Here is a 72,089-nt window from a genome sequence, read left to right on the forward strand (position 1 = left end):
ACACACCGTACTCAAACATCAGATCACAATAAAGGTTCTAGATATGTTCCAGATTTAAGACGTAATAACATTATGGTTTTTGCTGAATGCATTACACACAGCATTCATCTGCAATTTTATAAATAGTATAAATTATATTATTGTTGTAACACGAGTCTATTTATACTACCTAAAAATAAGCTTATTAAAGTTTATAATAAAAACAATTATAAAAATATAAAAAAAATAATATTAAATATATTTGTTTGCTATCATGTTGAAAGTAAAAGAAAACCATTTTTTATACAAATATTTAAGTATAAAAGTTATTGATAAAATATCGAGTATAAAGCAAAAAATAACCAATAAAGCAGTATAATATTATGTTCAATATCCGTGGTATTATTTTGTTTTCAGTAAAAAATTATTAGAATATTAACTAGTTATTACTGGCTTTTGAAGTTTTCTATCTAACCTATGAAAGTTTTCTATTTCAAGTATTATAGTTAATATATATATATATTTTATAATCCTTTATAAGGCATAATTGTAAGATTTAATGTATATAAAACAAAAACATAATTTCTATTTTTACAGTAACTGTTGAACAAAATATTTTTTGCTACCTCACACGAATGTGAGATAAAAACAATTAAATAAATACAGTCGTGTCATAATTAGATACTAATAGTACTACCTGTCTTGCGTTATAGAATATATAATTGAAACATCACGATGTATAAAAAAAATATTATATTATGAGTTAAAATAAAAATAAAATATTTCTGTTTGATACTATATTATGCTCTAATACTTAACAGAAATTCTTCGCATTAATTTTCTATAAATACGAAATTTAATAGAACTCTTTTATTCTCCTCTTACTGAGTTTTTATCGACGTTGGATGACTGAACGCTTTTGACCGTCATCAGATCAAACATAAATATAAACATGAGAAAATGAGAAAAAAAACTATTTATTGAAAGTAACTTACAGAATGACTTGAGAAAATGTTGGGTTTTTGAATGGTTACTTTTAAATTTTGATTTAAGTATTAATACAGCACACAAAATGCGGTTTTTCTATAGAAAAAATATTGATCCCAAGTTTATTTAAAATTAATTATTTTTAGGTATGTAGGTACGTAAAGTATATGATATAATATTTGTTACTAAACCTTGTATCCGAAATTCTATCAACTCTCAAGATTGAAAAATTATATTATTTCTAAAATAAAAACAAAATTAATTTTAATTTAAAATATTTTTATTTATTAATTTTTTTAAAAACAGAAATTTTGTAAAATATTGATATGATTAAATTATATATATAATATATAGGTAGTCCATCACAATCAATAAAAATAAATAATATATACTAGATTAAACAAGGTGATACAACAATTATTGTACGAATTAAATAACTTGGTCGTTGAAAACCTAATTTACTCGTTTAACAAAAGTGTGCTTATTAAAAAACCATCACCACGTCCATGTATTAACTATGATAAGACATCTTGCTACATCACAACACGATGGACACTCTCGAAATCGAATGAACACGTCGATCGTTTTAGTGTGCATTCGGTCTGGATGAGAAAATATCTATTTTTTCGTAGGAGTACTCAATTAATCCCCATTAGTTTAACACCGCAGACTTTCCGAGCTCAATGCGCGAACATCTAAACTCTTAAATAATTATTTACACACAATGATTATGTCAATACTTTTCAGAATAATATAGTAGTATGATGAATAGTATGATGTTATATTGTTGATACCGCAACCGGTGAATGATTAAAATGTAACAAAGATATCCACGGTGTGAGTACTTATCTCACCGGTCGTAAAAATAAAGCAATTCCTCTACAACACCACGATAGCCCTGCACGCGTCTACAATTATCCTGCAGACATTAAACACCTAATATATTACACGATATAGTGTGCCGTGTATAGTCTATCAACTGATTGTTCAATATTTAATCACAGTGTATCAATATCCCAAACAAGTAATACGATCGTATTATTCGTGTTGTCAACAATAGTACTTCATAATTCAATATGGGTAGACACGCAGAATGAGATATTGAGATGTTTGAACATTTACGATTTGCGGGTAATATATAATTTGTTCGATAAAAACAAAAACAGACGAGTAGATAAACGGGTGACCGGGATACGGATGCTTTAGAAACACATCTTTGTAGACCTAATCGTTCTTATTTTTATTTTCTGGAAACATTAATACACCATTAAATTCGAAAACATTCAATATATTTTATATTACAAACGCTCCTAATAATATTTCAATTAGCCATTAGGAATCCATAGAGACAGTAATAGAAACATTATTAATATACAATACAATATGGTTGGTGTTATTAGGTATTTAAACGTAAAATTTAATTTAATTACATTTTATAAAAATATCGAGTTTCTAATAAAGTCTAAATTTAGGAATTCTAAGTACCAAAATATATGAAACCATCACTAAAAATAATATACTTCGTAACAAGTATAATGCTTTACAGAGATATATTTATTATTTATAGATAGTTTTTTTAATAATAGAAAATATGCAAGATTTTTATAAGTAGAAAATTTATTTCTAAAATGTAATACTTGGTATAGAACAATTAATACTATACTGTTAATCGTCAAAAATAAAAATGTTTATCATATTATAACCAAACGCTAAGCAATATTAAATTAATCGAAAGTTATATAGATGTATAAAAATTAAAATTAATGGTTTAAAAAAATATTTAAGTGATTATTTTGAAAGTATTTTATTACCGTTATACTTCTGCTAAGTAAAAAATATTTTAAGCCTAATTATGTATATTATGTAAATTAGTACTAATTAAATTAGCGCGATTAAACTAATTACTCCAGTTTCTCACAGGAATCTAATCATAATAACTAATAAGGAATAAGTATCAAATTATAATATATGTGTTAGGTTCATGACTAAAATTACCAATTAAACTATTGTAATATTAAAATGCATTTTAAAAATAAACTAAATACCTATTAGAAATAGATACCAAATGCTATTAATTAAAATCAATAGAGATAGAAGAGCCAAAATATATTTTTCAAAAGTATTACTCAAAAATAAAAATAATATTACTAAAAATAAAAATACTATAATACTATATGATAAAGGTGAAAATATTTTAAATAAAATTCTAATTACGGTTTCCTCGAAAAATTCAAATGATTTGTCTTATTGTAACAAAAGGTCTAGTAAAAAACACTAAGACTGCTTGGCGATATCGCTGTTTGGTCTTAATACTTATCTAGAAAAATACATTAGGTACTGAAAAATATAATCTGTGTACTGTATTTCACTAGAATTAGATAAAAGCATGACAACATAATCACAAAATATTTATATAATCAACAAATATTACTATATTATGGAACAAAAGCAAATGTGAACATAAAAAATACAAGTGTAAAAGCCATTCGTATATAGTGATAAATAACTATATTATTAGAATATTTACTAAACACGAGAATATAAGCACTTTTTAAATGGTCGTTTATTCATTTATTAAATATATACCTCAGGCAATTTAGCATTTGTCTGATAATAATTGTTTTCATATTTTCCTTCATTATTTTTCAGCATCCTCAGTTTGTAAATTGTCAAGGTTTTTGACCGAGCGAAAAAATGTTTATGTTATTCACATTTATAGAAAACAAACTAAAAAGATTCAAAGTCGTATTATGAAAATAATTTTACCCTGTAATAGAATAATAATATGAAAATTTAGTTCAAATTTTAAATATTTGCAGTTTTACGTTTTTGGATTTACAATAAAATAAGAAAATCGATTTGACTGAAAATTAGTTTTGAAATTAAAATGTATTAAGAATTCACAATAAAATCGAAATTTTAATATTACTATCAACTCAATTAGTATAGAATTATTGAAGTAAAATGTACTCAGGACTTCGGAAGAGTATGGTAGATTTTGATTTTTTTCGAATAATGAATATATATATATATTAGTATTCAATGGTATATTATTACATACAAAAAAATAATACTGAACAATGTAAAAACAAATATATTATTATTTATTTTAGTTTAGTTTATATTGTATTTTTTGATTATAACTATTATTATTATTATTATTATTATTGTCTTATTCAGTAAGTTACAGTTAAACTTATGTAGGCCAAAAACATTATATATAACTTATATAGAGTGATAAACAATATAAAAGCTATACCGGCCGTGAGATATACCAAATATACTCACCCCAACGTTTTTCTTTAATAATTGTATACCATTCGACAAGTATCTGTGATTATATAAACTTTTGATTATGATTAAGATAATAAATTCACAATACTAGGTTAGAAAATGTGGAAGCTACGGTGATTTGAACATTTTAATTAATATTAATCTACAAACATTTGATAATTTATAAAAAAATTACAGAGTGTAATTTACATAATACTACTACTACTACGTACATTATTGTACCTAATTTATATTTTAGTAAAACTATTTTTAAGGGAAATTATCCTTAATAAATATATATCTGAATAACTCAGAAACTTGTTAGGATTTTGATCTAGATACATTAGCATTAAAAACAAATCATCATCTGCTAAATAATTTACACTAAAACAGGTCAAACCATATTTGAAAAATATAAGATTTTATCACCTCTGGTCATTCCTTAAATATAGTATATAGAAAAGCCCAATTAACTAAAAATACGGTATCAAGTGTATTTAAAAATATTTAAAATCAAAATTTTAATAAATTTATAATAAAAAAAAGTAAAATAAAAGAAGATTTAAGGTTAGTAAATATATAGGTAGCTGTCCTATATATATATAGTTATAAGTCATAAGTAAATGTTAACAACCATTCAATGATTTGTGTAGATATCTTAATACTAGTTAAAATATTTTTTAAATGTCAGGTCTCTGTATAGAATGAATCATCAAATTAATTTTTAAATTACATAATGTCTTTACTTTAGTATCCATTAACCGAGATATTTGAAGTAAATTATTATATTATTTATTTATTATTAATAAACAGTAAAGCCCGCGTTACAAGCATAATATATAATATTTTAATCTAATATTTATTTACTCGCTGAAATACCTTACGAAGATTGTAAACTGTTATTTAATATGACGTACAGTATAACGAAGTACGATAAATATAAATTACAGGAAGTATACAATATATAAGTATTTACTTAGTTTATATAGAATAACTAATATTAACAGACTATTTATTTTGAATTTAATCAAATTTTAATGTCTTGGTGAAATATAAAAATACAGTGCAAAAATAAATCTTAATTAGTTGTATAAATTGCTAACAGACATTAAACCATGTTTACAGGTGATAAAAAGGAATAATTAGTTTTTGTATTTTTGATGAAAAGTAGTATTTTATTTCTTGAGTTTTTTAAAATAAATTTTAAAAGTTAATTTTCTCTAATGACCGAGGGTAGACTTATTCGTTATTAAATTATTTATAAAGAAATGTCAAATTAAAATATTACATCTGGTTTTTTTGAGCATAAAAATTTTTAAACGAATCTAAATATAAAATGTATTTATGCAAACATTTGAAAATAGTTGATTTTAACTATAAGACTAATTACTAGAAAACGAATTTGAACGCAAATTGCATTTCTTTCTGCATATCCAAAAAAATTGGTGTCCAAGTACAAAGTTCATTTCATACATCACAGATTGATCAGAATAGTAATCACTGGTTACATAATATACAGTTTCAGAACGTCAAATAGTTATGGAATATTTGAGCTGTGAATGGATAATGGGAAATATGTATACAATACTATTAGGTCTACATGTTTGTTAAATTTCAGACAAACACAAAACGCACATTGACAGCTAATCCGCACAAATACGACACGTATGTTTAAAAATATACAAAGTGGTTATACTCTACTTACGACAATAGATGGTACGCGTATACATTATATAAAATCGAGATCGTCGTATAGATTTTAATTTTTTTTTTTTTTATCTTGGCTAACATAAACATACAATTTGAAAAAAAAATTGTTCGTAGTCATAGATGAAGTCTATTGGTGTGAGATGAATGAACAAGAGCCGGAGTGAATGGACTGTGCGAATAACGTGAAACAATAGTTTCGACTGTATACTCATAGTAAAAAGGACGTAGAACTTTTTATTTTCTTTGTGTATTGTGCAATGAAAACTTTATGGTACAAAATCCGACCGTCGAAAGTTATTCGGAATAATCGAATTTATGTTACCGTTTAGCAAATGGTACGTTTTATAAGAATAATAATAATTACATATCACCGACTCAACTTCTATTTCGGTACACAAAGGTACGCGAGACTTTTAAACACGTGCCGATAGCTCATTATAAATTATAGAAGTTCCTGCAGCTGCGACTATCACGTGTAGTTATGTCCGTCATAAACCGTGAGGATTTTTGAAAAAAGTCGTGTACAATGTACATTTTCAATTTTATTAGTATTACGTTTGTGGATGAACATACAAGACACAAAACTCATGTTTAAAATTCTTAATTTTTAGATAACTGTATTATAATATCCCTATAACAATTAATTATAGTGTGAAATCCTTTACCGCCTAACCGATAAAAATTATTATCGTCCAGCGAAAAATACAGATTATATTCTACGGTTTCCTAAATGGAATTTTACAGCCCAGAAGCGATTAAAAATTGGATTATTTTAAAAGCGTGGAAAAGTCTGTAAATTTCATTACGCTCATGGCTTATTAATCGACTTTAACGATTTTTTCAATAGACTTATCCAATCTGTATTTTACACCTAATACATTGAGATGCGATGAATAATTATTGAAAAACGTGGAGGGTCGTGATCAGTGGTGTATTTACTTTACAATGTAATATCTAGTGGTTATTTTATGAAAAAAATCATACAAGTCAAATATATTGATTAAAAATTAAACGATATAATTTTCAAAACGCAAAACGAGTAGAATCCAAGCGCGATTGCATCTGAGGCGGACACAACATACAACAACCGTATGGAATATCAAATGGCGAGTATCTATTAAACTGCTGTAACAGAGATAAATAAATACGATTTACCAGATATTACAGAGGGTTTTATATGAAATTGTTTTACTTTGAAGATGAAATTCTTATTATATTAATATGTTGCCAAGAAACAAGTCCGGGTCAGCCAAAGGGACAAATATATATATACACAATTCACTCGCAAATGAGATATTGTGTTAATGGTTCACCGAAAATACTTTTGGCAACAACTTCCTTTGTGACCACGCTCTCAGTAAATCAAAAACAAAACTCAAATGTTTTTCTCGTTTTGATTCATATTTTAGTTTATTTTATTCATTATTACGTTTGCGTCATAGTATTATTATAATACCGGACATAAATGTTTTGTCCGTCGTTAAAATATTTATATATGTATATATGTTTGTTTAAAATTTAATTTTCTTTTATAATAACAAGTATTAGGTACATAGTAAAATATATTCTCTTATCGATTTCATCGTGTGTGTCTCTATAGGTAGTATGCATTATGTATATTATGCACTAATGATTTCAAATGTACATAAATACGAATATATAATATTATATTATTACTTAACAAACACATTACAATAATAATACCTAATATATTAATGTACCGGAGCGTTTGTTTATTACATTAAAATGATGAAACATGAGTCTAGAAATTCGTTAATATAAACAACGCTGATATTAATGTATACACTGTACTTTGAGTGAACTTTGATTTACAATATTATTATTGTCATACATTTTTTGCGATAAAAAATATCCATCAAAGTAATTAAATAAATACAATTTATTTCGTTTGTGAATTTAAATTAAAACCATTTGTTAATGTATCTGCCCACTATTTAATTCAATAGCTGTATAAAATATTAAAATGAAGACGACTGTATTTACAAACAGAATCCATATAGTCGAATTCAATATGAAAAAAGTGGGTAACCGTTCTGCCGTACAGTTAGTAGTTGTCAAGTGTACTTTGTTATTCAATAAGTCACTGTAATATATGCATACAATTTGACTACAATGATAAATCGTTGCATACGAAAAAGGTTAAGTTATAAAATTAGGTTAGTATTATACTTTAATCTGAAAAAATAATATTATCGAAATCTTTTAAAACAAAATGAGATGCATAGGTTTAGTGCGAATCTACGTACAAAAAAATAATCCTTCCAAGAAAGCATGTGTTCAAACTTCATAATACTTTTATCGGTAATCTAACTGGATCAAGTCATTCATACTATACAATATATTTCTTGTAAAGAATTTATTGATTAAAATATATATATGTTTACATAGAAAAACGTTTCGTTTTTAAGTATTGAAATCTACAAAAATGTTAACGTTTTCGGTTTTTTTTTTTAATAAAACGCTCAAAAGTAAAATATTTTAACCATATAATATTATCGGCAGCACTTAAATTGTTGAAATACTGTTTGTTTTTTCGATTAAAATTCGTATGACGAGTGAGATTGAGATTTACACGTTGCAATTTTTTTTCGGCAACTACTATAGTTATTAAAATTATAATATAATATTAAAGGATTAATCCATCAGCACAACTAGTAAAATTTTACCCAAAACATTATATACCAATACTCATATATTATAAAAGCTGAGACAGTTTAGCGGTCACTTTATTTTTACTCGTTAGCATCCAAACAATCTTAGTTCGTAATTTACGCTATACATAACATAGGTATCATTTTTTCGGTAAAAAGGAAATTAAATTCAATCCTCGAAAATTCATTAATAACTTCCAAACCTTTGATTAAAAAAAAATCGATTTTTTTCAAAATTTTATAATATTTGTTTGAACATTTTTCTGATATCTGTATTACTTTTATCACTAGTCGTAATATATTATACATAGTTCCATATGTTATAATAATAATCTTTTAAAGATATTTTAATTTCGTTGTATGATTTAATACTATTAACATTATATTATTTCGTGCTAATAGTTTTAATTATTAGATTAAAATAAAGTTCTATCACGCATGCGATATCATATAATATATCTTTCGATAACATGTGCAACGTTTTGAACCAAAGCATGCGTACAATAATAATACGTTAGATAATATAATAATTAAAACAAGTAAGAAAATACAATTTCAAAAACAAATTGAAATACACAATAATATATTGTATATGCCAAAAAGATATTATTATTTAATACTCAACTATTATTATGACTAACTAAATATGAATTTTTCGTAACGATTTTGTGTCCAAACTCGCTTTGTATGGGTACTTCGGAAATCCGATTTAATGACCCGGAATTTATTTTAAATCGTAACGTGAAATATTATTTCGATAAATTCTATGAATTTAAAAAAAATATATACATAAATTATAAAATATTGCATGTTGTTCCAGATTTTAATGACATTTTTTCTCTGAACAATATTTACCAGTCGTTTAAATAATACCATAAATACACTTATTTTTTTATGCGCATAATATTCCGAATACAAATACAAATTTGAATAATTAAAAAAAAAAAAAAACACATACATGGTATATCGACTCCGTTATCCCTCCAGTACCATCACTACAGTCCCAAAACGAATAGTATAAAATTACGTAAATACGAATTATTATTGTATATTCTAATATGCTAACTATGTATACCTACGTAACACTCGCAGTCTTAATTAAATATGCAAACCAGCTAATATACGGCTAGTACATACTAGATAGTCGGAAATTGGGAGAGGTGCTCGCCAGAGCTTAGCCCACTCAAGTAATTCTTATAGTGCTCCACGCTTACAAAAATGTTCACGTTTAACGATCATTACCATTTTATATAACTCGTAATATGGAAGCGATTAGTTATTAATTTAAAATTATTCAATTACATTCTATTTTGGTTATTTTTGAAATTAACATCATTTTTTTTTTATCCTCAGTTTAATTTATCTCACTTGCAAAATAAAAACATTTAATTTTATTGAAGGTATTCAATAAAAAGTGCACTTGATTTTTTTTTTCTAGAAATATAATGTTTGATTATTAGCATTTAAAATATTGATAAATAGTGTGGTTCTGTGAATAGAATTTAAATTTAAGCTTTATTTTTAAAAATAAGCACCACCTTTCACTTCCTGGAATTCGACTGAATTATGTCCATAATATATTTTAAATATATATTTAATATATATAACTATCACAATTGTTTTTTATTATTATTAACAAAACGCATCTCTCTTATAACCCGTGAGCAGACGTATGAACAGCTTAACCAAATCACTCTCGCACTTATCAATTGTACCGACAACTGCAGAAAATATTTTATTTATTGTATTTTTATTTTACAATAATTTACCCGGTACTACCTGATATCTGATGTCACTGCTTGTATTTCAAATAAAAAGTTCATCGCCGAGATGTTCTATAAATGAATAGGCATGTATACAAGTCACAAGAATGTTGATTTTGTCGATATTGAACAATGGATTCGAATATATATGAACGCACTGATGTGTAAAAACAAAGTTGCGAAACGGAAACTTTAAGGCTTCAAAAGAAACGTAACACGTACTGTCAACATGATTGGTAATATAAGAATAACGATATTATAATCACCTGGGTTCGTGACTTATATAGCATTTGCATAATAATATATTATGCTAATGTCCTAGTTACAATGCGTTATAAATATGTTTCAGATAACGATGTTGTAAATACTATTTTACATATTTCGAATAATATTTTTAATACTATATATTTTGCTGAGTTTTGTGTATTTAGTGCTATTTTTAAACTTTTACTTGCTGTCATTTGAAAAAATTAAATATCTCAAACGTCTAAAAAATTGCTATTAATTTGTGTTTACACTTATAATATAATTACGGAATACAATATATTTCAATAATGTATAAAAATAGTGGTATCTTTATAATCTTAGCATTTTATTGTTTTATATTTCTATTTGTATATAAATATAATTGTTTACCATGAAACATAATGCCATTTATAAATATTATTTTATATATCCTAAAGTTATTTTCGAGTAGGTATTTTCAAATCTTTCAAAACTCAAAACAGCGTACCTACATGACATTCAAAGTATTTAAAAAGTTAGGAAAATTACACGGCCGGAATCATAGTAAATATAATAAATATTATGTTATAATAACAGAAATAGATTATTAAGTTTACACTCAAGCCCCATACACATACATTTAATGCAGATTAAACAACGTGCCCGTCATGTTAATAGCGCCTATAATAATATTATGCCCCCCCGAGTATCTGTTTATCGTTAAAGATTTAGCAGCGCCTTTTCGCTATGTGAATACCAATGGGGTTATCGGAAAATGCGATTTTCCGCCACAAAATCTGCAACTGTTATTGTAAGATGTAATGAAATAATATTATGTTGCATGTAATACATGGTATTTACGTAAAACTGAGAAAAACTGCATCAGCACACACGTATCATTGGTCGATATTTTCCTCGATTGCCTGTCGGCGGAACGCTTAAAAGTGCACCTGTACAGTATATTAGTATTGTTATTATTAATATGATTACTGTTACACATAAACATAATACACAACAGTAACATTATACCATTAACATTATATTCGCGCATATTGACCGACATACGGCCGGGCTAAATCTATTGGACGTCCTCGTGTGTAATGCAACTATGCTGCAAATTGGATAAGACCGGAAGCCATTTCTCGGGATTATTTCGGCGGCGGCGGCGGCGTCCGTGTACGATATACAATAATATTTTAATAATATAGTCAGGAACGCTCACCTAGCTATATTATAGATACCATATTATCGTGTGCATGTGTTATAATAAGATAGGTCATGTTGTACCGACGAATGAATCTCCACAGAAAAACAAAAAATGTCCGAATTCGTGTCCTTATCATTTAATATTATACATTTTATCAGATTTTTGAATACCCTTTTTATCACTTGTTATACACGGTATAAGACTATAACTTCACAAGAAACAATTGATACAAGGAATATTGGGTATTAGTGATAAATCATAGTTGTATGTATATTAATAAAATATGTATTACTGAAAAATAAATATATCATTATTAAAAATATTACTTAATATAAAATTTATATTTTATTCTCGACTGATAATACTTATACTTCAAACACCAAACTTAAGTATTTATTACACGTTTCATATTATCCGCAAGGACTAAGGAATATGATCATTGATCATACATTTCTTGCATAATAAAATAAAATAAAATAAATATATTTGTTTAGTTTATCAAACATTATTTTTTCATATTCTTCATAGGTAATAAACAAAGATAACGATTGATGAACGAGATTACTCGAGATATTTGTCCATGACGAAAGAAAATTCAAAATGAAAGTTATTGTTTAAAATAAATATTTTTTATTTACTGCAGTCTGCATAATAATGTAAAACCTTTATTAAAGTATATAAAGTAAAAACTTTGGATTATTCCAATTGTATTTGTGTAATATATTCAGCGAATAAGCTTATCTCAGATTTCAATAGGTAACTTTAAATTATTTTATCAGTTTCTACGTGCTAATTGTGTGGTACATTACCATAATGGAAATGGAGAAGAATACCAATAATATTTTTCAAACATAGAAATACATTTAAAAGTATAATAATTGTCGAAACAAGGTGTGTAATTTTGCAAAAACTAACAAGTATACAATATTAAAGGTTGCACATAATTGATAAAATATCGATTTATTTGAATGTAATAACCAAGTAAACAATAAGATCGTAGATCCAAAATATATTTTATTTTCTGTCCAGATTCATTAGTTCGTTAATTATCGAGTACCCCCTATTTTGAGGTAGCTGAAAGTATAACCTAAACCCTATAGTACAGCGGTTCTCAAACTGTCCACCGCGAGCGCTTTCTAAGGGCACCGTGGTCTACGTAAAATTGGTTATCAACGAGTATGTTTTTTGCTCTGTCTTTAGTGTTATTCACAGCAGGATACCGTGGCTAAATTGGGTTCAAAAAAAGGCACCGCTGAAAAAAAAAGTCTGGGAACCGCTGCTATAGTACATTCATATTTACATTGCAGTATTATAAGTAGGTACCTGTTAAATGGTATTACTTAATAATATAGGAGCGTACTATACTGTAAACTGGTTTTAAAGTGTTATGTGTGCGACAGTGTATTCCTCGAAAATCTTGTATAGCCGGGGGATCAATCAATCACGTAAATTGAACTGAGCTTATACACTTAAGTGTACATATTTATATCTCAATAAAACAATACGTTGCAATTTACATATTCCATACATTTTATACTCAGAAATTTGAATTTTTATCGATGTGCAAAGACAAACATTTATTCATTTCACCCCCCCCCCCATAACAGTAAGAGACGATACTCGTAAGTAAACGACGAACGTGGGGTTTTTCTGAACACTAACTATTAACAATAAAACGTTCTTTTCCGTGTATTGTAGATTTTTTAATTTATAACTGAGAATTACACGAAAAGGTCCCGGTTACGCTCGTTGTAATTAAGCGGAAAACGTGACCATCACACCACGTTGGCCCGATCGTGTAATCAAAATATGTACGAAAACTACAGTGAATTTATTTATTTTTTCTAAACGCCGGTAGAGGGGTGCAAAAAGGTCAGGCGATTCTCCGTGGCACGTGCTTCGTCGCAGAATCGTTTTTACATTATATTGAATAGTACAGTGTCACCTGGGGCGCTCAATTCGTGGGGTGTGTGTGTGTGTGTGTGTACACCTACAGCAGCTAAACGTACATGACTGTGTACCTTTATACCTACGTGGGGACGTTGTCAAATTATTTCCACCCGCCATCCGGTTGTTGACAAATTGACTTTGTAACGCGCGACCGGGGCGGATCAATTTATACGTAACGCGGCACAAGATACATACATCCATATATATATATATATATATATACAAATATGAAGTCGTACAATATGATCAGAGCAAGTTACAAAACTCGTTTTTTTTTTAACTCGACACACGTACGTGACGGAAATAAATGTGAATAGCCGCCATCATCCGATAACTCCGGAAAATTCGTCGCGCGAACAAAGCAGTTTCTTTTTTTTTGATGATTTCAAACGAAAAAATAAATAAAAGTTAATAGAATTATGTTATATAGGCAAGCTGAAAACGGCGACGGAGTTAGCACACTTGCTTCATATAATCCGTTAAAAATGTATGCCAACAATTTGCAAGTAATTCGCTAGAATTTGTGAGTAGGAATTTGCGATAGTCATTACTTCCTGCTCCCTTTTCAAGGGTGGTTAAACTACTAGTAGCCCACCTATCTGATGTTAGATTACCGTTCCAGATGTTATGAAAAAATAAATAAATTAATGAGAAAGACAAATAAATAAAAAAAAACCAACTTAAATAACGATAAAAGTTGACAATTTTACAACTTTAAAATCTAACAGCCTTAGAGATGACTACTAAAATCTAGAAAATTAAAACGAAAACTTTTCTACCACTTTTGACTTTTTAACTTAAAGTGGGTGGGCCAATATCAGAAATTATTGTTTTATTATTATTATTTTTTTTTTTTTTACTGTCTTCCTTTTTGATGATACAAGTTATCAATAATAACAGTAATAATAATAGAATAATAAACCTAAAGATACACAGTGTTTTATGTCATTTAAACATACGAACAATGTTATACGTTATTAGATTTAAGAGTAGAGTGAAAATTTGATTTTGAAAAACTTCAATATACCTACGACTAGGTCGATTTGATCATCATGAAATCTGGACATAATCCATTTTGTTTTAGATCATAGCGGCTATTTATTTATGTTTTTCCTATGGTTTGTTCATGATACGTCATTTGTTACAGTCGGATTTATGTTAAATATATAAATCATTCTTAAAAATTTAACTTTCAATTTCGGAGAACTAGACAAATTCGAAGATGAACTCACAAATTCTAGCAAATTAAAACAAAAATGTTAATACCACTTTCGATTGTTTTAAATAAAGTAAGTAAGCAATCTGAAGTTGATCCGCTCTTGAAAATGAGAGGGGAGTAATGAATATCAAATTCTAGGAATGGACTCACAAGTTCTAGCAACTTACTAACAAATCTTTAGCATACATTTTGAACGGATTTTTCGAAGTCGATGGGCCAACTTCATAATCGAAAAATCAAATCAATTTATCCGTAAAAGCACAAGATTGACGAACTAATACATTATTGGCTGCATAAAAATCTAAAAAACCTAACCTCTAGATGAACAATTTATTACAAAGAAATGCAAAGCCATAATTTTATATTAATATGATTAATTGTAAACATTATTGTTGGAAGATTTAAAATAAATGTAGTTTAGGTCAGATTATAATTTTCTATGAAAATGCGTATCAATTTGTATTTACATAATTATTTTATTATTTAATAACAATTTTAATATATATTAAATATAAGAGGTTGTTTTTAAAAAGAAAGAATGAACTAAACTTGATTATTAAATAAATTAACTGATAAGCAATTGAATCATAAGAAAAATTAACTTACTAAGTTAGAAATTACCTTTAAAAAAATTTTAAACCGTTACGTAACTTCATTAAACATAATGTAACTGTATGTGTTTAACTCGACAATGTCTAGCTTTGATAATAATTATTCAAATGGAATAACCACTTAAAACTTATAATAAATCGTCTATTTTATTAAAAATTTTGTTTTTTTTTTTTTAACCTACAATAATTGCAGATTTTATACTGTATTGTTCAAATATTTTAACGCCACGAATTCATTGGCGTATTTCTCAACATATTCTTTTAATCCAGACAATATCATAAATATTATATCCCCGTACAATTCTACATCGGCGTCATACTTCTACTACTACAACTAATACGACTACTACTACTACTACTACTACTACTACTACTACAACAACAAAATGGTAAAATTCTGGCGCCAGCAATAAAATAGTACTTCCGCAATTTCCACAGTGATTTTATTTAACCAACCGTTTTTAGCGACACGCCATAATCGTAGGTATCCAACGGCTATTTATTACATCGCTTCATAATAAAATGGATGATTTAACTTTTAAATTCGCAATAATATCCATTTGACTATAAATATCTCCGTGGATGTTAGATTATATAAAATTATGCGATTTAAGTAATAAAACCTGATTAGTATAAAATATGTATGTTATAAAAAGTTTCAAAAATATTAATTATTCAAATAACATATTAAACGCCGTATCCTTAAAATCCCCTAAACACATTGGTTTTATCCTCAAAACGTATACAATTTTCCCATTTTTTTTAAATCAACATTAATAAATTTAGACATTTAAAATACACACTGTGTTTAGTATTTTTTTTTATCCATTTTGGCATCCAATAAACAAATAAATACAATAATATTATGTCAAATGTATAAAGCTGAAAATATATTTTAGTATTTTTCCTAATATTCTTATATATTATAACTTTCACACCAAACTGACATAAACTATGGCTGTTATAAAAAAAAAAAATGATTTTGAAAGGGAAAAATATATAGTTAGGAGCAATACTGCAAGAAGGAGGAAGAAAGATAGAGAGAGAAAGTACCAGATTTTAAAACCGTTGAAAATAACAAGGAACTCCTGATTGCTATACGCATGGTATAGTCTTAGTAGGTTATAAATATCTTGGGTATCAAAATGTCAGAAAACTTCCCCAAAGAAAATAAATAAAAAAAATTGTTTCCGTTAAGGGCTGCTATGCGTAATATTTTTGAGAAAAGAATCAGAATATGAAAATGTTGATAATAATATTATAATGTTGTAATACGTAAAATGAAAAAGCGTTTTTAAATATTCTCGTAAAGATGTATTTCTGGTTAGTGTATCAGATATAAAACGTATTATGTTTATTTAGGATTTAGGATTTTGATGTAAGACAGCATCAATTACTTTTTTTTTATTTTTTATTTTTATATATACATAGAGAGATTTTATCATACAACATTCATTCTTTCAAAACACATTAACGTTTTTGAAAATATTTTTTTTTCATAATTTCCATTCGAAATAAAAAATAAATTTTTTTTTTAAAATACATTTATGGCTGTAATTTTTTTTAATTATTTACTTTTTGAATGACAAAATATATTTTTAATTTTAATTCTGAAGCAAAATATTTTTTAGAGTATTAGATACTTATTTTAATTTAAATACATAAAAATCGAAATTTGGACGAGTAACTTATAAGTTATATATATTTAAACTTTAAACTTTATATGAAGGGAATAGTAGACCAACATTTTACGGGGTTTCCTCGTTCCACTCCGCTCACTAAACTTTAAATACTTAGGTATAACTTACAAGCTAATTGTCCAAATTTCGATTTTATGCATCAAACTAAATACTACAAAAATATTCTGCTTCAGAAAATGAAATTAAAAAAAAAATGTATTGTCATTTTAAAATATTACAAATTTTAAAAGTTATAACAATAAAAAATATTTCAAACAAAATTCTTTAGTTTTCAAAAAAGTTAATAGATTTTGAAATAATTAGTGTTGTGATTGTTGTGAGTGTGGTTTAATAAAATAATCACCCCGCACACAATATGAATTTTGTAATATTCATGTACCTATGGGATATTTGATTTTCTTTTAAAGAAAAAATCCAATCCTGTAAAACATTGTTTAGTGTGTTTTTAAATGATTGTACCACTGTTTTTAATTTATTTTTGTATATTTTTGATTTTATTCTAGAATACTAAAAGATTTGTTATTGCCTATTAGTTACTACTTATTAGTTGTCTAAGCCCTAAGTCATACACACAAGAAAATTAATTAAAATAATGAGTGAATTAAGACAATTATTGTGACACTGATAATATTATGTGTTTCATTCCACACGCTCTACTACTATAAATAATAAATAGCATAGATGGGAAAAAACTAGGCTCTATAAAATTAATTTATATAAAATAATAACACAGAATACATCATTATAACAGTATAATAAAGTGTATGTGGTTTATGTAACATTTAAAAATATTATGAAAAAAATTAATATTTGAAATTAAAATTTAAAAAATAAACCTAAATTGACTGCGAAAATTAGCGTACCCAAAACATAGTTGTTAATTAGAATCATCGTACTGACTCATTGTCTTTGTAGTTTCTAATTAATGAATGATACGCATGATACTGTAATTATTATAGGTAGCTAATAATTACAGAGAAATATAGGCGCTTGTGGGAAGCGTCTTAATAGAATTTTCAACAATACTCAATACGTTTGGCAGCGGCGTCGTCCTTGGACAGCATTAACCGAACTCCTAGCGGGAGAGGGTGATCGCTAACGGAAGCGACATGGGAATGTTTGTCCGAGAGGGAGTACCGTAGAGGGGTTGAAACTCGTGTTCAGGCGGGGTTTCTTTTCTGGCCGAGCGGCGTTAATATAATAATAAATTAACAATAACATCGCATCGTTAGCCCGATGCGACTGGACGGCGCGATTAGTCGGTCGGTCGGCGACACAATCGAAGACACACGACGTATACATAGTAATATATCGCTGTGGTAAAATACGCCTACACGCCGCCGTCACCACCAGTAACGTCAGTACATCCGGTAAGTTTTAACTTGTTTCGTGTTGGATACGATATTATATTATTTTACGCGTATATTATGCATTTATACGTATCGTACTATCGTAATAATATTATAATAATAATATGTACATAGGATGATTCGCCAACCGTGCTCTGTACACTATACCCTTTAATCGTGCATTTATTCTGTTTCCGGTTTTTGAAATTTTTAAGCCACTTTTAAACATTTACGCAAAGTTGCATTCAAAAAATTGATTCATTTAACGGTTCACTAAGCTTTAATGGACTAATTATGGATCACTAAATTGTATTCTAGAGACTATTAGCTCATTATAAATTAATTGTATTTTTGGAGATTGTTTATAATGTTTATATAGCTCGGCATTAAATAATTTTTTTTTATACCATTTAAGGAGTATTCTCCTATTATTTTTTTTTATTATTTTAATGAGAACCACCTTTTTTATTTTAAATTATTCAACAAATGATTATTTTAAAAATGTAGATATTATCATATCTATATCAAAATTCGAAAGAACTATTTCTGTTACTAAACATCATGTAACAAGTATCGTATGATTAAAAGATTTATGAATTAGATCGATAATAATATAAAATTATAATTATTGTAATTTACAAAAATATTGTGCGAGTGTAAAATGATTAAACTAAATAATAGTTCTATTTTCATTTTTATGTATCATATAGACCAATAGAACATATCTTTTAAACTTAAACTAAACCTAATGAAATATTCTTAATTCTTAATTTATAGACTAAAAATCAAAAAATATTGTTTTATATATATATATATATTATATTAATAATTTAAACCATACAAAAAGATATTCCGTTACTAAAAACTCACTCTTGTTGTTAGTGCTTAAATGTTACCTTTACTTATTAAAAATTTAAAAACAAAAAACAACGAACTAAATTCATTTTTAGAATATTTCTTTTAGTCTTAAAACCTTTTACAATTAGTATAAAATTGATAATAAACAGAAGAAAGTGGCCAGTAACACGCCTGAGTGTGTAATTATAACATATTCATTTAAATTAAATAAGTAAATATTGCATTTACTATAATTGTATTATTTAAATCAATATAGTGTACCGTAAGCAATTTATAATTTATCTAAATAAAACGTATTTTGGTATTTATAGCCCAAATTGTAAGCGTATTACGTATTTATTATATTTAGTTAAAATAACGTCTAATTCAAATAAAATCGTTAACAGGCAGTACAAAACCTTTAATAAAGGGCTATAGTTTAATATTATACAATAGCACACGTCACTTTCGTGGTCTTTGTTCAGCCACATCGCAGCAGGCAAAATAATTCATAGCACGTATAGATAATAATATTATAATGAATAAATTTGCTGATAAACTTTAAACAGTATACATACAAAATAGTAATTGTGTATATTGTTTACCTTCTACACTCGTACTTGATTGTGCAAATTCATACATCCTTTTTCGTGTATTATGTCAATATGTAATTCATATAAAATATAAAATTAACTTTATTATAAGTGATTTAAAATTTAAACAAGTATACATAATAGTCGAAAGTTAAATTTGATAAACATATTTTAGTAACAAAATGCCAACTCTTTCGTTAAAATAATAACAATAATAATAATAATTGTAAATATAATCTTCTAACAAAAGGTTTTATAACTGTTTATTATATTTATATAACAGTAATTACTCTAATGTAGGTATGATAATATTATATATCACGAATGTATAAAAATACTTGAAAACTGTTTTAAGAAATTAATTTGATTAAACAATGGGTAAAATGAATAGCACTGAAAAATTTAAGAATTCACAAAATACTAATTTAAAAGTATGCAACAATTGACTGGCAAATGTTAAATTATTAAGTTCAAATATTTAAAAAAAAAAAACATTGAAAAATGAAAACTAACTTACAAAAAATTAATTCAAAAAATTATTCTCTAAAATTTATATCATACTATATACTGTGTTTCTTGTAATTTTATGAATAATTTGTTAAATCCATTCCTTAATAAAAACATCTTGTATTTATTATTTACTTGAAATCATGTTTTACGTATAACAGTAAATAATAATCTATGATAATTATAATCGTTTTGAATTATTATTTAGTATTTTTTGACTCAATACTATCGTTAAAATGTTTATTATTAAAAAAAACTTTGAAAAAGACTTAATTCAATAGTATAATAACTATTTTTTTCCGGTTTTTCGTAGTTACTAGACAATTTTTCAAAACCGTTTTCATTATTATTTGTTTAATGTCTAATGATAATAAATAAATCACTGAAAAATTGAAAAAATTGTTCCATATTATGTGCTCAATAATAAATATTTATTATACAGATATTATTTATATTACATAAATCATAATTAATACAAATCTATTATAGCATTATATAGCGTAATGCAATTTCTAGCAATCCTGAATTTTAATAATACTTTTTGAAAATTGTTTGAAGATAAACAAATATAATATATATATTATGTGAAATGAGATTTATGTTTGATTCCCGTAACCTCTCCACTATACCAGGTACAAACGTGAGATATAAAAGTTCACTATATGTGACTTGCATACCAAAATTCGACTAAACCAATATACTGTACCCAGTGTACTCACATAACGCGAGATTTCGCAATATCCTATAAATCATATCTAAGATAAGCTACCCTGTTTGATCGAGGAAAAAAATAATAATAGTACGTGAATGTAGATTATATTATTGTATTCAACCAAGTATACAAAATTGAGAATGTGTAGATTTATATGGTTACTAACAACGTTGTATCCGTCTGATTACGCACTACTCGCAATGTCAAATAACCTAATATACTGAGGCAGATGACGTCCCCCGAGGCAGATGATTTTGCAGAACTCGTAAAACTTATCGTGATGTATAATGAAACTGAAACTTACCGCGTTCAATGAAAACGTTTACTACAATGATCCATTTGGCGCAAAGGATTTCGTAAAGCGAATACATAAATAAGCGACTTGAATATTTCATTAAAAGCTAAGTCAACTTTTCCCAGACCTCTGTAACGCTTGCGTACAGGTTTATCATAGTAGGTAATGGAATATATGTATACATTAATGATTCTTACACCTTCGTTTGGGAAGTTCAAACGAATCGTTCGGATGCTGAGCTCATAATATATTTTTTCCGTCAGATTGTTTTTGCTTTACCAACGTTCAGCCCTACGACAGGCAAAACTTCACGATGATAATATAATATATAATCTGATAAAAGAATAAGAAACAAATTATATCTAAAACAAAAAAATACATTAATTATGATATTACGTAGGTCTGTAGCATGTGATAAAGTTAATATCGATTACCGTGTATTCATATATAATAATTTAATATGAAATTAGTATAAATCATTATCCAATATGCTTATCTATATTTTATTATTATTAAAAATTTTACATTAATCATAAATAAAATAAATTTTTTACGAAATGAATAACGGTTATAAAAAATATATAAAGATTTTATCAATATTTCAAAAACTGATTAAACACTCGTGTATACTTATCATGTTATAGTTTCTTAAACATGGACAATAGATAATTATTATTTTTAATTTCGTAAACCAACTAATTGTACAAAAAAAATTTACACAATATCAAGTATTGAAATTACTAGTTAGCATGACTTGTTTCATGATTTGATATTTTTTTTAAATATTTTAATGAAACTAAGAGACCATAATGCAACATTATTAAATTCCAAAATGTTCTAAGAATAAAATGTAATATTGTTCAAAATATAAAATAAAATATCTTTATGTATAATGAACCTACATAAAAATTTCATTATAAAACGTAAAAAGGTTTTTATGATTCCCGTGTAATAAAATTTCAAAAAAAAAACAAATCGAATGTTTGATATATGTACTTAACAATTAAAGTTGTAATAATCATTTAAAAATTAAACATATAGTTATGCTTTCAAAATATTTCGGAAAATCGACTTGAGGATACAGAATACAGATTTAGGCAAACATTATATTTGCATATTATTTAACTGTACATTTATAAAGCCAATGTTACTGAACATGTATAGCATCACTCTAATTTATTTGAAACAAAAAATATTTAACATACAGGCACTAAGGATGACTGTAAAATATATTTAATTATGACGAATGTATAAAAAATATAAAAACCATCCCGTCAACCCCAAACTATAATCATATGTTTAGTTTATTTCAAACATTTCAGGAAACAAAAAACTTAGACGATTCATATACAATGTTAAATATTAATATATTTCAACTTTAATTGGAAAAAATTTGTTAAAATGTGTACTCAGCTAAGTAGTTCAGTTGACTATAAAACTAATATGTATTAATATTAATATTAAACTTATATTCTAATATTAGTTCTTAATAATATTACATGGTTGTTTAGGATTTAAAAATATCATAACTCTGCCCTCTAATAACAACTATAGAAAGGTTATATTGTATTTTTCTTTTATTTTGACCACCAATACGATCATTTCATCATTATTTTAGTATGTAAATGCTTAAGAACTAAATAAAAACAAAAATTGTAAACGCTTCAAATTTAAATACACATTGTCATTATACGTCTTAGAAAATATTAAATTTTTCATAAACATTTATTTAAAATGTATATGAATAAACCCTCCTTAAATATCACAATAACTTGCCATATTTGTTGTGTATTTACTCACGAATAAGTAATAACTAAACGTTTTTCGCCTGCACTCACAGTCGTTTAATAATTCAGACAAAGGTTTATTTAAACACGTTTCTTTCCATAGATTTTATATTTTTTCTTAAAAAAAAAAAAAAAAACATTAACCTTTATAAAAATATTTTATTGTTTGGCATTTTTAATTTTTAGTTTATATAAATCTTCCCAAATATTTTCTGTTTAAGTGACGACATTCAAGTTTCGTATATCAAACAACAATTCCAAAATTGTGTACAACAACGCGAATAGGTATACAATTTTTCGTAGACATCTCTAATAATTTATATAACCCTATCATGTTTCCTACGATCGATCATTATATTAAACTAAACAATGGTTTTCGATAACTTTAAGTTAGCTTTTCAACCGTTTAGAGTCGCGTTACAGCTTATTCCATTGTGTGCACGCGGCTTTTGGTATTTAATCGTTTTGTAAACGTAAAAAAACCAAGGACAAAACATCTAGCATACATACTACATATATACGTAGGTACATACAATACAGAACTTAAGAGGAACTACTACAAAGCTTAATGTAACTTTTGAAATTTAAACACAACGCCTGCAGAGCACAATGCGTTTAGTCTTCGGGCAAATTCGTTTTAGAACAAATTTCCGAACATAAAAAATTAGTAAGTATATATAGGTTATTATAGCATAGGTATACTTCCGGTATTTTAGCACGCGATACGCAGCTCAACTATAACGACTTTATGATCGAAACGGTACACGTTCGTAATGCACCGTAGTTCTCTATGTCTATATTATATATAGACGTTTTCTTTTTCGATTTGTTACAAAGACGTTAGAAGGAAAAAATCGTTTTCTAGTGAGCAAATGATGATCATAATATCCTCATAAGTCAAACGCGCTCTTCGCACGTTAACCGCCTATTGCTTTAGTCGTCTTTTTTTCCAAAAGAACGGTTTTTCTTTTATTTTATTTTCTGCCACCACGACCGCCACCGGCAGACACAAACACTAATTTCCATCTCCTGCGTACCGCTGCGCTTCTCGTCCGAGCGGGTCAATCAACGCGAGTTAACATTCACAGCGGTTCATTCGGTGGCTGCAGACAGCTGGAAAGAAAAATTGAAATGCAAAATGGCGTTGTTTTTTCATTTTTTATTTCGTACACTACACAGGAGACTCGTACGCCGCGCACAACCCTCGTCGAGCACACGTTAATTGGAACAAACACTCTGTTCGCAGATCACGTACCGTTATAGTATAGTAGTGGTATTAGCGGCGGCAGACGGGCGGAGTTGATTTCGCCTCCTGCTCAGTATAGTATTTGATCTTCTTTTCATCATTATCACCCGGGTCAGTGAACAATTATCCGGATGCAGCATGTATAGGGCCGTTGCAGCTCATTGGAATGAAAAACGGAACGGGCCAAGAACGACTACTATATATTTTTAAACTTTACCTATAGGCTACAGTATTAGTCTGCGGAAAAAAAAAACCACTGTACAACCCGAAAATAGTAACTAGGAAAACGACTATGTGAATATAGTAGTAATATAAATGCACGCAAACGAATATACTGTATCCGAATCAAACGATAGTCCTGTAAAATATTATGAATATTGAAACGTCGTACAATTGTATAAAATAGTTTTCCACGGGTTACAGATTTTCGTAACGCTGTAGCTTTGGCTGTGCGCGTGTGTAATAACCAATTAATAACGTATTATTATAAATAAATAAAAAACATTATAGGGCGTTCTCTAACTTGCATTTATCTCCATTAATATAAGCACGCGACTGATTTGTAAGGAGGAAGATAAATCTATGCGCTATAATATTAACGTGCAAAAGCAGCGGTACTTTACGGAAGGATTTGTTAGAACTATCGAACATAATATACGTTATGACCGTTTGGGATGCGTCATGTAACACCGTATGGAAAACTATCCTAGAATATCACATCATAAACTTTAAATGAACTATTATACGATCGGATTACTCAACTTGCCACCAACTTGTATAGGTAAATACACGGCAAGGGTCTATTTTTAATGGAACAAAGTACTAATGTCGTCGCGGGTCGCGTTTACGGAAAATGTTTTGAGTTTGTTCGGCGGTAATATGCATAAATACCGGGCATAATAATATGGTATATGGTAGGTATGACTCGAATCTGAAATTCTACTATATATATAATTATACATTATGGTTTGCCATAAACCCCGGTGTTTATGAAATGAAACAATAACTTTACATTTTGACCAAACAATACGGCATTAATTACATTATAATTTAAAATAATAACTTATTACCGATAGCTTATTATTTGTGTAGCAAATGGTACCCGCAGCAATATTATTTTCTCAGCTCATATAGATCTCCATGCTGCACTCGACAAGCCTATATAATAATTATTGTTATATTAAATTATCTTGCTAATTAAAGTAGTACGAAAACACAAATCTCGAAACTATAAAATAATTAATGGCTATATGCACAAAGGTTGAAGTATTATTATCATCAAAGATAAAGATTAAAACTATAAACATTATATTATACAAATAAGGTTATTAATTTAAATTAACGTTTCTTCTCGAAACATTGAAGCATTGCGTACTAAACGCTATCCATTCACGAGTCACTTACATATTTGTGGAATCAACAATTTAATTATTTATTACAATTTCCTATTATAGTTAGGTATATAAAAAAAATTATTTGATAAATTATAATATTAAATGTGCATAGCTTATTTAAACATATAATTTAATATTGATTGTTACAAATCGCATTTTATTTTTATTTTTATTTGAAGATTGGATCTTCAAACGCTTAAAAATAATTTGCCCGTGTATTTTTTATGTATTCAAATTAATGTGATAAGAACTTTTGAGAAAAGTTAAATGTATTAAATTTTTAAACTTTTTGATCTACAGATAAATATGTTGTAACAACATAATTCAAGAAAAAACTTTTAAAAAATTCGACAATAATTTTAAATGTCTATGAATAACTCATTTAGAGCCGAAATATTTTAAAAATTATTTCATATTTGATGAAGAATTATTTTATATTTCTACTGTTATTCCTTATGAATGACAAAACAACAAATTGAATCTTGTCAAAAACTAGTGATGCATGAATATTTCTATTTTCTCGCTGTTTTTTATATTATTTTTTCCCACTTAATATTAAAAATTGAAGTACATTTTATCCTTGATGCACAATACAACTAATAAAACTAGTACATTATTTTTTTTAACTACGCTCAGATGAGTATAAAACTTTATGTGCATTACCATTAAGAAAAAAAACAGAAATATATTTTTACTTCTATATTCTTTATTCTAAGTTATATATATTATTACAAATTTAAATCAAACGATTAGTCTTAGAAAACACTATTTAGATATTTCAATATTAACATAATATACAATAATAAATAGATAGGCACCTAGATGTCTGAATATATATATATATATATATATATAATTATCCGCTATTGTAATACAAAATAAAAACTCACTATTATCAATCATATTCTACTTCATCTGATCATACATAAGACTAATCCAAGTCAATAATCATGAAACGATACCGACCTATATTATAACATACAATAATGTGATATTTACCTGCATAGGTATTTTCGAGCAAATGAAATCGATAAATTTACAAAACATAATATAAATGCGCGCGCGCGCACACACACACACATAATCTACAAACCACAATAATCCACATACATATATATTTTATTATATAGTTTTAGTGTGTGTGTGTGTGTTAGTACTTAGTTTTCAGCGTTGATACGCTTGTAAAATATTTGCTCATAGGTACCTATACAAATAACACCGCGATAGTTTCGAACAATGTATAAACGCGTATAAAACTATAAATTATACGAAGAAAACAATAATACGTACAACTACAGAACCCGTGGTACGCGGGGGTATGCATAAATGTAATAACTGTGAACCGCGTATGTCGTAAATTTCACGTTTAATATAACAATATAATAAACTTTAAGAAGTAAAAGAAAAATACCATTCTTTTGAACCAACATCGTGGACGTTTATGTTTTTACGTTGTATCTAATTTTTAAACGTAAAATATATTTTTCGTTATATACTGTAAAGTACAAATGCTTGACCGGAGACTTCGGACACGCTAATAGGATCACCGATGACATTGAATAATAATTATTAATATTTAATGGTATAACTACCCTTAAGCGGGCTACAATGACTATGAAAATGTAAAATTAATCTTATAATATCGTATAATGAATATATAAAAAAAGATACTTCAAACAGTTATAGTTCTAAGTACAAAGTTCTATAAGCTAGTATAAATCTCTATATTATAATATATTTTGTATAACAATAACTTGGCGGTTAAAATTAATTTACACAGCTATAAACTCATTAAATAATATTTTTCTAAATAACGTAGTGTTTGGCGAACGTCACACATTGTATTTGCTTTAGATTCTGAGAAGGGCCGTGAATAAATTTATTTTACAATGATGAATGTGTATTTTTTTTAATAATAATAACTTTTTTTTTTGGTACTTTTTATAGTAAAAAGTTGCTCTAATCATGAACTAGACTTTTTGCTTCTGTTGATAAATTAAATCTAGAAAATTGTTTTGTATTTTAAAAAAGATTCTCAGTATTTATCAAAATAATCAGGAAAAAGAAAAAGAAATCATAAAAAACTGAAATTTTCACCCAAAACCAGTTTTTGACAAAATCGATTTTGACCACATAAACTTTAAATTTTCATCTAATATTTATATTAGCATTCTTAATTCATTATAACATTTTGACCCTTTTTGAGTTATAATCTTTATAATATTGGCCATTTGACAATTTCAAGTTTATTTTTTATAATTATCGGAAGTAAAAATAAAAATAATTATTAATTTAAAAATTATTTATATTATAATGTTTAGTAAATTTCTTCATGTAGCTAATAATATAGCTATTTACTACTAAATTCGAATGACTTGCATTTATGTGTGTTTTCGTTTTCTTTTTATCTCAAATCATTACTATCCTTATAAAATATATTTAGCGATTATACATCGATATATTTATATTATTAAGGTTATATTTTTAATAATGTACCTACCTATCTACAGAGCAATATAAAAGACCGAAAGATAAGATTAAAACGACTGTTTAGTGTTTGTATATTACGTTAAGAAAACTTTCTTCCATTACTACTTTTTGTAGTGAAAAAAGCAATCATTTGAAATTTTTGGCGTAACCATGGTTGGCATTTTAAAAATAAAGTCGTTTTATTCATGTTATATTGGTCATGCAACATTTTTTTTAATAATATTATTTTCATAATATTCATGTATAAAATGTTCATATTTTTAATTTATTCTTACTTAATCTAGCCAAGTAAGCGATTTCTACTTATATCCTATAAGCTATAGTTCCTATGGTAATACTATTAAATCGCGAACATTTTAATGCTTTAAATGGGTGATAATATTTAAATATTGCTTTTATACACCGTTTGTGTACCTATGTATGCGTGTTAAATGTGCTTCGTTGTTTATTAATTGTTTACATAAATCGGCTATTGACAGTCGCGACAAGTTTTTCATTCTAGATCGATCGTATCGTAAACGGTCATTTTACGAGACGAAATATAAAAACAAGATTTTTCTCGACGGAGGTTGGTCCAAGCATAGGCGACCAAGTAAGCTTTATACTAAACATACAGAAAACACATTAACGTTGTGACGTTTTTTTCCAAATGGTGCCATAAAATTCCCATTATTTTCTCATTTTAAAATCTCATCCCCGGTGTTACAGAGTCGCCCTGATTTACGTTTTATTTGTAGATTTTGCTCTATGAAAATAAAGCTCATTTTTATAAACCCTTGTGATGAATTTTCACAAACATTTCTTATTTATTTGGTAATTGATTCAAAACACACACTCAGCTATGTGAATATCTACATGCTTTCTAGTATGGTGAATACATCATGTGACAGGTATGAATATGTATAGAGCGATGCCAGTAGGTATATAAAATGATTTACAATTTTTTGAAATTTTTTTCTTTGTTCTTCGGCAATTATCGGAAATAAAATATTTTGATAATATTATATTTCTAACCAGTAAAGTTATCACGCAACAGGAAAACACTAACCGAAGATTCTCATGCAACTTCGTAGGACCAGAATTTAAATAATTATGCGATTCATTGAGTTTAAAATGAATCCTATTATTCTATGATTATGTACTTATTTTTAATTCATAAAACCATTTCCAAATTTTTGTCAAGGTCTTTTTTGTAAACGTTATTGAAAGATGGAAAAAAATAACATACCTTGTCGTGCTGAAAATTATAAATCTCCCTATTTTTTAATTTAATATTATTATTACTATTTGTGTATTCTCTTAGGCAATCTATTTTAAGTACTGATAATTTTACCATTACATTTTTTCCTTTTTTTTTTTCTGAAACGATGAAGTTTGATTATAAGTTTGATTATTAATTATGTAGTTATACTTCATAAATATAATCAAGACGACAGCTGAATGTATTAAACACAATCGTTATTCATTAATTGTTTCTGAAATAAAATTAATCGACAGTTTAATACACTGAAAATAGAAATACCAAACAATGGGTCCAAGTCAAACAAATTTCAATGGTTTTATTTTTTCATTCAAATTAAAAAGATAATCAATTAATGTTACCATAATGAATTAATAATTTTAATAGAGTTTACCATTAATTATTATCCATAAGTGTACAAACTGTGTGAGGGAAAAAATTAGGCAACATGTCGAGCAAAGATAATTGATTAAATAAGAGTAGATTCATTAAAATTGTTGAATAGTTGTAGTTATTAGGTAGTAATATTTCAATTGTATTATTTTAAGAATACTTCTATGGATATTGTGTTATTAAAATTTACATAATACACCGTGCAATTTTTGTTAAGTAAAATTTAAACAAGTAATACAGTAGTTCATAAGGCTATAAATTTAAAATGTGTATTTCTATTATAAAAAAATTAATTTACATTAAAAATGAGATAACTATGATATCATAAAATGTTAAATACAAATGAAATAAATTATAGAACAATAAAGTTGTATTATAAACTAAGCATGGTAATAAAAATATTCTAATTACTGCAGAAACAATACTTGGAATTAAAAATTTATTTTTCAAATAAAAATTGGCTTTCTAGGTATTTGAATAAATGAAAAGTGGAAGTGCTACGCTTTATTAATAATTCACTATCACATCAATCATTATTTAATAAAATAGGATATGATCATTTATAAGTTATAAATTATAAAAATTTTAAATTCTAAATAAATTTTATGAATAATACGTATCTTATAAAAATGTATATGAAACAATAATAAACGGCATCTAATTAATAATAGTAAAAAAAAAAGAGAATACTTAATCATCGACAAAGTCATGTTAATATTTAGAAAATTATTTAAGTTTTGCAAAATGGTTGTATAGTAGCTAATCACTGATTAAGATACCTATATCGTCCATTAAAATAAATAGTGAAAATTCTAAAGCCTATATATTTATTTTGTGTTTATTTATCTACGTGAATGTTATTTTTAAAAATAATTTATTAAATAACATTTTATTTAATTATGTAGAATTATGGAACAAGCAAAAAAATAATGAGGTTAACAGAATAATATAACTAGTTAATTATCAAAATTTGAATAACCGATTTGTAGAATTAAAGTCAGATAATAAAGAAATTGCCAAAGTAGTTTGCGGGAAAAATAAAGATTATAAACAACGGGGCAGATGAACAAGTGCAACGAAATTATATTTTGAAAGTAATAAGAACTAAAGTGTTTGCGAATCGATTTCACCAATTAGGATGTTGGATAAAAATACAAGATTAGATGTGGTCAACAAGACTTGAGAGATTAAAGGAATATTGTGCAAGAAAATAATCACGTGAAGAATAAAGGATATTCAGTCAAGACGAAACTGCACGTAGAAAGTATTTTTCAAATCATTTAAACCACAGAACAGGCAATGTGTTATTCTGAGCCTTATTGCAAAGTATGAAGCTATTAATAAGATTATTTCTAATATTCTAATATTTCTAATGCCTAGTACATTTAATATGTATTATCTCCACTTGTTAAATTTCTATTTTTAATTGATTATATACTCGTATTATTGTTTCAGGCTCTAGTTGACATGTAATAGATTATGATAGAACAAACAGCATTACACAACATCTTAACATGGGTAATTGCAGTGATTTTATTTATTTTCCAATCACTCAACTATTTTATTGCATGGATAAAAAACTACGTAGGACGTGAGTGATTTTGTTTTAATATTTAATTTTAATAATGCTTTGAACCTTATTTTGTGACAAAACAGGAGAAAAATAAAAATACATGTGTCTAAAACCTTATACAAACTTCAAGTATAATACACGGGGTGGTTTGTCGCTTTTTTCCTTTTTCCCATAGTGTTTTGTGGTTAATATAAATAAAAAAATTACAAAAATACATTATCTTTTTCAAAAAACTATAAAAACCTTTTATTGAATAGAAAATATTCCTAAGCTGTGATTTTTTTTTAATTTTTACAATTACACAAGGTATGGTCATTAGGAGTTAGGTACTTTCGATAATAATAGTATTTTACACATTAAATTAACCGATCAAGTTTTATTGAGGTAAGCACCAGTTATGGTTTATTATATTTCTTATATATCTTTGATATATAAATATAGACTAAGACTACTATATCTAGTGATATCATAATACTCATAGTTATAAAACGTTCAATAATAAATTATTTTTATAATGGATAACTAAATTGCAGTAATTATACGAAATTATGATATACATTTATTATGTGCGTTCGACGATAAAAATGGTTAAAAAATGTTACCATCTCGATCTCTCCCGAATAGTTGATGGAAAAAATTTTAATTTTAATGATAATACTTAATGTTGTTATTATCTATAACTTACCTACAGATAATATTCTGTAAAATTATAAGTAAGAAAAAGTTTTGGTAATCAATTCATATTGCTAATTATAAGTTACAAATAATAACTATCATAAAAAACTATGAAATATGTATGTATTTAAATTTTTATTTGAATTATAATTATAAATGTATTTTTTAGAGGTTTATGTTATAATGTATTATGTGTATTATACTATTATCCTTAGTAAATTGTACTTAACTATCTTTAATATATAATAATATCATGATAATTATATACAGTAGAACCTCGATTATCCGTGTTAGCGATTAACCGTGCTCACTTTCCTGAAAATTCAAATATAAGTATGGACTATAGATGTATAACATTATTGTATATATTTTTAATTATAAATAAATACAAAACTTCAAAATTGCTTTATTATAAAATTGTATGTATGTATGTATTTATAATTATAATTAAATATTTTCAAAATTTCATTATTATAACATTTTACCTATTTATTTCTAATTATAATTAAATAAAAAAATGACATTATAAAAAGTCTCGATTAACCGTGGTTTTCATTTATCCGTGTGACCCCCTACTTGCCATTACCCCGGATAATCGAGATTCCACTGTAACTACATTTCTAACCTTACTGAGTGAATATTTTAAATTTTTTTAACATGACTCTCTTATTTTCCATTGTTATTCTTATCAAACAAAAATATTATTGGTTTATATTCAAAGATCGTATAACATGCAAAATATCAAAATATGTATAAATAGCAATAGATTTTTTTTTATAAGTTATACGTCAACTTTAAAGTTCTTGTCTGTTGGAATTGAACATATCATTTACACATTATATTGAATATGACAATTTAAAAAGCCCACGAGAGTAAACACAAATCTGTTATTACATAACTACATAATATAGCATTTGGTCAAATATAATAATACAGTTTTTTTTTTTTTTTTTTTTTTTTTAATGTGGAACTGAATTTTATTGTTAAATCACGTCCGTTAATAAAAAAAAAAAAAAATTCTCAAACCAATAAAAGAGGAATTCGGTTATTGGGAAATTTTTAAAACGTACAAGATTCTGTAGTTGTGTAGGTAGCATTTTGATACTCAATAAGTGAACCTTTTTTTTAGTTGTTTTTGTTTGTATATAGACGGACAAAAAAAAACTACTGTTGTGACAACAGATACAACAACATTATCTGAATTGAATCCGAATAATAACAATGCACCGAAAAATGTTATTGCTGTCCAAGGACTGATCCAAAAACACTTTGACATTCCTCTGGTAAGTTTAAAAATTAAATAATAAAAAATTGTATATTCACATTCAGTTTTCTAATTTTGTATATCTACTTTAAAATTATTATTTTATTTCATTATATTAATTATTCTTATAGTGAATAATATTATATTAATAAGCTATATTTAAATAAATATAGAGGATATTTTAATAAAACTGTATATCTTGTTTAACATAATTATTAGGTTTAATATTTTTAATAAGCTAAAAGGCAATAAACTAGATAAGCGAGAGATAATAATCATATCATATATATATACACCAAAAGATAAAATAATTGATATAAAATATAGGTAATATATAAATAATGTTTAGATATCTTTTTTTTTTTTAATAATATAACTTGAAAGTAGATTATTAATTTATTAAAATAATATTTTTTTTTTTTTAGATAATTGCAGAAGATGAACCAAAAGTGAATGATTTTATTAAAAATGCTCAATTATTGATATCTAATGAAAATTGCAAAGAAAAACAGAAAATAGATCAATTTATGGAGCATTTTGTCGATGACTCTTATGTTGCGCGTGGCCTAGGTTTGATAACTGCAAACGTTGGACGTGAATCAGAATTTTATTTGTACTCAAAATATGATAATAATTTTGAAAACGTCGTTATTAGACTCAAAGGACGTCACGGAGAAAGTGGTCAAATCACAATATCAAGCCAAGACCCTACAAACCTTATTGATACAAAATTAATTCCCATGGATTATTTTTATGATGAAGATAGAATCAAAGTTACTTACACACCATTTGCAGAAGGAGTGTATACATTAACACTAGTACGAAATGGTTTATCCATTTGCCGCTCTCCATATTATATATCGGTAGAAAAAAGCCCGACAAATTCTAGATCTCAAATTCGTTTAGGTACAAAGAAATATAAAATGGTAAGTAAATTTGCTAAGGCCAAGCATGTACCTCTTGAAACTTGTGACAGTAATATTCCTGTCATTGAACCCAGAAAACCATCTATTAGTAGAAATGTTCTTCCAGCATCGGTAGAAAACTCTATACGAACAGACGTTATGTCTATAGTAACAAAATTTGAATCCAATAGTATAAATTTTCAAAAAAAAATTAATAAACGTACATCTAACATATCCAAAACAAGCCCAAAAACTGATTTGATCAATGAAATTTCAACAAATTCGAATATTCAACCGAAAATTGTAACTGTCAATGATCATGATACTAATGTCAATGATTTAAATTCACCAATTATTAATTCGATTCCTAAATCCACCGAAGAAAAATTTTGGAGTAACTTAGATATTTCCAATATAAATAGTAAGAAAAATGATATAAATTCTATAGATGCCAAAAGTAACCGGATAAAGAAGTCCATAATAAAGCTAGATAAAAGCACTAGAAATACAAGCGATATACCTCGAGTAAAAAATGTATCATTAAATCACCTAGGACCTACAAACAGTGCATTATTAAAGGAAAGCTTAAATCATGAGAATTCACACGACGTAGAAAAACAAAATAAAACGTATAATACAAATGAACTTATTTATGGACAAAACCAAATTGAAACGTTTCTAGATCCAATTACTATAATAGATAAATCCGAAATCAAATGTATAGACAATGAACTATGTACACAAAATGAAGTATCGTGTTTTGATGATGATAACGAAAAAACTGTAGTTGTAATGGAAAATATTAACGAGCTAGAATCGCATCCCAAAGATTCTGCGATTCAAAAAATAAGCGATTCAGCACAATACAATATTTATACCCCTTTAGCAAGTATTATAACAAAAATAACTAATTGTGTTTGTGAAAAATGTTCAATACAAGTATTAAAAATACTATCTGAGATTCCGAGAGATATAAACTTAACATATAAAAACAATTCAAATGAAATCTGTTCAAGCTTTGAAACACTTCTTGCTCAGCCAATTAGCATTAATATTAATATAGATAACTTATTTGAAAACTCTATAAAACCAACAAATGAACAAAAAAGTGATAATTTGTTGAGTAAAAGTCCAACAAATATGAAACTAATGGATACAATCAATAAAGACGTAAAATATCATTATCTAAATGAAATCACACCTACAGATAATACTTCTAATGAAATATACTGTGACATCAATAACACAACTAAAGAATTAATTATCAAAAAAAATAAACACGATGGTGAAATAAATAAAACGAAAAATGATAAAATAACCAATAATAATTTTGTTATACCCTTTACTGAACACGATATAGATAAACACAAAACAATACAACTAGAAAATAAATTGTCTACAAATGAAATAATAAAAAATGAATATTCAATTACTAATGAAGCAAATGTATTAAACTGTCATCAACTTAATAATGCTACCATTTATAAATTAGATGATAAAATGCAAATGCAAATTCAAGATGAGCAAATATCCTTAGAATATAATATGGACTTAATTGAAACACATAAATTTCACGAATACAACAACAAAGAATTAAAGAAAATCAATAAAGAAAATAATAAAACATTAGACAAAAGTGATTTAGTAACAACTAGTTACGAAATAAAAATTAATACAGAACCAGTAAAAGAAGAATTCAAAATTAAGAACGATATCATTGCAGAAAAAAATACAAATAGCCAAAGTTTTCCTATAAATAGCACAGTATTAGCATCGATTGAGGGTGAATTACCGACTTTAAGATATAAATCAGAAGATAATCGACAAAATATAAGCAATATATCCAATATTAATTTCATAATAAATGAAAACCAAAAGTTAATAATTGAAAACTCAATTGAACCCGTATTAAACAATTTCAAAAACAAAATAGTTGAAAAAATTACACAATTATATTTAAATAAAAATTTATCAAATACGGAAAACACTTCGATCAATGAAAACCATGATATACAAGAAACATTTAATTTACAAGAAACTAAACTTCGTAACAACGATGAAAATAAAGAAATTAAAACTAAATGTATTGAAAAACTCAAATCTCAATTAAAAAATCATATTGATAAAAATGAAATATCAAAAATAATATTAGATAAAACAAAAAAGGATAATAATCATCTATTTAAATATGTCAAAAATATAATTAAAACAAATATGCATCCAAGTGAAATGCAATCAGAAAAATTGACTAAAAATAATCCTCAGACACTTGTAAACATAGCAAAAAAACACATAAATAACCAACAAATAAACAACGACTTTAAAAGGATGATAACAGAAAACGAAACGAAAAATGTTGAAGTTAAAAAAAACAATAACGAAGAAATAGTACAAGACACAGAGATTATGCTAACCAAAACACCAAGTGATATAAAAATTGAAACTATGACTGAAACAATAAAATCAAATATATCAGAAAAAACTGAAGTAATACAAAATATTGATGATAAAAACAAAATTGAAACAATAAAATTACAGATTAACGACAATGAATTAAGAAAAATACACAATACAATTGAAAAAGAAATAATATATGGAAAAGTGGAAAATAATAATATGGGTACAACTATAAACTCAACTAAAAATACAGCAACAAATCAATTAAAAAAGAAAGATAGCGAATTTCAAGAGACGAAAAAAATGACAGAAGCTATACATATAGAAGTAGAAAAAGAGAATAATAATAAATTATCACAAATAAACAGAATTAAGGATATTATGATTGAAAATCCAAATTTAGAAAACAAAGTATCAAAACTAAATGAAAATATGGTAAAAGTAATCGAAGAGAAAGAAATTTCATCAGAATCGACTTCATATAATAATGCGAAAAAGTTAAGCATAAAAAGACCTAATACGGGGAAAACAGAAAAAGAAGATGAAACATTAGGAAATACTAAAGAAAAAGGAAAAATATTATCCAACTATCAATTAGCAAACGATCTATCAAATACTGTTACAAAAGATTTTAAAAAAGAAAAAGATACTTCACACAACTCATTGAACACAAAATATAAACTAACAACTTTAGAATCAACAGTAAATGAAATTAATTGTAAAAAAACCAAAAATCAAAATAAAATAACAATTAACACTTCACTTACAGAAATCGGAAAAAAATATGAAGATAAAGATAAAGCAAATGAACATTTAGAAAAAAATGACGCTACTCATGAAACTGAAATAATGTCAGATAAGATAATTAATAGACCTGAAATAGACAATTCATCATTGATTAAATCATCTATAACACCAATACTGAAAAAAATTGTGGTAGAATTTGTAACTAAAAAAAATACAACTATTGATTCATTAGCAATTATTGTACACGAACAAAGTGAACAAAACGATGAAAATACAAATGACACTAAAACAAAAACAAATACATGGAAATTTGTTAAAGAGAAAGAAGAGATTAATAAAAAAAAAAATACAAGATCTAAACCTTGTACTAATACGTCAAATGTAAAAGTAGAAAAATTGGATGGAGAAAATCTTAAAGAAGAAAATAATCTGAATGGTGAAATTAAACCGAATATAACAAATACAAACAATATAATAGAAAATGAAACAGACCAACCCATTAGAATATCAACTACTTTTCAAAAAGCAAAGATAGAAAAAGAAAAAATAATAATAAATCCATCAACACCTGTTACATCTGCAGTGGAATCAAAAATCGAAGAAGATATAAATGGAAGTGACTTGATAGCATGTACTGAAACGTCAAATTTACAAGTAGTTGAAGCAACGGCTGTGGGAGAAGTCATTGAAGAAAATACTACTTATAGTGGAACAAAGACGGAAAAAGCTACAAATTACGATATTAATCAGATGGATACAAGCTTACCAACAGATACATCGTCCACATCTGAGGAAGTTACGATAGAAAAAGAAGAAATAGTCAAAACTCCATTACAAATTGAATCTCCTGTCACTTCTACAGTGGAATCGAAAACAGAAGAAGATATAAATGGAAGTGATTTGATAGCATGTACTGAAACGTCAAATGTACAAGTAGTTGAAGCAACGGCTGTGGGAGAAGTCATTGAAGAAACTACTACTTATAGTGGAACAGAGACGGAAAAAGCTACAAATTACGATATTAATCAGATGGATACAATTTTACCAACAGATACATCGTCCACATCTGAGGAAGTTACGATAGAAAAAGAAGGAATAGTCAAAACTCCAATACAAATTGAATCTCCCGTCACTTCTACAGTGGAATCGAAAACAGAAGAAGATATAAATGGAAGTGATTTGATAGCATGTACTGAACCGTCAAATTTACAAGTAGTTGAAGCAACGGCTGTGGGAGAAATTATTGAAGAAAATACTACTAATATTGGAACAGAGACGGAAAATGCTACAAACTTACGATATTAATCAGATGATACAAGCTTACCAACAGATACATCGTCCACATCTGGGGAAGTTACGATAGAAAAAGAAGAAATAATCAAAACTCCATTGCAAACTGAAACTCCCGTCACTTCTACAGTGGAATCGAAAACAGAAGAAGATATAAATGGAAGTGATTTGATAGCATGTACTGAAACGTCAAATTTACAAGTAGTTGAAGCAACGGCTGTGGGAGAAGTCATTGAAGAAAATACTTCAAATATTGGAACAGAGATGGAAAATGCTACAAACTACGATATTAATGACACAGATACAAGCTTACCAACAGATACATCGTCCACATCTGAGGAAGTTACGATAGAAAAAGAAGAAATAGTCAAAACTCCATTACAAATTGAATCTCCCGTCACTTCTACAGTGGAATCGAAAACAGAAGAAGATATAAATGGAAGTGATTTGATAGGTTGTACTGAAACGTCAAATTTACAAGTAGTTGAAGCAACGGCTGTGGGAGAAGTCATTGAAGAAAATACTTCAAATATTGGAACAGAGATGGAAAATGCTACAAACTACGATATTAATGACACAGATACAAGCTTACCAACAGATACATCGTCCACATCTGAGGAAGTTACGATAGAAAAAGAAGAAATAGTCAAAACTCCATTACAAATTGAATCTCCTGTCACTTCTACAGTGGAATCGAAAATAGAAGAAGATATAAATGGAAGTGATTTGATAGCATGTACTGAAACGTCAAATATACACATAGAAGAGGCAACGGCTGTGGGAGAAGTAATTGAAGAAAATATTTCAAATATTGGAACAGAGACGGAAAAAGCTACAAACTACGATATTAGTGAGACGGATACAAGCTTACCAACAGATACATCGTCCACATCTGGGGAAGTTACGATAGAAAAAGAAGAAATAATCAAAACTCCATTGCAAACTGAAACTCCCGTCACTTCTACAGTGGAATCGAAAACAGAAGAAGATATAAATGGAAGTGATTTGATAGGTTGTACTGAAACATCATATTTACAAGTAGTTGAAGCAACGGCTGTGGGAGAAGTCATTGAAGAAAATACTTCAAATATTGGAACAGAGATTGAAAATGCTACAAACTACGATATTAGTGAGACGGATACAAGCTTACCCACAGACACATCGTCCACATCTGAGGAAGTTACGATAGAAAAAGAAGAAATAGTTAAAACTCCATTACAAATTGAATCTCCTGTCACTTCTACAGTGGAATCGAAAATAGAAGAAGATATAAATGGAAGTGATTTGATAGCATGTACTGAAACGTCAAATATACACATAGAAGAGGCAACGGCTGTGGGAGAAGTAATTGAAGAAAATATTTCAAATATTGGAACAGAGACGGAAAAAGCTACAAACTACGATATTAGTGAGACGGATACAAGCTTACCCACAGACACATCGTCCACATCTGAGGAAGTTACGATAGAAAAAGAAGAAATAGTCAAAACTCCATTACAATTTGAATCTCCTGTCACTTCTGAAGCGGAACCGAAAACAGAAGAAGATATAAATGAAAGTGATTTGATAGGTTGTACTGAAACGTCAAATTTACAAGTAGTTGAAGAAACAGGTGTACGAGAAGTCATTGAAGAAAATATTTCAAATACTGGAACAGAGACGGAAAAAGCAACAAATTACGATATTAATCAGATGGATACAAGCTTACCAACAGATACATCGTCCACATCTGAGGAAGTTACGATAGAAAAAGAAGAAATAGTCAAAACTCCATTACAAATTGAATCTCCCGTCACTTCTACAGTGGAATCGAAAACAGAAGAAGATATAAATGGAAGTGATTTGATAGCATGTACTGAAACGTCAAATTTACAAGTAGTTGAAGCAACGGCTGTGGGAGAAATTATTGAAGAAAATACTACTAATATTGGAACAGAGACGGAAAATGCTACAAACTACGATATTAATGAAACAAATACAAGCTTACCAACAGATACATCGTCCACATCTGGGGAAGTTACGATAGAAAAAGAAGAAATAATCAAAACTCCATTGCAAACTGAAACTCCCGTCACTTCTACAGTGGAATCGAAAACAGAAGAAGATATAAATGGAAGTGATTTGATAGCATGTACTGAAACGTCAAATTTACAAGTAGTTGAAGCAACGGCTGTGGGAGAAGTCATTGAAGAAAATACTTCAAATATTGGAACAGAGATGGAAAATGCTACAAACTACGATATTAATGACACAGATACAAGCTTACCAACAGATACATCGTCCACATCTGAGGAAGTTACGATAGAAAAAGAAGAAATAGTCAAAACTCCATTACAAATTGAATCTCCCGTCACTTCTACAGTGGAATCGAAAACAGAAGAAGATATAAATGGAAGTGATTTGATAGCATGTACTGAAACGTCAAATATACACATAGAAGAGGCAACGGCTGTGGGAGAAGTAATTGAAGAAAATATTTCAAATATTGGAACAGAGACGGAAAAAGCTACAAACTACGATATTAGTGAGACGGATACAAGCTTACCAACAGATACATCGTCCACATCTGGGGAAGTTACGATAGAAAAAGAAGAAATAATCAAAACTCCATTGCAAACTGAAACTCCCGTCACTTCTACAGTGGAATCGAAAACAGAAGAAGATATAAATGGAAGTGATTTGATAGGTTGTACTGAAACGTCATATTTACAAGTAGTTGAAGCAACGGCTGTGGGAGAAGTCATTGAAGAAAATACTTCAAATATTGGAACAGAGATTGAAAATGCTACAAACTACGATATTAGTGAGACGGATACAAGCTTACCCACAGACACATCGTCCACATCTGAGGAAGTTACGATAGAAAAAGAAGAAATAGTTAAAACTCCATTACAAATTGAATCTCCTGTCACTTCTACAGTGGAATCGAAAATAGAAGAAGATATAAATGGAAGTGATTTGATAGCATGTACTGAAACGTCAAATATACACATAGAAGAGGCAACGGCTGTGGGAGAAGTAATTGAAGAAAATATTTCAAATATTGGAACAGAGACGGAAAAAGCTACAAACTACGATATTAGTGAGACGGATACAAGCTTACCCACAGACACATCGTCCACATCTGAGGAAGTTACGATAGAAAAAGAAGAAATAGTCAAAACTCCATTACAATTTGAATCTCCTGTCACTTCTGAAGCGGAACCGAAAACAGAAGAAGATATAAATGAAAGTGATTTGATAGGTTGTACTGAAACGTCAAATTTACAAGTAGTTGAAGAAACAGGTGTACGAGAAGTCATTGAAGAAAATATTTCAAATACTGGAACAGAGACGGAAAAAGCAACAAATTACGATATTAATCAGATGGATACAAGCTTACCAACAGATACATCGTCCACATCTGAGGAAGTTACGATAGAAAAAGAAGAAATAGTCAAAACTCCATTACAAATTGAATCTCCCGTCACTTCTACAGTGGAATCGAAAACAGAAGAAGATATAAATGGAAGTGATTTGATAGCATGTACTGAAACGTCAAATTTAAAAGTAGTTGAAGCAACGGCTGTGGGAGAAATTATTGAAGAAAATACTACTAATTTTGGAACAGAGACGGAAAATGCTACAAACTACGATATTAATGAAACAGATACAAGCTTACCAACAGATACATCGTCCACATCTGGGGAAGTTACGATAGAAAAAGAAGAAATAATCAAAACTCCATTGCAAACTGAAACTCCCGTCACTTCTACAGTGGAATCGAAAACAGAAGAAGATATAAATGGAAGTGATTTGATAGGTTGTACTGAAACGTCAAATTTACAAGTAGTTGAAGCAACGGCTGTGGGAGAAGTCATTGAAGAAAATACTTCAAATATTGGAACAGAGATGGAAAATGCTACAAACTACGATATTAATGACACAGATACAAGCTTACCAACAGATACATCGTCCACATCTGAGGAAGTTACGATAGAAAAAGAAGAAATAGTCAAAACTCCATTACAAATTGAATCTCCTGTCACTTCTACAGTGGAATCGAAAATAGAAGAAGATATAAATGGAAGTGATTTGATAGCATGTACTGAAACGTCAAATATACACATAGAAGAGGCAACGGCTGTGGGAGAAGTAATTGAAGAAAATATTTCAAATATGGAACAGAGACGGAAAAAGCTACAAACTACGATATTAGTGAGACGGATACAAGCTTACCAACAGATACATCGTCCACATCTGGGGAAGTTACGATAGAAAAAGAAGAAATAATCAAAACTCCATTACAAATTGAATCTCCCGTCACTTCTACAGTGGAATCGAAAACAGAAGAAGATATAAATGGAAGTGATTTGATAGCATGTACTGAAACGTCAAATTTAAAAGTAGTTGAAGCAAACGGCTGTGGGAGAAATTATTGAAGAAAATACTACTAATTTGGAACAGAGACGGAAAATGCTACAAACTACGATATTAATGAAACAGATACAAGCTTACCAACAGATACATCGTCCACATCTGGGGAAGTTACGATAGAAAAAGAAGAAATAATCAAAACTCCATTGCAAACTGAAACTCCCGTCACTTCTACAGTGGAATCGAAAACAGAAGAAGATATAAATGGAAGTGATTTGATAGCATGTACTGAAACGTCAAATTTACAAGTAGTTGAAGCAACGGCTGTGGGAGAAGTCATTGAAGAAAATACTTCAAATATTGGAACAGAGATGGAAAATGCTACAAACTACGATATTAATGACACAGATACAAGCTTACCAACAGATACATCGTCCACATCTGGGGAAGTTACGATAGAAAAAGAAGAAATAATCAAAACTCCATTGCAAACTGAAACTCCCGTCACTTCTACAGTGGAATCGAAAACAGAAGAAGATATAAATGGAAGTGATTTGATAAGTTGTACTGAAACGTCATATTTACAAGTAGTTGAAGCAACGGCTGTGGGAGAAGTCATTGAAGAAAATACTTCAAATATTGGAACAGAGATTGAAAATGCTACAAACTACGATATTAGTGACACAGATACAAGCTTACCACCAGATACATCGTCCACATCTGGGGAAGTTACGATAGAAAAAGAAGAAATAGTCAAAACTCCATTACAATTTGAATCTCCTGTCACTTCTAAAGCGGAACCGAAAAAAGAAGAAGATATAAATGAAAGTGATTTGATAGGTTGTACTGAAACGTCAAATTTACAAGTAGTTGAAGAAACAGGTGTACGAGAAGTCATTGAAGAAAATATTTCAAATACTGGAACAGAGACGGAAAAAACAACAAATTACGATATTAATCAGATGGATACAAGCTTACCAACAGATACATCGTCCACATCTGAGGAAGTTACGATAGAAAAAGAAGAAATAGTCAAAACTCCATTACAAATTGAATCTCCCGTCACTTCTACAGTGGAATCAAAAACAGAAGAAGATATAAATGGAAGGGATTTGATAGCATGTACTGAAACGTCAAATTTAAAAGTAGTTGAAGCAACGGCTGTGGGAGAAATTATTGAAGAAAATACTACTAATATTGGAACAGAGACGGAAAATGCTACAAACTACGATATTAATGAAACAGATACAAGCTTACCAACAGATACATCGTCCACATCTGGGGAAGTTACGATAGAAAAAGAAGAAATAATCAAAACTCCATTGCAAACTGAAACTCCCGTCACTTCTACAGTGGAATCGAAAATAGAAGAAGATATAAATGGAAGTGATTTGATAGCATGTACTGAAACGTCAAATGTACAAGTAGTTGAAGCAACGGCTGTGGGAGAAGTCATTGAAGAAACTACTACTTATAGTGGAACAGAGACGGAAAAAGCTACAAATTACGATATTAATCAGATGGATACAATTTTACCAACAGATACATCGTCCACATCTGAGGAAGTTACGATAGAAAAAGAAGAAATAGTGAAAACTCCATTACAAATTGAATCTCCCGTCACTTCTACAGTGGAATCGAAAACAGAAGAAGATATAAATGGAAGTGATTTGATAGCATGTACTGAAACGTCAAATATACACATAGAAGAGGCAACGGCTGTGGGAGAAGTAATTGAAGAAAATATTTCAAATATTGGAACAGAGACGGAAAAAGCTACAAACTACGATATTAATGAAACAGATACAAGCTTACCAACAGATACATCGTCCACATCTGAGGAAGTTACGATAGAAAAAGAAGAAATAGTTAAAACTCCATTACAAATTGAATCTCCTGTCACTTCTACAGTGGAATCAAAAATAGAAGAAGATATAAATGGAAGTGATTTGATAGCATGTACTGAAACGTCAAATATACACATAGAAGAGGCAACGGCTGTGGGAGAAGTAATTGAAGAAAATATTTCAAATATTGGAACAGAGACGGAAAAAGCTACAAACTACGATATTAATGAAACAGATACAAGCTTACCAACAGATACATCGTCCACATCTGAGGAAGTTACGATAGAAAAAGAAGAAATAGTTAAAACTCCATTACAAATTGAATCTCCTGTCACTTCTACAGTGGAATCAAAAATAGAAGAAGATATAAATGGAAGTGATTTGATAGCATGTACTGAAACGTCAAATATACACATAGAAGAGGCAACGGCTGTGGGAGAAGTAATTGAAGAAAATATTTCAAATATTGGAACAGAGACGGAAAAAGCTACAAACTACGATATTAGTGAGACGGATACAAGCTTACCCACAGACACATCGTCCACATCTGAGGAAGTTACGATAGAAAAAGAAGAAATAGTCAAAACTCCATTACAATTTGAATCTCCTGTCACTTCTGAAGCGGAACCGAAAACAGAAGAAGATATAAATGAAAGTGATTTGATAGGTTGTACTGAAACGTCAAATTTACAAGTAGTTGAAGAAACAGGTGTACGAGAAGTCATTGAAGAAAATATTTCAAATACTGGAACAGAGACGGAAAAAGCAACAAATTACGATATTAATCAGATGGATACAAGCTTACCAACAGATACATCGTCCACATCTGAGGAAGTTACGATAGAAAAAGAAGAAATAGTCAAAACTCCATTACAAATTGAATCTCCCGTCACTTCTACAGTGGAATCGAAAACAGAAGAAGATATAAATGGAAGTGATTTGATAGCATGTACTGAAACGTCAAATTTAAAAGTAGTTGAAGCAACGGCTGTGGGAGAAATTATTGAAGAAAATACTACTAATATTGGAACAGAGACGGAAAATGCTACAAACTACGATATTAATGAAACAGATACAAGCTTACCAACAGATACATCGTCCACATCTGGGGAAGTTACGATAGAAAAAGAAGAAATAATCAAAACTCCATTGCAAACTGAAACTCCCGTCACTTCTACAGTGGAATCGAAAACAGAAGAAGATATAAATGGAAGTGATTTGATAGCATGTACTGAAACGTCAAATTTAAAAGTAGTTGAAGCAACGGCTGTGGGAGAAGTCATTGAAGAAACTACTTCAAATATTGGAACAGAGACGGAAAAAGCTACAAACTACGATATTAATGAAACAGATACAAGCTTACCAACAGATACATCGTCCACATCTGGGGAAGTTACGATAGAAAAAGAAGAAATAATCAAAACTCCATTGCAAACTGAAACTCCCGTCACTTCTACAGTGGAATCGAAAATAGAAGAAGATATAAATGGAAGTGATTTGATAGCATGTACTGAAACGTCAAATGTACAAGTAGTTGAAGCAACGGCTGTGGGAGAAATCATTGAAGAAAATACTACTTATATTGGAACAGAGACGGAAAAAGCAGCAAACTACGATATTAATGAGACAGAAACAATCTTGCCCACACATACATCGGCCACATCTGAGGAAGTTACGATAGAAAAAGAAGAAATAATCAAAACTCCATTACAAATTGAATCTTCTGTCACTTCTACAGTAGAATCGAAAACAGAAGAAGATATAAATGGAAGTGATTTGATAGCATGTACTGAAACGTCAAATGTAATAAAAGTTGAACCAAGGGTTGTGGGAGAATTAATTGAAGAAGATATGTCAAATTATCCAATTAGTTCAATAATGATGGTTAAATTGATTATTAACAATGATAAGGAAAGTGAAACATCCTTACCGATTGTTACACCCTCTACATTTGTGGATGATATGAACAAAATAGAAGAACGAATCGAGACATTGGATACATCTGTAGAACAATCAACGTTATTAAAAGAGGAACAGTTGAATGTGGCAGATATATTACAAAGTAAGCATATATCACATATCCATTCTTCTAAAATATTTTTAAAAAATCAATCAATTTTAGATTTTGAAATAGAAAAAAAAAGTCTATTTCCAAATGATGCTTTTTCTGAATCTGTAGAAAAACATGATTTAGATGAAGTTGGAAGACAAACACTTAGAGTAAATGTTAAAGAGATTAAAAATACTATACTTATTGATACACCTACAACATTTGTTGAAGATCAAAAATTAGAAGACCGTGTAACTGTGATTGAAAATATATTAGCAATTGACACTTCAACTGCATCTGTACAAGAACAGATACAGATAGAAGAAGTTATCAAAGATGAATCCATGCCATTAATTAATTCTTCAGTGTCATTCGATGATGAAATTGCAGTAGAACAAAATGAGATCAAAACTACAGCAATGGTTTCTTCTATTACATCCATGGAAGAACAGATAATTGTGAATGCAGATGATGTAATGGATACTTTTACAGAATCGTTAGATAAAACTTCAGTAGAAAAACGTACACATAATGAAATGTCGACACTAACAGATATTTTAGTTGCAGTTGTCGATGAACAGATAGACCTAAAAAAAGTTACGAATAACGAAACTCAAATACTAGTTGATACTTCTACTGCATTTTTAGAAAACCCAATTAAAATAGAAAAATGTACTGAAAAAGAAAGTACAGCACTTTTTACTAGCGCGTCTACATCTAAAGTAGAATTAAATGAAATAGATGTAAAGAGTGATAATAAAACTTCAACACCAGTTAATTTAGCCTCAGTTGCAATAGAACAAACGGAAACAGATACGGAAATTGAAATTACATCACCAAATGTTAACGTTATAAATAGCAGTTCTGAAACAATTTTGATAGATAAAGAAATTAAAACGGAAAATTCAGATAATCATAAAAATTGTTATTTAAAATTTGGAGAATCGTCTAAGTTTCATTGTTTGAAAAATGAAGAAATTCCACAAGGAAAATCGTATAGTATTCAAAAATTAGAAATGTCTGTACAACGATTAAAAACATCCAATGATGATTATTATGAAAAAACGTTTGTACAATTGGAACAAACTGAAAAAATCTCTATTGTTGATAAAGATAAAGTTGACTGTGAAAATAAAAATAATATTGATGATAAATTATACACAGTCAACGAATCCGACTTAAACGCAATATTGTGTGCGTCTTCTCTCGAAGAAGCACTTACCTTATTGGACTCAAAAATTAAATTTAAATTTAAACATAGGAAATCATCTAGTAAAGCTAACTCTGCAACATCATATATTCCGAAAATTCAAACATCTGAGAGTAGAAGTAGCGGTATTAACACAAACTTTACAGACGCTCGAGATTTCTTTAAAGAAATTGAAAAAAAATCTAAAAAATAAAAACATAATGAAATAAAAATAATATCTTATAAATAATATTAAATAGTCATTTAATAATATTAGTAAAATTATTATTTTATGACCTGAATTAAGAATAAAATGCCAAAAACATCTAAAATTATAGTGACTTTATTTTTTTAAAAAACTACAAACTATCGTTTCGTTTTAATATCAAACACACTTAAAGTGGACATCAGTTTTTTGAATTCTATCAAATTTTTATTCAAACTAATGGTATTTGCCGTTAGTATAACATTCTTCAATGATGGCCAACAAATTAACGACAGCACTGAAGAATTGTGAGCTAGCATATTGTTTGACAAATTTATTGTATTTAGACTGACAAATGGAATATGATAAGCATGGTATACGATCTCTGAAAAATATTGGTTTGCAATTAAAATAATAAAATAATTTTTAATAAGAATGAAAAAAGTATAAATAAATATTTTTTTACCTTTTGTATCATAATTTTTGTCGTTTTCCATGTCCTCGTTATCCTGATAAGCTTCTGTTTGATTTTTACCATTTATATAATCAGACTCCTTAAAAAATATAAAACACATAGTGGTAAAGATACAATAACACATATAATTTCTACTTCAATCATTTAAATTTTACCAATTTACAATATTTATATATTGACTAGTATCTGTATTTCAATACAAAGCGTATTTTTTATTTTATCTTTTTTTACTAAGAGGCTCAAATTGTATTCTAAGTACATAATTCAATTAATATAACAAATAACTCAAAATTTAAACTCTTATTTTCCACTATTTAGCTTTTCTGAGTTATTATTAGAACATATTTATACATTTTTTAGTATAAATTTAGGTATTTCAAAATATTATCTCAAGAAATATTATTGGGCTTTTTTATTATGACACTCATAATTTAATAGGTTTAAAAAAGTTTATTGTAAAATTTAATATAATTTAACAAAATCTTAATTTTGTAATTTTATATGTTTGGCATAGATAATACTCACGTGATGATATTATTTATTTATAAAAACTATCATCAATGAGTTATTTCCAATTTTTTCGTCATCATTTTTAATCCGACAGTTATATTTAACATTCTTAATTATCAAAATATATATTCAATCGGCTTTTAAAATAAAATAAACTAATATTATTATTAATATTACACAGTGGTCAAAAGGAAATTCAGGCTATTTTTAGATCAAAATTTGATAGGTTTTTTTTACAACATTTAAATTAGAGCCAATAGTAAACGAAAATACATTTTTCATTACCATTTGTTTTGTAAATGAGCAATTTATATGAAATGTACGACCAACAAATAAAACATTGTATATTTTTATATATCTAAAGTTTTATGCAAATGAAACACGGAAAACGCTAAAGAGTCAAATGCTTCATCTAAACATCATCGTAAAGCATAATACAATAAATTGAAAATTTCAACTCTTTATAGAGTCACTCAGTCGTAGACTGTAGTAGTGCTTTCATTATTAACGAAATATCAATATTTCTTTATAATACCTATATATTATTAATTTTTAATTTTAAATAATAATAAAATAAAAATGATGTAGATATGCCTATCGATTTGATAATAAACATATAACATATGGTTTTGGAAAATTTAATTAATAATCTAAAATTCCTAGTTATAACTTAAAATAAAGTGTAATATATTGATTATAATAATAATAGTAATATATTTAATATCTCGCCTGTTTCATTACTAAATAGGGTATAAACGATATTCGATTGTTGCTCATGTTCAATACTTGCAAATTGTGCAGTGTCGACAACACATAGAACATCCTGGGACATGACAGGTAATTGTCGCTCAAGTCTAGTAATTTAAGCGACAAGAAGCAATAACAATTTGTAATGCTCTCGGGAATAACCGTCAGATTATTGGCCAACATATAAAGTTGTTCTAGTTTTGACATGATGGACAAGCGATATATGTCGTCTGGATTCAGTTGGTTTTCTGAAACGTCTAGACGGATTAATGTTTCTGCCAAATCACCATCAATTCTGAAGAAAATTTAAATATTATTAGAATGTAAAACGTTGTTTAAATATAAATGATTTTAAAAAATTTAAATACAGCGGTCATATTATAATCAAAATCTGACATTTCTTAATCAACACAAAATGCCAAGATTTAGTGCAATTCATTCAAACAAATACATTATGTTAATAACATTTATTCATTATTCTACGTCCTATCTCATAGTTTTAATTTTACAAAAAAAACTTACTTCTACCTAGAATTATGTCATTATATGCAATAAACTAAGCGTCACCTAGAGGTCTGATAGGCACGTTTATTGTTTTCTATAAACTTACCATTATAACATTGTCTATCATCACTATACTTATTATTACACATTATTTTCTTTTTATATACTAGCTATGCATATTTTCTTTTATATTTCTTTTATTATGTTTATTAACTTGATAGATTTAATTTAAATATATCATCTATTATTACAAATTACTATTAAAAAATTATTACTTCTGCTCGTTTTATTTTAACAAATAAATTATTATTATTATTATTATTTAGATTATTGGTATTGGAATATTACAATTATAAACACCAATAAAAAAAATAATAATAAAACGGTCAAATACATTATATGTTAAGCAATTCTATTTTTGAAAAAAAGATCACTAAGATAACGTAGAAAAAAATCATTCTAATAATGTTAATATTCATCACTTTTTCGATCGCACTTGATAAACCAACATTCGACGAAGCAATATAAAAGAAAACAAACAAACGCATGCAACTATATAATAGCACTATAAGCGTAGACATCAAATACGATTATTTTTTTACAAGTTTAACGCGAGTACTTTATAATATATTTTGTACAAAAAAATTACTGTGATATTTATTATAGGTACAAAATTATAGATAACTAATAATCTTTTTTACCTGCTACATTTAAATTTAAATAATATAAAATAAGTACTATCACGCATATAATTAATATAATATGTTAATATAATGTTATGATGTGCATATAATTGCTTAATATTTTCATCTTCGTGCTTTCCATTGAACGTACTTGAACTATTTATAACTCATTTATCTCATCTATCTCCTGTCTTAATTTTAACCAATACATCACTATTTTGAATATTTAACAGAAATTAATAGCTAAATTTTAAATTAGTTCTATATAAAATAACTTCTACTATAAGTTTTTATGAATATAAAAATGTACTAAAACTGATTTTTTAATCTTAGAAACCTCGACGCACTAGATATAGTCGTTAATCGTTACGCTTCCATAATAAAATAGTAGAGTTGACACGTAACGTAACTTGTTATCTAGTCTAACTCACTTCTCTTAAAAAAAAAAAAAATCAATATTTAAACATCATATACTCCGTAAGTACTTTAATCTCTTCGCGTCTATTGGAGTTCAATATAAATGCACTCGACGATAATAATATACAGGCTATAGATTTTGACATTTTTAATCATAAATCGCCATATCAGTTATAGTTCAATAAGCACAAATACATAGTTGTCTAAATCCCCTCAAAAAATGTCATCGTGTTAGAAATATTATCATGACGTTTTTGTGTATAATTTAGAAAACAAAATCGATAATAATTAAATTATCAAAATTTAAATTAACTACATATTTAAAATTTATTTTTAAAAATAGGTATACCTACCGCTTTTCTGATTAGTAATAATATAAAGTTATATGCATAACAATGCATCAGATTATTCAGTTTTAATAAGAAAGATTAAATGGATAACTAATGTATAATTATCATTCATAATATCTGAGTGAGCGTATAGAATATAGTATACTCTATAGTCTATAATCTATAACAATATAATTGATATCACACTTATGGATGCGGCACCGTATAGAAATCTATTAGGTAACCCAGATGATACCATTGTTAACCGCAACACTAATGCATACTTTTAAACGTTAATTTCATTATCGTTAAGAAGATTCTGTGTGAGTGAGAAACATAGTTTCTCTATCCATTATATTGGCCGAAAAGCGTATGTTTACTAAAGATAGAAACGCTACACATGACATATTCATGTGTTTAATTTCAATGAACAATATGATATGGAGCATAAGGTCTATATTATACACCCTATACCTAGTGGTCTACGAGATTATTATGTATGGACCCATAAACAACGATAAACACGTGAAGAATAAAACAACAGATAGGTTATTGAAACTTTTCAGGAGAAAATTGTAGAGCATATAGATAATAATATATTGACCTGCATTTGTTTTTTCGTTGGATTTTGCTAAAATTTCGCTACAGTGGCCATATAAAATTATATACCTAAGATTATCACGCAAAACGCCTAGAACCAACATCTAAATATAAGAAGCAATATTAGTGGTGAGAGGAAAGTGATATCATGTATATAACTGAACGTCGATCTAAAATTACAAATGCCAAATCTCTACGTAGCCGATATTATAAATTATTATCGTGCGCGTTGCTCACGTGCAGTGGGTCACATCACGTACGGTTTGACGGACTTCAAACGGTTGCGTCGCAAGCTCAACCGCCGGACAGACACGAACGTGTGAAATGACTCGAGTCGCAGTAGATTGTCGTCCGCGTTCACGGTGTTTACCCGGTCAAACGGACCGCCATCGAAACGTTCGCCTTCCGCGTGCAAGTATCCACCACCCGAAACGTCCAAGAAACCTTCCGCCGAGCCCGGCCTGACCGTCACGTTCCCGGCCGTGAATCTCGTGCTGGCGGCACTGGCACTACTGCATCTGCGACCCTGCACCGGAAAAAAAAAGCGTTTATACACGCGTTTCGCGTTCTCACAATACAATACTACTGCCTACCCCTTTGCAACTCAGAAATCACATCGCCACATCGCTTTTTCCGCCACGCGACGATCGATCGTTTTAGAGATCATTGTCTCTGGCCACACCACGAAACACCCAGATCGTTCACGTCATAGACCGTCTTATAGAAATTATAATAATCTTTCCCCCTTACTTCTCGCGAGAAGCGACTCTAAATTTGATGCTACGCGTCTTTAACTGATGCGCGAGTATAATAATTTCAAGATACACTGACTCATAGGACGCCCTACCCTAGATTCGTCTATTATAACACTATGGTGGTAGTTATCTACGAAGTACCGTCGTAATTGACACAAAAAAGTTTTACGATTTAGCAAACCAAAATAAAAATTAGTCTAAGTGTTTGAATAGTTATCGCATCGTTTTAAATAGTTTTTTTACAAACTAAAATAGTATTTTTAATTACTTAAAAAATCGTGTTTAACGTTTACTACACGTCTACACGCCGTTGTATTAATACGCACTACTACGCAAAACTATTTTACTGAGAATCGAACTGTACGACGCCACACCGACCACATCGTCGTCATCGTCACGAGCCTCCACCTCCGATCCAAAACTCGTCATCAGTCTCTTCCAAAATATTACGAGAGTGGCAAAACATCTACATATACTTTTCGCGGGTTCTTCTCCATTAAGGTATCTCTACGACTGATCTTTAAAATGTATAATACATTGTTTGAGTCAGAGACCCAAGCCCGGATTAAGGGCTATCCTAACAGGGGGGTCATGGCCCCGGGCCCACAACGAATATCAAACAATAGTCGGCCCCTGGCGCATAGTACTCTTTTTTATTAAATCAGAAATATTTGGGTATAATAAAAGTATATTTCGTATATCAAAAGAAACATGTACAATTATTTATACAAATAACATTTTTATTTTTGTACTTAAAAAGGTATGAAATAAATGTATACATATAATATTTTTTTGTCTGAAATATTTTTATTTGTGGATCACTGATATTTTGATTATGATTATGGGCCTAAAATTATCTTAATCCGAGCTTTCAGGGACCTTAAATTTGTTTTTTCTATTCAATATAGTGAAACATGTAAGTATACGATTAATGTATATAATGTCAACAAATTGCATTTACGAGTATTCGAGGAGTGAACCGCACTGAGGTGTTCAAATCTTTATAATCTCTGTATAATCTGTATAATTTGTATTTATCGAAATAACCTTTTTCCTTTTTTGAAGTTGGGAACGGACAAAAAGGCGTACTTTATGTATAGACTACAATCTTTGTAAATATATACGTTTATTAGTGTTGCCTAATGAGCTTTGATGCCGCAGAATTTGCTTTGAAAAAGAAAAAATAGTTTAAAAAAATTAACTCGTCATCCATTACAATGGTCGACTTATAACGACGAGGTAGGCACACTCAAAGGCATACAGAGTCCTACTAAATGACCATCGAATAAACGTGATGAGCCTTTGTAAACGGTGTTGTAGGTACGTATTAAATCAAAAACAGTTAAAATATTGACGAAACGTCGATTTAAAGACACGTGGATAATAGTTAGATAATGGAATATAAATCCAGTGAGTTTTAAAAATAATTATATATTATTACTATGCACCCATCAAATCTTGTATATTATCAAAATGTAAAGTGCTTTTCGGGATTTTATATTTTAAATTTAAACCCGTATAGATAAAAATAATGGACGGAACACCCCTTTTTATGTAAGTACTTGACGGGGTTGCGGTCTTTTTTTTCGAGAGATAAGGATAATAGTACGCAGCCTCATTACCGCGTGGTAAAGATATGGACAGACAACACGGCGCAGCAGTTTTTACGGCTATGCCCTAACAATGGACACAATGAAATTGTACCCGCAAAGCAATCGCAATTAATCCCGCGGTGTGATAGATAAGGTCGGAATGACCCATCCATTACTTTATTATCTGTGTTCAAGCCGAGGACATTTTCGCGTAACGAATGAGAGACGCGCTGCAGCGGAGTTTCATTTCGCGGTACCTATACAGTATAATAGGCTACGGTTCTCATTACGGCATAATACAATTATATATTATAGCATGTCTGCATTTATACTATAACAATATTAAAATTACAGTTATTGTGCTGATCGTGTTTCAATGAGAAAAAAGTAACGCAAAACTTTTTTCGACGATAAATCGATAAAATTAACTTTAGAAAACTAATTTTAAAATATCCAGAAAAAATGATCACAACTAAAATATTTTGAACAAGGATTAGTTCGAATTTTTAGATAACATGTATTTTTTTTTAATTTCATGGTTTATACAAAATTATTAATGTAAACTAAATAGAAAATAAGAACCCTATAAATACGTATACCTGTTTCGAAGATTTATCATTTTCTTTTAGTAAATCTTCGCACGATTCCTTAAGCAACACCCAATGCCCGACTAATGATTTACGTTTATACTCTTCTAATTGGGAACCTATAATAAAAAACCGATCACGTATGAATTAACTAACTTCGCGAAAATAAATTAACCATAAAGTATTTTATATACGTTTGAGTACAACAAGTTTATTCCTCGAAAACATAATGTTCTTTATAATACTATGTATTGATTGAAAATTTTTTACAAATGTCGACGTTTACAACGCAAACACGAAAAATCCGTAGTAACACTAGAAACCGAAGCCGTCGATTTTGTGTAAAAAACATTATCTACTTGCGAACAATATTTAATGTCACGTTTCAGCTATGGATTTCTTATACGCTGTAATCTATACTAAATCAGTTTAATAGGTACCTATATGTACGGTCGAGTAGTGGTTGAAGTAATTTTTCGGAAAGCTATTTATCTCTTTTCCATGTATTTATGTAAACAAGGAAGACCTGGTAGGAGGTAACCGTAATAATAATAATAATAATAATATTACATACATAATATTATGAGAACTCGGTGAACATTAAATATACATTAAATATTCCACCCGCGGTCGCAGGTATCGCGATAAAAATAAGGTCTCGTTTCGACTTTTCTATAAATGACTTTGCATTTATTTTCGTCAAAACATTTATATATTAATCGTTATTGGTTTTTAATGATAACGCACAATTACATTATATTTATATATTATTATTATTATTATTATACTTATTACTTAGTAGTACTGCCTATTATTATTATGAATTTATGATGGGTTATTATGACGGGTACCTACCTACCCGTCTCACAATTTATAGATTACAATAAACCGTTATTTTATGCATTTCATAGACACGTCATGTCAAAGCACCCAGCCTTACTGCTATTTTAATTTAGATTCTTGTAATAAAAAAGGAACAAAAGAGACGATGTAGCATTATCATATTTTTTTTTATTATATTATTTTCAGGACAAGGATTTCTATGCAGTAAAAAATTATCAAAATATGAAAAAACAATTTTTTTTAAATATCATTTAATATTATTACATGCTATTATTAAATCATGTTTTTTTAGATTTTCAAATGTGAACGACCGGCGATTAAATCGAAGATTTATATTGGCTGAAACTTCTTTCCACATCACACGATGTTTTGGAGCATATTTAAATTACATAATATGTTCCGGATTTTATAGTAATATTAACCTCTTTTTCTTCCGTTTTTATATTCACCGCTTATAATGTTACACATTTTTAGAAATGTTTTGAATTCCTAATTCTTCTTTAGTATTAAGTTCATTTTCGTTTAGATAGGTAGTATATTTACGATAATTCGACAAAAATAAATCAATAATTATAGACAGTGGCGGTCCAAGACACGGGCGAACCGGGCGGTTACCTTCAACATTGGGGCGCCGGAAGCACATTTGAAGGTGCTAAAAAAATTGTAAAAACTTATGGCTTTTTCATAAAATTACATTTTTTTTAAAATAATAACAATGTGTAATAATAATACATGCATTTACGTTAATAAATCGTGTAAAACAAAAATGTTATATAAGCTATATTTATAAGAGCGCTTTTTAAAAATTTGCCATCAGGGGCACCATAATCTTGGGCCGCCGGCAGTCGGCACTGAATATAGACGTTCATTAAATAAATACCATTTAAAATTAACAAGATTCTCAAAAATGTATATATATGCATTATGTTCAAGATATGTAAAAATATGCAAAACTGTACTATTTTATCAAGAATAAGCCAAATCGTGGACATATCTGACAAAGTGACAACCAAACAATTTGGACTTAAAGAAAAAAAAACCTTCCAAATGCATAGAAATACTAGCCCTAATAATTATTATTCCATTATAAGAAAACATAATAAAAATACATTTAAACTTAAAATGTTTTAATTTTGTGTGTGTGCGTGTTGAGTGTACGTTTTGTCTTCTTATAAAATATAAAGGTAGGTAGGTACCTAAGATGTAAAAACATCAACTGTGTTTGTACTGTTTGTAGATACTTGCGTTGGTTTTCTATGATGAGCTTTGTCAAACTGCATAGCTAAGGCTACACATTTTCAACATTTTGCCATTTTTTCTAATGATTATTCTGTAAGAATATAGAATAACCTACCTCCTAATTGAGAATTTTGAAGTCCACGATATACGTCCCAGCTCCTATTACCTAATACAATAATGCAAACTAAAATATATTTTTAAAAACGGCCGAAAGTTACACACCGGTTATTCTACAAAAAGTTTAAATGACGCCCCCGGGATATTCGCGAATAACAAATTATGTATTCTATTAAATCAGTTTATTTTCGGGGTCGCTTGTAACAAATCCCCAAAGCACTGCGCGTACCCATTTAGGGTACCTATACCTGTATTAGCTGTATTTAACTATAAATTATAGTATAGGTATTCCGATATAATTTAATTCGACAATTTATATTACCTATGTTGTCGACGATATGAAACGATTATTCTTAACACATTAACAGATTTGAATTTTCAAATCATTTTACAATTTAAAACGAAATATAATATAATATATTATTATATCTCCACCTTTATTTTAATACTGTGGTACATTAAATCTCTCTAGCGAAAATGAAATAATATATTTTATCCATTTGTTGCCATAATATATAAGTAGAAGCACGGATTATAGATGGGGCACGGTCTCGGGACCCACTGATTTTGAGGACCCATCTTTATCTCCCAAATACATTTTTTTGATACGTTTAAAATAGTTTTTAAAAAAATTATTCTAGTAGGTATAGTAGGTAATTATTAATAATTATAAAATAAAAATTTTCTTAATTTTATATCACAAAAAATTACTAAATGATAATAAATATTAAATTGATAATTGATATTAGGTATTCCTGATCTATTCGCATTAGGTACCCAAATATAATAATACAATAATTTTACAAAAAATCATTGCAGGAGTATCATTGAAGTATTCCTCAATATAGTAAAACTTCGAAAAGGCGGAACTTCGGTAAAACGGAAACCCCGATAATACGGAAAATTTCTATGGTGCTTTTTTTTCAAATTTCCTTTTTTTGAATCCCGTCAAAACGGAAACCCTGTCAACACGGAAAAATCGCATGGTCCCAAGCGATTCAGTCTTATCGAGGTTTTACTGTATTTTAATTTTTATTAGATTACATATATTTAACTATCCCAGTGGCCAATTGTTCGGCTGAAAAAGCATTTTCCAAGTTAACAAAAATAAAAAATAAATATAGAACAAGCCAGACTCAAGAAAATTTAACATCATTAATGAAATTGTACTCATAAAATGATATTTTGCAATTGATTGATTTCAATGAAACTACAACAATTTGTAAAAAAAAAAGGCAAGGAAAAAAATTTAAGTTATATTTCCTATGTAACAAATACAGCATTTTATACGTATAATAAATTATTACATTATTATTAATTTATACAGCCTTATATATATATTTTATAATAATAATAATATATACATACTTTATAGTCTCTATATTTTTTTTGAAGTTAGAGTTTTAAGGGGACACACTAAGTTTATGGTGTTCTGGGTCCCAATCAATCCTTAATCCGGGCTTGGCCGCATAAATTATACAAGTAAAATTTAAAAAAAGTTGACCAGGAATTAACAGGAATCAAGTACTTATTATTTTCGCATAAAAAAATCACGAAATTAAAATTAGGAAGGACCAAGAAAATATAGGTGGATAAATCATTATATTTTAATATCTAGTGTCAAAAAATTCGTACTTCAATTTCAAAAATAAAATGTTCGACTTAAATCCAAACTTTTTTTTAATTTCCAGTTAACACATTTAAGAGAAGTTTTCCATTAAATTTTATACCTCAGGTGTTAAAATTAAAAAATTATGCATTTTCAAATTTTAACCATTAATTTTCAATATTTTTTTTTTGTAGTATGATTAACTTATAAGGAAACTATTAAATTGTTAAACAAAAAAAAAAAATCATTGTAAAATTAATACATTCATTACTCAGAATTAAAAATTGTATAATAAAATTTTCATTTATAAAAATAAGAATTGCGTATTTATAAGCACATATTTTATTGAATTAGGTATATAATTTTTAAGAATTTATAGTACCTAATAATTATAAGTAAAACAAATTACCAGTGGAGCTTGTACATTTTTTTAGTAATATAGGTAAGAAAAAATAAATTTAAAAACTTACGTTTATAACTGTCTAATGAAACTGCTTAGTATAGGGGAAAAATAGAATTCTATAAAAAAAAACTTTACAATAATCTTGTGTATTAACATTAAAAAAGCAAAAAAAAAATTCACAATGAATTCACATTTAGGTAGTATATGATAATTTTTTTTTTTGTAACATGTTCTAATTATATTGCAAAAACAATAATAAACGCAATTACAAATTTATTTTTTTCCAATGCGCAACCCAAAATGAGATCACTAACGTGTATGAGTGTGTGTGTGTGTGTGTGTGTGTGTGTATGTATAGTAGCTGTATAGAGCCTGTATAGAGATGCTATAACTATCATATGTTTGCAGTTGTAATTACATTGATCTACTTCTGTTTATGTGTATTCTGTGAAATCGCACATTTGCATCTTTAAACGACTGCCACCAGACATTGCAGCACCTTGTCCCGCCTGTATTCCTTGTCCACGCCCCACTGATGTTGGTTCGCCACTAATTGGCTGACCGTTGCTATCCACTTTCATCAACTTATTTTGTATTCTTTTTATTGTTCTGAGTCGCTCCAGCCAATTACTGGCATACGGCCCACTGTTTTCCTTGCTCAAACTGCTCAATATCTGTGATGCCAACTAGACAAAAAAAACAATTCAGTTATAGCTTAGTCATTAATTGAAAAGGACGGTAGATTGGCCCATTAATAAAATACTAAATAGAATAAGCTGGTGTTGGCGTGGGTTATCTTTATTTTATGATAAATATTTTTTTTTTTCTTTTTTGTAAAACCGCATTTTATAAACAACTAAAATATTACTTCTTTTTACCAAAAGTAAACTAATACATTTAACCAACTAACCCATTAAAAAAAATTACTGTGGGACTATATAATACCTACTGTGATGGATTAAGTGGTTGATAGCACGAAGAAAAAGTTTATAAAAAACGATCAAATATATTTATCTAAACAGTCATATCATCTATTAATTTTGATATTATTTTAAAGAATTTAAGGATTTTTGGAAAAATGTTTATCCACACTTGGCTTAAAACTTTAAAAGTAAATAATAAAAATATCAGTAAGGATATCTTACAATATTTAAAATTATTATAACAGAGAAAAGTGATTTTCCAATGTTTCAACCAGCTTAAAAATTAAACTTAGTATAAGTGTATCAAAAAAAGATATTTATTGCCTGCTTAGAATTATATTTCTCATGTTCAAAAATATCAGCAATTCATCAGGCTAATTGGCACCTAGATTTTTATAGGTAAACAAATTTATAAAAATAAAAAATAAAATATAAAAACAAGCATTACTTCCCTAACACTCGGAATTCTAAGTCGACTTGGCGATAATACAATTGTATATTAAATATTTTAAGGGTTCTCTAATATTAGTGCTAAAATTATGTTGTAAGAAAATAAAACATACATCTGTGTGAATAGCTAACTGTCTAGCCAACATAGCAGCATTTTGATCTGAGACAATTTTTGGTTCTTGATGACCTACATGCTCACGCAACTCATTCCTCACTTTTACAGTAATCTGATTTACACCATGCTCCAACGGTTTTACTATCACACAACCATAATTAAATTGTCCCTATAAATAACAAAAATATTTTATGGAATTATAATAAACATGAGTAAATTTAGATAGAACAAAATATGTAATTACTTTTACAGTTTGGATATCATACTCTTGACCACTCTCATTGTAAACAATTGTAACAAAATCATTTCCAATATTTTTCTTTTTATTATTACATTTAACATCGGATTCAGTAGTTGGCATTAAAGTAGCTATATGAAATATAACCTAAAATAAAAAAAAAATTTTATAACAACTTGAAAATAATGAAAAAGGTATGTAAGATTATCAAATGAGTAAATAAATATAAAAAAAATCTTGTATTCTACTAACTTGCATAATGTCATCTTGCCATATATAAGTAAATTTTCCGTCATTACCATCAGTTTCTAATCCACCAAGAAATACACTGTGTGAATCTGTATCAGATAGTTTTATAAGGGTACCCAAGCATTTCAGAAATTCTGTATACCTCAAAGACCCATGTCGGTTTCGTAGTATATCTACTTCAGAATTAGCTTGTCCCAACCCAACATAAATAACTCCAATCTAAACAACAGACAGAGTAAGTAAAACAATATTAAAGTTAAAATAACTAATACAAACCTTATGCACTTCGTATGGAGGTATCCGATCCAAATTTTTTACAGCCTTTTCAATCATGGTCTGAGACAATGGTAATAAAATTGGTTTTGCATCATTATCAATAAAAGTAAAATGAGAAGAATGGTATAGCTGAAGAAAAACAAAGCTAAAAAAAAAATGTAATCATAAATATTAGTATAATTTGTGACTAGCCTTAAGATAATTACAAAAATAATTACCTCGGATTAATTCCTGACCGCACAGGCTCTTTTGATTGATTCGCCCTATTATTTATAAACAGTGGATTAGGATTTGAAGACATAACTGTTGGTTTCTTAATAGCATTCATTACAGCTAATGTGTGTACACGATTTCGAAACACAGGAGGTGGATCTGTATCATTTTCCTAAACAATTAAATCATATTAATTTCATTATAATACTAAGTCTTTAATGTGGTCAAATCATTAAAGCATACAAATAACTAATAAGATTACATAAATTCGCTAATATAATAAATACTAATTAGGATCTTACATTTTTTTCTAATGACTGAGATCCATAATTAATTGGTGGTGATAGGGGTGGTTTTTTAGTAAGATAAGATGGTGTTGATGCTAAAGATCTACTTTTTTCCTCCTGGTAATGACTGACTAATGGAAATTCTGTATTTTGTTTGATATCAACACTTTCAACAGATGATTTTGCTGAAGAGTCACTGTCATTAAAGGAATTTAATTTGTTAGTTTTTAATTGCAATTTTGGTCTTTCTTTTTCATCATTTTTTTTAACATGAGTTAAAAAGTCAGTCTTTTTTTCTGCTGAATCAGTGATCAAATTAAGCGTTAAATTTTTTAACTGACAAGTATTTGATGGTGGCGTGGAACCAGTACCACAAATTTCTTCAGGAATTGCTTCACAATTTGCTCTAAAATAAATAATATTGAAATAAAATAAGAAAATAAGATGTCATTTGTTAAACTATTACTTAGAACTATAACGTAGGTCCTTGGTGTAATTCTGTTTTATTTTTTTAGAATCAATAGGAGCATTAAACAATTCTAAACGTTTACTATTATCTTCTTTATCCATACTGTCATCTTTAAAGTCGTGCATTTCTTTCATAAAAGGATTTTTCCATCCAGAACTCATTTCAGGACTGGAAACTGATCTACGAACTGGATTCCTTGAGCGATTTTCTCCACTTTCAAAGTCTTCAACTAATTATGAAATAAAAAATAAGAGTTAATATACAAAGAATAATATATTATTTAGGGAAATTCATTAGAATAAAGGAAAAGAAATTGTTATATTCATAAAAATAAATAAATTAAGTTATATACTATACTATTGTAGTAGAATTACATTAATTTAAAATTTTTAATTAATGTATGTTGATATACAATTAAGTATTTATTTTTATAATACATAATATTCTACATACTAATTATTAGGCATAAATAATTATTACCATCATAATATTCATCATCAATTTCACAGCTCTCCTGAGAGTTCTGTCGTGAAGGAGTAAGCTTAAGAGGGGAACCAGGAATGCAAACTGGTTCAGATGGTACTCTATTTTGTAACCTTTCATTTGCTTCCATTTTGATAATATCATCATTAGCCATATACTGTTCCAAAATTCGTTTCTAAAAAAAAGATATTTAATTATAAAAATCATTTAAGCAATAAATATAAAAAAAGGTTTACTTCTCCATCCAAGTATTGACGTATTTTATCTATTTCTCCATTAGATACTTTTAAACCAAGACTAGGATGAAATAATGTTGAGACATCAAACATAGACGAATCAGAATTCATGTCTTGAAAATTTCTATCATTTTGCACTCTTATCATCCAAGACATAACACCTATAATAAAAAAAAAATATGACTTACAAATATAAGACAGATCGTAATATTATTATATTTACCTGTTGGACAACGTACACATACTTCAGCCCATGATTGACACCAACAAGAACAACTTTGTTTTTTATCAAGTCGGTCTGAGCTAGAGAAACTATTTTTTCGGGACATGTCAAATGGTTCATTTGGTTCAATATAAGGAAATTTCTTTGTTTCTTCTCCGGGGGAGTTAGTTGCTGTGGATAAACATGATGGTGATGAAACTCCTTTGATAGAAGTGTTTACGTCAAGTTGGTCACTAGCTTCACTACTTTGACTACGAGATACTGAAAGTTTTGACTTTTCATCTGGTTTAGGAGACATTCTGGTCTGATCACTGTTTAAGCGACAAGATTGATAACATTTACCACATAATCCATTTTGAACTGGTTTTTGAGTGCATCCACTTGTCGTGATAGTTACAAGTTTTATGCCTATCAACCAAGTAGCAGTCTGACCTCCATCTAATATAAAATCTGCTGTGGGATGTCTAAAAATAAAATAATATGGATATAAAATATAAATATATATTATATGATGATTAACTAAAGATATAATAAAGACATTATTTCAATAAAAAATATTATATTTTTTTAGAACATTTACCTTTTAGGTATGGCAGAACAAGTAGCAAAAGCATATCTGGCTAATAAATCCATACAAGTTTCAGTTAACTCTTTATGAAATGTTAAAAGCATATTGTCTATTGGTGGTTTCAAATCATTCATAGGACTTCGACTCATACCTAATGTTCGATCATGTCTTCGACTTCCCTAAAAATAAATAAAATTAATTGTATTACACTAATAATATTACTATTTCATTATACATTAATAATATATTACTTGGTCTGTTAAACTAGAACTTCGTTTTCTACTAGATGAATCTTCATTATCAATATTGTTTCTTGGCATAGTACGACCTTCGAATGGCACCAGTACATTTTGTTTTAAACCCTAAAATACATCCAGAAGGAAATAATAACAATCCATTTTAATACAAACGTATTTTATTTAAAGTATAGTAAGTAGTTTTAAAATACCTTATGGATGAATTCTACAAAATTCCTTCGAAATGATGTTCGACATTTAAGGAACCAAATAGCAATCACTCGATGTGCCAATGAAACAGTGTAGTGATTGTATTTAAATGGATTAGTATAAGGCAACGTAATTGCAAACACAGCCATATATTGATCTGCTACAAAATTGGAAAACACTTTCGGAAGACGACTTAACACTGAAAAATTACAAAAAATCATATAAACATACAAAATAAATAGCTTTAATGTCAATTAATAATGTTACTTACTAGATAGAAATTCTAAAATTGGCACTGCAGTTTGTGTGGTAGCTGAAAGTTTTGACATATTCAACAAAACTTCAGGTAATAATTTTACCATTATATCTCTCATTTCTAATATACAAGTAGTTAATGCCATTACTACAGGACATATGCATCGATTAACTAATCCTAAATAAAAAAAAATTTGTTTTTCAAAGTAATTTATGATTTAGTTATAATTATTAATTAATCAATTAAACATCAGATTCTTCATATAATTAAGTAATTTAGAATATTTAATTTAATTAATAGATTAAATAATATTTTTAATTATTATCAATTTGTTGGTTAGTTGAATAAAAAAAAAAGTATGTATATACTTCTTAATGGAGGTAATCAAATTAGCATAACTTAAATTCTATAAGCGTTTATAATTAAATTCTCATGAGACATCATATATATATATATATATAAATAATATATTATAGTATAGTATTAATATTTATTTCTAAGTAATCAAACATACCTGATTGTAAGCATTTAACAAGTTGTTGTTGAAGAGATGGATCCAAACTATTATGATATGAAACAAAAGCAGCTAAAGCTGGATAAACAGCAATTTGAAAGTCAGTTTTTAACCATTTAGGAGGTGTATTCTTTAGAGTTCTGGCAACAGTTTTATCGCTTACCTAATACAAACATTAAATATAAAAGTATGCTAGAAGAATATTTTTCATTTGCTAAAATATGTATACACGCACCAATTGACATAAAGTGGAAGCCAATTCATATGCTGGATCAAATTCCCAATTCCCAGATAATACTAATGCCTTGTTCTTAAGAATCTGAGGTACTTCTTTCAAAATTTTGTTCAATACTCTCCAATCTAAAAAAAAAATGGTCATATAATAATATGTCTTTTGACTTATTTAATAGGAGTTATAGTTTATTCCTTGAACTTCACACACAAACACAATATGTTGTATAGTCCACACCATACATATTTTGATCAGTCAACACATACCCGCATACTCACAGACACATACTCACATCCTGAAAACACATGATGCAAATTATCTCTATAGTTAAATTGCTTCACACCAAATGCCATTAGATTCCTAAACTCCATTTCCAAATTGTTTTCATGTTTTACCGAGCTCTTCTTTTAACGCCGTAATCACTGCTTTACATGCAGCAGCAAGACACATGTAGTTAAACTGCACCGAAACATTTTCCTTTGATTTTGTGTCTTCTATTGAAGAATTTGGACTAGGCGGCACTCCAAGACCCTTATGATCCACATACATATATGGTGAATACTCATTGATCCCTTGCATTCCCAACTTGTACCTAGAATCTGCCCGGAGTTTGAATAATAGTTCAAAAATCTGTAATTATAAATAGTAAAAAATCTAAAAATTATACTTGAAATTAAATAATTGTTAATAATAATTCATAAAAGATAAACTTATATAATATAGATGCAGTAATTAGTAATATTTAAATATTACAGTCAAGTTGCGATAACTCGAAGTTGAAGGGAGATAAATATTTGCTTCAAGATACCTCACTCGAATTTATATATATATATTATATTATATTTCTTGGGGAATAAAAAAAAAATTGAGTTGTCAAGTTTTTTGTTATCGCTACTCTACTGTATTTAATAAGTCTTACCACTAGTCGTATTGAACTTATATGTTCTAATATCATTGGACGTTCATAATGGTGTCTCAAGTGAGTAATAAGCAAATTTAGAATAGTATCTGCAGAATTTGTTGGATGTTTGTATAAAAACTTGGAAAATAATATTGACAGGCCCTCAACAGTTATTTGTATATCAGCCACATCATTTTCATGTAAAACAACTCCAGTATTAAATCTATTAATTCTGAATAACACCTAAAAAATTGTTTTTAAAACTTTAAACTAATATATACCACATTTTTATCACCAAGTACAATAATAATTATAAAGCCATTAAATAGTTCAACATATTTGATGCAACAGATAATTTTTGTTAGAACATTAACAAGGTATTGTAATAAATAACATTTTTTCTCAATTTAAATCAAATAAAATATAGTAACCCAAAATAAGATTTGTGTTTAAAAAAATCAATAGTAGTAATAACAAATAATTTATAATAAAATACATACTGTTCCAAGGATTTGTAATAGATCAGTATGATATTCACTTTCACAGTCGTGACAAATATCAATAATGAATTGACAAACTACTTTTCGAATACATGGATCATTGTCATCAGCAATTCCACCAAAAACATCCAGGATAACTTGCATTAGTTCAGCTTCATACAATGCACTATATCATTGTAAGTATAAAAATCAGGTGATAAATAAGGGTAATATTATATTATATATCTAGTATATTACTAATATATAATATTATACATTGTGTAGGAAATGATAATACAAACATTTGGTGAACATTTTAAATATCTACAGTTATTATTTTTTTTTTAAGTTCCAACAAAATGTCAAAAATTGATTGAGGAGAATTAGTTATTTTTAAAAATTCAAGATTATAAAAATTTAAAACATTAAAGTGATTACAAAAAATGAATATGACTTGGTAAGCTTTCTGAAATTAATGTCTTATGCCTGGAGATCAAAAAAAAAAAATGTAAAGAAGTGAAAAATGCAATGTTAGTTCCTCTATTATTTCATAGAGCGATACGTTCCTATCCTAAACCATTACTTACAATTACTTGTTGATATAAATAAATAAATCTCAATATCAAGACATAATTTCAGTAATGTTTTATAGCTTACCACAAGACATATTAATGATCTTTTATGTTTTCTGAAAAGGGAGAAACCAAAGATTAAGGTTTTATACTATGGATAAAAAAACTTATGAGGAATCTTGTATTTAATTTTCAAATCTTAGATATAAAAAGAAAAATTGTTATACATTTCTAACTACATGATAATTTACAAAATGTCTAACGGTTCTCGAATAATTTTGTCAAAATGCTTAACTTTGAATACTTATAAAAATATATTGTGACTATGTATTTTTGATATCTTTAATTTATAAATGAACAATTTAAGAAGAACCTTATACAAAAATGTCAATATTTTTGACCCAATGAAAACATTTTTATCAACATTCATAGAGAAAAACTTAAAAAAAAAAAATCAAATTTCAAATGTCTACAAATAGCTCAAAAAGTCAAAATATTTAGAAAATTCTACCGTGTGAAAAATGTGAATTTAAACATTTCACATTTGGAAAAAATATCAAGTATCTACAAACATTAGTTTTGAGTAAAAATCCTGTTTTTCACGGTTTAGTTTTACAAAAAAATTGACTCACATCAGCTTAAATAACATTTTTCTCATTTATTTTAATATTATCATAATATCTACAGTATTAATTTGAGCTATTTTCATACTACAAATCATAGGTAGATAATATTTTTTAAGTGTAATTATATTATTAGTACTATTAAAATTTTTAAGGTCCTCATTCAATAGGAAAATTGTAAGTGAACAAACATTTGTTAGGTTAGGTGAATTCATTTAAATGGAAATAAAAGCAATGACATAACAATTATACTAACTTATTTTGTTGGTAAACTTCTTTCATTGTCCGATTCACAGCCTGTATTCTGATAAGAGTTCTGTTTTCTTTGGTATAGAAGTGATTTAAAAACATTTTTAAATTATCAACCCATTGGTATTCAGTTGGAACAAGAAATTCCTTTCTATAGGCCATTAAATTATTAACTGATGATTCCTGAATAAAAATGATGATTAATATTGTATACAATTTTAAAAGAAAATATAATATCTTACAGGTCTATAAATTGAAAATGTTTCAATGACATCATAAATGTCATCTAGACTACCACTATAAAAATCACTGTCAATAAGTGATTCAACTTTTGATAAAGTTTCATTAAGATGGTCTGCAATCATTAGCACTGAATTGGCACCATTTCTGTCTAATAAAATTATTATTTTATAACTCAAACAATTCAATTTTAAATAAAACAAAAAAGATATTTATTTTATTCACAAGAATAATTTTTAATTTATATGACTTACTGATATATTCTGCAATTCTTTTTAATATTTTTAAAACTTTTTCCCAAATTGTACTTTGAATAGTGGATCCATGTTTTGTTATCAATGATTCCATTCCTAGTACAACTTCCAATACAACTGTTGGATGGTCACAAGTTAATGCCTACAAAAATGATTTTTAGACAATAAACTAGTTTATTATTCAAAAATTTTTGTCATACATTATAAATTGACGGCAAAACTGAAAGAAGAGAAATTTTAAATGATGTAATTTGATTGTTACTCCATAACGCCATGTTAATATAGAACAATCCTCCTCGCACAAGTCCGGCATTATGTGCAGAAACTTCTTGGTGGAGCAATCGACAAATTAAATAAATTGCTGAATACCCCATATGTGTTCCTAAAAGCTTCCTCATAGTCTAAACACAAAATATATATTAATATACACAAAAATAAATTCATCAAGCATTGTATTTTTTGTTTACTTTCCAGCATTGTGAACAGTATGTTTTGGAATTTGCAGTATGACATAATGTGGCAATAAATATAGGTAAAGATTGGGGAGGCAAATGGTTATAACATATAATTGTATCCAAAAGTCGTAAGCTTTCTAAGACAACTTTTTCGTCTTTACTATAACAGCATACATAAAATGAACTCCTATTTGAGAATAAAAAATATATATATTATAACATAAATCAAATTCTAAAGAAATAATTATATTTTTATACATATAATATTATATACATACTGAACTACAGTATTGATGACTTCATCATCTAAATAGGTGGCATTAAATTTTATGACATTAATAGATATTTCAAGCCATTGTAGTGTAAAACCGGCAGGAGCTAATTCAGATGCACCCCAATTTGTTAACCAAGGGCATATTTCTTCTTCTAGATAGACAATATCGCGGCCATGATCAGTAAGGCATTCTAATAATTCTAACCTATAATTAAATTCAAAGTAAAGTTATTTATGATGAATTATAATTAGAAGTCGGATTTGAATTGTCTGTATGTTAAGGCATACATATGCTATAAAAAACATAAATGTGTCAATTTTAGAATGTTATAAAATATGACAACAATTTTGAAATTATCCATCATTTGTTATTATATTTCAATATTCAAAATCTTTTATGCATTAATTTTTTTTTTTTAATTCATCTCCAAAATAACACGTTTATACTTTTATTGTCAGTATAAGTACTTTCATATCACTATTTATCAAGATTTACTACTTTTATTTAAATTCAAAAACTTAAACAAATTTATTATTTGCTAAAATCCGACCTCTAATTATAATAAATAAAATATTAAAAATTGTGTAATATGAATTCTTACATACAAATTATTACAACTATATTTAACCTGTATGATATATCTTCAGCAATAGTATGGCTTTTAATAAAATTAAAAAAATGTTTTCGTAACATTCCAAGATTTCCAAATTGACCAAGAATAATGGATCTAATAAGATTAAACACCAAATGGCGCTGTTCTTTAGGAACATGGTGACTAAATAAATCATGTACTCGGAGCCATAAACTTGCAACAGCATTCTATAAAACAATATTAATGAATATAATTTTGTAACCAGATACTTAAAATAATTAATAATAAATTTCATTATTACTAAAATAAAATAATAATTTTACATAAATAGATTATACAGTACTATAGCTTGGGTAGGGTAATAATATGTTTAAAAAATAAAAATAAAAATAGCTATCGGGAAATAAACTAGGTCCCACTCTTTAGTATACAATGTATATACATAATAAAAATAAATAAATACATAGATCCAATGTAATAGTATGATCTACTTCAAAATTGTACCTTTGTAATTTATCTGAAAACTAAATGATATAACTTAAATGTATTACAATGACATCATAATGGCAACTAGAATAAAGGCATACATAATTACAAGCATTTAGTATTACCATTAAGTTTGAAATATTATTTAAATTAAGTTATGAAATTAATTAATAACTTATTTTTTTCTAAAAGATCACAAACATGATCAACTAAACATCTAACAATCAAAATAGAACAAGCATAAAATTTTAAGTTTTTTAGAAAGCACAATATTTCTTTCTTATATAAATGGCTATTAGAATAAATAATAAATTTGATATAAAATGCCTTGGGACAATAAATTAAATTTATCAAGTAAATATTCATTATAAATATAATCAATTTTATCATAAACCATTTGATTTGGTCAACTCTTGAAAGTAATCTAATGATACAAGAATATGTACAAACATCAAACATTACCTCTTCAAGACGATGGGATTTAGCTATCTCGGCTAGTTCTTCGATTGCTTTGATCCTAGTATGTATTGTCGACTCTGAAGAAATCTTAAGCCCCTGATCCTCGGTCAACGTGTAATCATCCTTTACACGCAGAGCTCCTGTCAAGTTTAAATATAATAATACAATAGAAGTTGGCACACATACTTTAAACGGCAACTCACCTAAGTTCGGACCTCCACGGTTAATGCGAAAAAATTGTTTCAGCTTTTCAAACGTCTTGTTGTCCTTGTTGCTACT

General features: G+C 28.0%; 3 protein-coding genes across 4 annotated transcripts in view; 1 reads left to right on the top strand and 2 right to left on the bottom strand.

Moving 5' to 3' along the window:
* Positions 1–18,564: 18,564 nt before the first annotated feature.
* Positions 18,565–48,743, top strand: LOC113547825 (extracellular matrix-binding protein ebh-like). The gene is made up of 8 exons (XM_026948349.1): positions 18,565–18,666; positions 31,595–31,730; positions 33,537–33,670; positions 34,077–37,674; positions 37,723–38,955; positions 39,010–40,800; positions 41,569–43,187; positions 43,439–48,743. Exons 2-8 carry the CDS (start codon positions 31,619–31,621, stop codon positions 48,644–48,646), a joined length of 13,695 nt encoding a protein of 4,564 aa, XP_026804150.1. The 5' UTR covers positions 18,565–18,666; positions 31,595–31,618; the 3' UTR covers positions 48,647–48,743.
* Positions 48,678–56,064, bottom strand: LOC113550267. The gene is made up of 6 exons (XM_026951999.1): positions 56,031–56,064; positions 55,849–55,955; positions 53,163–53,428; positions 50,352–50,664; positions 49,104–49,191; positions 48,678–49,022 (listed from the first exon to the last, which is right to left on the bottom strand). The coding sequence occupies exons 1-6, from the start codon at positions 56,062–56,064 to the stop codon at positions 48,799–48,801; spliced, it is 1,032 nt and encodes a 343-aa protein (XP_026807800.1). The 3' UTR covers positions 48,678–48,798.
* A 3,967-nt stretch (positions 56,065–60,031) lies between these two features.
* The window catches only part of LOC113561167 (tuberin), a 12,360-nt gene continuing 302 nt past the window's right edge, over positions 60,032–72,089 (bottom strand). Inside the window, exons 1-29 of one of the 2 annotated variants that reach the window (XM_026967436.1) lie at positions 72,014–72,089; positions 71,814–71,950; positions 70,875–71,092; positions 70,277–70,477; positions 70,011–70,185; positions 69,744–69,944; positions 69,544–69,685; positions 69,292–69,440; positions 69,057–69,232; positions 67,627–67,792; positions 67,145–67,369; positions 66,621–66,855; positions 66,229–66,353; positions 65,994–66,156; positions 65,495–65,656; positions 65,226–65,422; positions 65,029–65,139; positions 64,790–64,956; positions 64,210–64,673; positions 63,987–64,147; positions 63,748–63,925; positions 63,265–63,496; positions 62,814–63,204; positions 62,517–62,683; positions 62,299–62,443; positions 62,026–62,241; positions 61,780–61,920; positions 61,534–61,704; positions 60,032–60,733 (exon numbers count right to left, since the gene is read on the bottom strand). The exon at positions 72,014–72,089 is cut by the window's right edge and continues 3 nt beyond it. In XM_026967436.1, the coding sequence (XP_026823237.1) occupies positions 60,482–60,733; positions 61,534–61,704; positions 61,780–61,920; positions 62,026–62,241; positions 62,299–62,443; positions 62,517–62,683; positions 62,814–63,204; positions 63,265–63,496; positions 63,748–63,925; positions 63,987–64,147; positions 64,210–64,673; positions 64,790–64,956; positions 65,029–65,139; positions 65,226–65,422; positions 65,495–65,656; positions 65,994–66,156; positions 66,229–66,353; positions 66,621–66,855; positions 67,145–67,369; positions 67,627–67,792; positions 69,057–69,232; positions 69,292–69,440; positions 69,544–69,685; positions 69,744–69,944; positions 70,011–70,185; positions 70,277–70,477; positions 70,875–71,092; positions 71,814–71,950; positions 72,014–72,089 (5,544 nt within the window). In that variant the 3' untranslated portion in view covers positions 60,032–60,481. The remainder of the gene's footprint in view (positions 60,734–61,533; positions 61,705–61,779; positions 61,921–62,025; positions 62,242–62,298; positions 62,444–62,516; positions 62,684–62,813; positions 63,205–63,264; positions 63,497–63,747; positions 63,926–63,986; positions 64,148–64,209; positions 64,674–64,789; positions 64,957–65,028; positions 65,140–65,225; positions 65,423–65,494; positions 65,657–65,993; positions 66,157–66,228; positions 66,354–66,620; positions 66,856–67,144; positions 67,370–67,626; positions 67,793–69,056; positions 69,233–69,291; positions 69,441–69,543; positions 69,686–69,743; positions 69,945–70,010; positions 70,186–70,276; positions 70,478–70,874; positions 71,093–71,813; positions 71,951–72,013) is intronic. The other variant, XM_026967437.1, reaches the window with a different exon arrangement.

Source organism: Rhopalosiphum maidis, chromosome 1 (assembly GCF_003676215.2).
Source record: "Rhopalosiphum maidis isolate BTI-1 chromosome 1, ASM367621v3, whole genome shotgun sequence".
Taxonomy (NCBI): domain Eukaryota; kingdom Metazoa; phylum Arthropoda; class Insecta; order Hemiptera; family Aphididae; genus Rhopalosiphum; species Rhopalosiphum maidis.

Bases quoted from the DNA above. Each gene is read 5' to 3' on its own strand.
- LOC113547825 (XM_026948349.1), top strand. From the start codon at position 31,619: ATGATAGAACAAACAGCATTACACAACATCTTAACATGGGTAATTGCA. The intron at 31,731-33,536 runs GTGAGTGATTTT...GTTTGTATATAG, and splicing joins GATAAAAAACTACGTAGGAC to ACGGACAAAAAAAAACTACT. The intron at 40,801-41,568 runs CGAAAACAGAAG...CTGGGGAAGTTA, and splicing joins CGTCACTTCTACAGTGGAAT to CGATAGAAAAAGAAGAAATA.
- LOC113550267 (XM_026951999.1), bottom strand. From the start codon at position 56,064: ATGTTTTCGAGGAATAAACTTGTTGTACTCAAAC. The intron at 55,956-56,030 runs GTATATAAAATA...TTTTTATTATAG, and splicing joins TAAACTTGTTGTACTCAAAC to GTTCCCAATTAGAAGAGTAT. The intron at 53,429-55,848 runs GTATACGTATTT...TTTCCGGTGCAG, and splicing joins ATGATAAATCTTCGAAACAG to GGTCGCAGATGCAGTAGTGC.